Source organism: Mangifera indica, unplaced genomic scaffold, assembly GCF_011075055.1.
Source record: "Mangifera indica cultivar Alphonso unplaced genomic scaffold, CATAS_Mindica_2.1 Un_0101, whole genome shotgun sequence".
In the NCBI taxonomy this organism is placed as follows: Eukaryota; Viridiplantae; Streptophyta; class Magnoliopsida; order Sapindales; family Anacardiaceae; genus Mangifera; species Mangifera indica.
Window position 1 is genome coordinate 1 of NW_025401193.1, and position 71,623 is coordinate 71,623.

Below are 71,623 nucleotides of genomic sequence, written 5' to 3' on the forward strand. Positions count from 1 at the left end.
ATCCTAGCTAACTATGATTTTGAACATTTATATATAGTGACCGATTATGGACTTGTCTGTCACAATGCAGAGTTTAATAGATAAGTAGCTGGTCAATTGGGAATTCTCAATACGGACTACCGCTACAAGTTTCTTCGACCAGAACATTCCAAGGCTTAAATGTTGAAAGGTGTTTCGATGGCTGAGAGAAATGAGATATGTCCATGCTTCATGGGCCAAAACTTGCCTCATTACTCAAGTTGTGTGTCTCTCTTTTGCATTCAAATTTCAATTGATTGGTTGATTTTGACAGACTTAATAATTCATGTAATTTGTTCAAATTTTCTTTTTACCAATACTAAAGAAGACAAGAGTACTTGAAGGAAAAAATAAGTGGTTTTGTTTTCATCTTTTCATTTATATAGGATGAATACACAGAGATTTAATGTTTCCGATATACTGCAATCATATGAGATGTATCCAATAATTGAATGATGATATATTTTAGATGAAGTGTTGAGAAATATATAAAAATGATGAAATTGTATGGCTATGTTTGGAATAATTTTATGATCAAGCATGATTTGTGGATCTGTTAGATCAATGGGGTATGGAGTTGTGTTTTCAGGTGTTAATTTGGGGTCATTTGTTTCCAGCAAAAAACAACTGAAATTCGATACTCCATATGCGAATGAACGATCCTTTCTAGGATAAGAATGGTTATTCATTGATTATAATAGTGTTTTCGATTTGCAACAGAAGATCATACAAGGGACATGTGCAGTCATTCACACCACATAAGCTAGGATGTGTTGAATGTTTGTGTAGAAGATAGTGTGGTCATTTATGTTGTTGAAATGATAATTTTGCTCCCTAGGGCAAACAATCGTGAATGAGAGAGTTAGTATATACTTAAAATAAGTTAACAAATGTCCGTTCCTAAAGTTAAACAGTTGTTCATAAGACTGAAAAATGATATGTTATTCCACAAAGAGAACACTTGTTTATAAAAGCTCCATGAAAATTTAAGGAAAGTTAAGGTTATGTTGAAGTGTCGAGATATGCTTGAGATAGAAAATAAGATAGGGCATGAGAGTCACAGACATGTATATGATAGGCGAAAGTTAGATTAAGCTCGAGATGAGTTTTACATCGATTCGAGATCATGATTTTAAAAGAAAACATATTATTGATTTTTCAATTTTAAAAACTGATTTTCATGTTTTTTAGCATTAAGGTGATGAGTAGAATACAAAAATCTCGTAAAACACTTGAGACAAAGAAATCCCTTGAAACATGTGTGGGAAATAGATAGAGAGATTATGAGTGGACCCATGAATGCAAATTTTTCTCACAATAATTTTTCATAAGATATGTTTTCCAGAAGGTTGTTAAAAAGAAGCACCTATAACATAAGCTATATAATTTTAGAGATATGTTGTACTCAGAAAAAGGATATACCATTTATTGTATGCACCCACTTAGAGATATTATGAGTGTCCATAATTTTATAATCATGAGAGATGTTAAGACAAGTTTAGACATGTAGCATATAATAGTCTAAGAGAAAGTGGCATGGCTGAGGTGTCAAATTCACATCTCAACCTAGTATGATTGGCATACAAAATTCAATGATTTTATAAGATTTATTTTGAAATTTTTTTTCACCAAGTGATTTTGAAAAAGATGTTTTTACATATATTTGTATTTCATGTCATGAGTGTATAAGTCCATATATGTGCCCTTGACGACAAGAAAAAAATGAATATGAATGCCAAATTAGAAATGTAGAAATGAATCAAGAGAAAGATTGTAGGATTTGAAAGGTGAATGTGGCTGGCTTTTTGTCGGTTTTTGGATCAGATTGTTTACTGAAATTGGATTAGAATTTTGAAAATGTTATAGGAATGACGGAAGACTCTGTTTATACAAAGGGCATTCTGTCGGTTTGTAATTCGTTGGCTATAAGGTTTATTCCTATAGGAGTTGGTCACTTTTCATAACCCCCCTCAAAATATGGAAAATTTTCAAAATCCCAATATTAAAGTGGCAAGAGTCATGCATATTGAAGCATTTATAGGTGGACATATTGAAGCATTTATAGGTGGACGTAATTCGAATCAAATCAAACTTGAATTATTGTTCAACTTGCATAAACCAAGTTTGAGTTAAAAAAAATATTAGCTGAACTCAGTCAAAATCGATCTCTCACTACTGTAACCGCACTAAAACTCGACTCATCAATAATTTTTCTTCTTCACCAATGATCTTTCATCTTATTCTTTTTCAACGATTTTTTTTTTTTAACAACTCTTCTTATTTTTCTTTTATGATGATATTATTAACTAAATAGTGAGCTGAGCTCAATCTCAATGTGATATTTTGGCTTTCAAGTAAGCTTAAACTAATTTTTTTTTAAGTTTAACTCGATTTGAATCTACCCCAAACACATTCAATTTTAATGTAACTTGTATGTTACCAAAATATAAGACTTGCGATTTGTCAATGGGGTGCCCTTTTAATTATTATTTGAATGTAATATTTTCTACATAAATTTCTCTTTTTACGCATGATTTGGCGAGTATTCAATTGAAGCTCTAACATAACAAAACATCACTACATTTCCAACCCCTGGAAAAGAAGTCAACCATTGACTTACAGATGTTTGAGTTTGACAAAATGGATCATGTTTACTTTAGTTACTTCATCAATGGAACCATAATACAAATTGTGTACATTGCACAATGACAGTCATATTCTTTAACTTGGCCCAGTAGCTTACAGTGAATTACAACTATTCAAAGTGAATTGAAACTTGTACAAATTTGGTACTAGAAGTGACCAAAGGCAAACACTGTACAAGAGGTGACAATGAAGCAAAATACTAATACAGAAACTGGGATTAAATTTCTATCTTCTTTGGAAATTTAATGCTTTGATTCCTGCAGTAAAGATTAGAGCAAACAGAACTGTGAATCCAACAACAACAACTGCACATACCCCAAGAAAATCATGCCTGAAGCCGAAGAATTCTCGCAAAAACTGTTCCACTGTTTGGCCATTATTGCCTTCGAGTTGATCCTGAAGATCTCCAAACTGTGATGTGACTAACCCGTAAAATGTCCAAGCAACAGGGCATGCCCAGTAGTACCATCTCCACCATATTGGAATTCTCTGTTTCGCGCAAGTTAAGAAGTGAAATGAAAGTAAAGAGTTAGTTAATGATCGGATATGAGTGAGCTGAGGAAAATTAGTGTTTGAATGAATGATGGGCAGGTAATACTTACAGTCCTTGGGATGATGAAGCCAGAAAAGACATTCCATATTCCATAAAATGCAGAGGAAACGATGCCGGCAATGTGGTGGTTTGGTGTCATAGCCACAGCCATCATGCCGTAGAAGGTGAAGTATAGTAATGTGAAGTACATGAAGAATAAGTACCAAAAGAACTTAGCAGCATTCCATTCAAATCCAATCATTGCATACACAATAACGCCATAGACTGCAGCTTGAGCGAAAACATAAGGAAGCTCAATCGCAATCTGCACAACACAATACCAAGTTAAATTCCTTAGTGAAGTTCACACAGACCTTTTACATTTGAAAGATGTAACATTTGAAAAACCAATACCTGCCCAAAAGCATACGGCATGGCTGAATACATTCCTGCAGCTCTTTCTCGGTAGAACACTGTCCTTTCAACTGCTACAACAGGCTGCACAGCTCCAGCGTTTTGGACACCAAGAAAGATCACAGCAGCATACATGGAACCCATTGCATTAAACAGATCTTGTTGTTTTTTCCTGCGATTTAAAATTTCAAAATCAAGATTAATAGGTGGAAGAAACTACTAGACTTTGACTTTATGTATATGCATAGTGTTATAACTCACGTTTTGCCGCCCAATTTCCAGAACATTGTCCCAAATATCAAAGCTATAAAGGTTGTGAACAGAAATCTGACGGCTGTGTATGATGGATTACGCCAGTATGACAGCCGTTGTTTCCATAAGCAAGCCAGACACTGGATGATGAACGGTTGTGTGTATTGAGTAGGGAAATAGAGGTCCTTTGATCCCGGAACAGGCTTGCTTAGATCTTTAATGAGTGCCTTGTTTCTCCTGAAACATATAAGATATACATCAGCTATAAATTTAAGCTAATAACAATTGAAAAGTCAGATTAGTAATCTTTTGTGCTTCACAGAGGTGATATATATTGGTTTAGTGATGTAGTCTAGCAATTTAACATGAACCAACCTGTAGAGTTCTGAATTCTTATAGATTTCAGCAAAATCAACCCCCAGAACTACTTCTTGAGACATGGCAGTAACTTCCAACATCCAAGTAGCGGGATTGTAACCATCTGTAATTTTACTAACTCCATGAATATCCTACAGAAAAACAAATGCATTAGTTAATTTCATAATGTAATTTGAGTTAAAAGTTTCACTCCTTGTTACTTGTAAATATTCATCACTTTATACCTCAAAGTACTTAATAAGATGTCTAGAATGGCGACCCAGAGGCCCAGCATAAATTTCTTGTCCTCCTCGCTTCAATAGGAATAGCTGCAATGCCATATTTAATGTATCATACTTTTGGATAGAAAAGAACCCAAAAGAAAAAGAAACCTTATGTATACGTGAGTTAAAATTATTCACCTCATCAAAGGCTTCAAATATGTCAATGCTTGGCTGATGGATGGTGCAAACCACTGTTCTTCCTGTGTCCACAGTGTTCCTAACTGTTCTCATAACAATCGCAGCAGCTCTTGCATCCAGACCTGAAGTTGGCTCATCCATAAATATGATTGACGGGTTTGCTACGAGCTCAACTGCTATGGTAAGCCTCTTACGCTGCTCAGTTGACAGACCATTTTCACCAGGCAAACCAACTAGTGCTTGTCTTAATGGAGTTAATTCCACAAGCTCCATGACTTCATCAATGAACATCTGCAATGCCACTCGTGAAAATATTATTAGTTTTATCAACAATTTATTCAACTTAAAGATTCTGCTAGTGACTAGTTTATTTAAACTCTACTGAGAGAGACAGAGAAATAATAAGCTGGAAACACAATATCAATTTCAAGTTACCTACCATTCTAGTATTTTTATCGACTTCAGAGGGTAAACGGAGCCAGGCGGAATAGACCAAAGACTCATAGACAGTTACATGAGGAGAGTGGATGTCATTTTGCTCACAGTATCCTGAAATTCGAGCAAATGTCTCTTGCTTCTTAGGGTACCCAGAAATTGTGATGGTCCCATCAATGTATCCGCCAGTTTTTCTACCAGCCAATACATCCATCAGAGTGGTTTTACCAGCACCACTTACACCCATCAAAGCAGTAAGAACACCGGGCCTGAAAGCACCACTCACACCCTTCAGAAGCACCAATTTGTCTTCAAGAACACCTTGAAGTTTCATTTCCTGCATAGTTTTATTTAATCAAGTGGTTATCATCTCTGGACTAAATTGCTGGAGACAATATATCACCCAAACTTTTGCAGAGAAGTATTGCTTGCAACTTAATTTACCTGTGGCATGTCAACTGAGTATGTAATTTCATCAAAGGTGATGGAATGTGGTTCGAATGGAAGAACCATTCCTCTTTTCTTGAGATGAATAGCCTCTGTCATGGATGCGGAAAAAGCAGAGGAACTTGATCTCCTCCTAATGGCATCTTCTCTCTCTGCATGTCAACTAGAATTTGTCACTGAAAAGGCATATACAGTATAAACATCACAGATATACACAAAGATGTAAATGAGAATTCTCACCTGAGTGATCTCTCTTACTTGTGAGTCTTCCATAGGTTTGCAACTGAATGGCTCCTCCAGTGATGGAATCAGGCTCATCATTGTTGGATTCCTCTGCTATAATAGTTTGAGGCTTATTGAACGCTGCATATAATTGCTCGAAATTAGGACATTTTCTCAAATTCTGAATGAATAAAGGTAAAGAAGGGCAAAAATACGCACGATTGAGATAAGTGAGAGCCAAAGTGAAAATGGTGTTTAACAGTAGGACAAAACCAAAAAGTCCTCCAATTCCTATCCAATACCAATATGCTTCTGTGAAGAATGAGCGAGCCTCCAGAACTGCTACTCCCAGTGTTTTATTTGGAGAATCTGGATCAGGCTTTTGTGTGAAAGAAGTTACAACATTAGAACATTATCAATAGACAAATACATAAACGCAGAAAAAGTCACTAAATGCTTACTTTTTTCCAACTATGTCCAAGGAACTCATTAACCACTATGGCATTCTGTGCATACATCAAAGGTGAACACCAGTACGCCCATATCCACCACTTCTTGATGTCAGCTGCATTATTCAACAAAAAGAAATGTTACACTTATATTTAATTTGTGTAAGATACTAATTACTTTATCAAACTGGAGTACTTTTATACCTCGTGAAAGGATAAATCCACTCAATGCAAAAAGCAGGAGCAATGCAAATGAACCACCCGTATTGGCAACTATCATGTTCCTGCCTATTGCAGCAATTGATCGAAACATTCCAGAAGACATCTGGTTAATTAGCAAGAGCACTATGTACTGCTTAAAAAACCTGCATCAAACAGATGACCTTAATTATTTATCTGTTGAATTGATAGAGCAAGTATTTCTAACGAATTGATCACTTTCATTATCTTCTTACCTGCCAACATTGGGATCAAAACCAATTACATAATAGGCTATGCCAATCCAAACAGCAACCTCAATAAATGAGATGGGGATCTTGAGAATCCAAGTTGGAAGAGAATATGCCCAGGAGGGATAGAAACGGAGGTCTCTTTGCTTGTAAAAAACAGGAAGCTTAGCTATGGTCATAGAAATCTCTGACATTCCATTGAACATGACCATAATAACAGTGAAGAACAGGGCACCCGTAAAAATCGTTCCATCATTTGCATTATTTCGGGGCATCTTGGTTCGGAAGAAGATTGTACAGGCAAGCAGAGCCATTGCCGTAAGCTAGTTGAAGAGAAAGAACATTAAGTTATTATGATAAGTAAGATGATAAAATCAATTGAAAATGAAGATTGCACTCACTTGCATGAGCTTAAATTTGTAGACAAAGGAATTCCTTTTCATCAGCAAAAGTTCTCTTGATACGTTAGCTTTCCACAACTCCTTCTTGCTAACACCATATGTGTCGGTAGTCAAAGCAGCTGGGTGACTCTTTCTCTTATCAAATGGAACTCCAAGTTCATCACCAATTTTCCGACCCACATGGAATGATTGAAATGCATCAGAAAATTCTTTGACTTTGATATACCTATAAGGCTCATCACTACGTGCCCAATACTGCTGCTGATCTTTCTTTGATGTCACCTGCATCATGCACATTGAATATGATGCTTTACATGTGAGCCCCATCTTTCATTGTCATACAAATAAATATAAAGTTATACAAATAGCTCTATCAACACATACTTCTTGTAGGAAATCAGCAACGCCTTTTCTTTCAGGACATCTAAAGCCCATGGATTCAAAAAACTCTAGCACTTGCTCACGGGGACCCTGGTACACAATCTGACCATCAGATAGAAGTATAATGTCATCAAAGAGATTATAAGTCTCCGGTGCTGGCTGTAGGAGGGAGATCACAGCAGTTCCATCCATTATGTGAACGGATTGCCTTATACAATTCACAATTTGAAAGGTTGTTGAGCTGTCCAAACCAGTTGATATCTCATCCATGAACAGTGCATTTGCTGGTCCAACCAGCATTTCACCTGCAATATCATCATTTAAAAAGTTTACATGCTTGAATAATTGATAGAAAATTGTTATCTATCTCTGCAACATAAATGAATCAAACAAGTTTAGAAATTACCTGTTGTAACTCGCTTCTTTTGTCCTCCTGAGATACCTCTAAACATTTCATCACCTACCATGGTATCAGCACAGACTTCTAGTCCTAGAATCTGTAAATTTAAGAGAGAGCAATTAAAATAGTGATATAATGTTACTTGATCTTGATAACACTTCAATATTGTTAAAGTGATTAAGAATGATTTACCTTTAGAATATAATCAGTGACCACGCTGGCTTCTTGGCCTTCTGTTGCTGCTGCCTGTGACGTGGGAATTGAAACGCAAATTTAAGAAACTTAATTTTGATAAGTGCAACTTAATGCTTACAAATGACTCCACTGAGAATCCTATTTGCTAACTTGACAGAAATTACAAAGACCAATTCACGGAAAATTGGCTAAATATGTCAAGAATTGAACATTATAATGTTTATTTAATATAACATGAAGACGAAGTCATAGGAAAACATTTAAGAAAATTTGTTATAAACTTGTTTGATTGGAACGAAAATATCTATACCAAACAAGTTTCAACTTCTCTCACCTTCATGAAGACATCAATATCAGGATCAGGCTTAATATTGGCTGCTTTCTCTCTTCTTGACAATTCGGCCAACATTTCTGCAATACATGGAAGCAGTAGTCAGTATCTGCTTAAACTACAAAAAGGAACCGCAGCATAAACTCAAAATTTTATAGTACTGGTCAGAAAAAGAACCCATCAAACTGACCATAACGAGTTCCGACCCCCTGGCATCTAGCAGAGAAGGCCAAAGTTTCCCTAACGGTCATTTCTCCTATATGAACATCATGTTGACCGATATAAGCAGCAGTTCTCTGCGACACAAACTCATTTAGTTGATGCCCATTGTATGTCACCGCACCAGATGTCTACAGAGCATAATTCACTTCTCAAATTAGAAATATTAACCAAATAGGCAACATTTAATGCTAAATTCAGATAAAAATCACACCTTTAAAGAAGCATCAAGCTTCCCGGCCAAAGCCAACAGTAGTGTAGTCTTGCCAGAAGCCGGAGGACCCAAAAGCAATGTCATTCTGCAACAAAATATTGAACCAAATTATAAATAACTGCCAGATGTTCTAAATCCGCATTCAAAGAACAAACTAGGAATTCAACTCTCACCTCTTTGGCTTAATGATCCCACTGATATCGTTAAGGATTGTAAAGCGTTTCTTTCGACTCGAAAGAATATGTAGAGAAATCAACAAATTCTTCAAACCAAATCAAAGAACAAAGTCAAAACTTAACCAGAACAAACACATAAACATATAAGAATTCAAGATGGATATTTTTTAAGCCTTTACCTCAACCATGTTAATGGAGAAGTTAAAGAAAGAAGGCAAAGCTCTACTTCCCACATGTGCTTCTGCTTCAATATTCAAATGCTCAAATCGAACCTCGATTTTGGGAAGCTCAATTCCAACTCTGAAAAAGAAAATCCATTAACAAAGTAAAATAAAAACAAGAGCTTCATGAACAAAACAGAGCTCCTCTGTTTACGAACTTGCAAAAACATCATCATGCATAAACAAGATTAATTTTTCACCTATCAATGCGGTCTCTTAGCTTGTAGAGAAACCTTTCATTATCAACTTCTGCAATTTTAACCAACTTTTCAATCAGCTTCTGCTTTTCCTGAGGCCCAAGATTATCCACATCGATTTCATCATAACCACCACGTGAAGCGGTGAGTATGCCTTTCCTTAAACGATCAAACGTCGGCAACTTCTCTAATGCCGCCCATTTTAAGGCCTCTTCATCGTCTTCCTCTCTTACAGACCTTGAAAATACATCAATAGGAATCGGCCTCCTTGACGAACCCCTCAACGAAGTACTTCCTATCCGTAAACTTCCCCTCAATCTATACACATCCCCAGCATCCATTTCAAAAGACTAATCGTTTACAACAGAAAACCAGCTTCAACCCTCCTCTCGTTTATCCTTTTTGCTATGGAAAGAGTACAAGGACTCAACTGGGTTGTTCTTTTCAACTCAGTGACCCAGTCATTAAACGTTGATGCAAGTTACCATTATATATAAGAGCTCATAAAGAAGTACCGGTTGGGGCTTCTGTGCAGGTTCCGGATAAAATAAAAAAAGGTTTATAATTTTATATTGAATATTACAAGCACGTCTTGTTTGAGATAATTATAATATTCATCTGTAAAGGTGGAAACGTTTTTTGTTCCATTGTTCAAGGAAGGCGATGTATGGTACTCCAGGTACAGGACGCAGCCAAATTTGGCGCGCCTTTGGCTTTACACACGTTGACTAGTGCGAATTTGGCTCTAAGCATAAGACAATCAAATCTGCGCAAATCAAACAGTACCATTCATTAAGCAATGTTCAATTATTTTCTTGGTAGAAGCCATCTTATTGGGTGCAATTCCATTTTCTTTGCAAAATCCTGAAGAAGGGAATTGATTCTTAATGATGCCTCAGTCACTCCTCCATATGAATTGAAAATTGATTAATTATCTGTAACCCAAATTATTAAAAAATTTAAAGGGAGAAAATATAACATGTCATAAATACAAGTGTTTAAAAGAAATTCTACTTTTTTATGTGTAAAGTTTCTAAATTTTTGTTAGCTAAATGCACTGTCTTTTATCATATTTGAAAAAATCAGCCCTTGCCTCTATTGATTATAGCTAAGTTTACCCAAGAATAATTTTTTATGCTCTATCAATGAGAACTAATTTATATACTAACAGTAATAAAATTATTATGTGATTGGCTGATTTTGAATTAAAAATATAATAATACTCAATTATATAATAACTCGTTATTGTTAATATACCAATTAGTTTCATTGTTAATACACATAGTTAAAGAAGAGATAAATGATCATTTTTCCAAATATGAGACTATGTTAAATAATTTATCATACCTTGAGGTTTTATTAATATGTCCTTAAACTTGAAGGGAGGTAAAAGACAAATCAACAATTTTGTAAAAACCTTACTAAAAAATAGTCGAGGTTTCATGTAAAGGTGACAATAGGTCATGTTGGTGTGTGGGCCAACACGACCTACAAATTTTGGGTATAACCTTTGGTTAACATAACTCGCAATTTATAAATCGTATCAAGACCTGTTAATAAAATAGGTTATGTTGAAGCCTCACAAAAAGGTTCATGAGTTGGCATGATATAACCTACAAAAATTTAAAAATTTAGAAAATTTATATATTTTCAAGATTAACCCGTCAAAAAGATTATGGAGACATATCCGACCATGTTGTGGGTTGCACCCTCGGAGTTGAAAATTTGTAAATCGGTAAATTCTTTAGGGCCATTATTTTTGCGGATCTTAACATGATACAACCCACAACATGATCCACCGCGGCACAACCCAGGCTGGCTTTACCGCGGTGTTAATGTTTGTACTACTTCACTATCTTTCAACTTATGAACATTATGAATTAGTATTATAAGTCTGATTCATATAATATGATACTTAAAAACACTTATAATATGATTCAGAATATTTATATTATACAATACAAAAATACAAAGAAACAAAGAAACATTGAATGACAATCGATGAGTAGGTACGCAAGTGGACAACATTGAATGACAATGGAGGAGCCAAATATGTAAGCAATTTGAATATTTGATGCAGGTTGGCAGACTTGAATGCACTCAAATTGACTTAATTATTAAAAACTAGCGACAATAAATTTAATATTTAAAAATAGAAATCGTAGAGGTTACATTTGAATTTATTAAATCAATTATCAACTCGCCTTCTTGGAAATTCCATGGATTAATTTGGTCAAGTAAGAACATTTCAAACGAAGAATGGATCGATTCTTCAAGTTATTATTTTATTTGCCCATTTTTTGACTTTGTATATCTTATCTCCTAGAACAAGCAAACTATCATCATAATATTAAAATATTTATTTGTAAAATAACTGATGCAGTTGTCCATGTACTTATATATTTGTTAAATTAGAAATTCTTGACAAATTGGTTTTAAATTAATAAGAAATTGTGGGGGTCCAACTGTCATTTTTCTATACTTCATGCATGATATCAGCAACTTTGGAATCGTTAAATTTTCATTCAGTCGGTCAAACATAAAAAAAAAAAAATATATGGTTAGTAAATAGTTACATATGGGTTAAAAAGATATCCAACCAACTTAGAGGAGTAATATGATAACCAAAAGTAAAAATATTTTTATCAAATTACAGTCGTACTTTTTATTTTAACATCTAAACCCTAACAACAAGAGATATTGGCTATTTAATAAAAACCTTAATATCTTATTTCAACTAGAATTTATTTATAATTTTTTATGGCCAAAAGACTTATTTCCATTCAAGATATAGTGAAATTTCAACTTTTACTCTTCAACTTTCAAAAATTCAAACATTCATTCATAACTAAATTTTTGCTAAAAATTTTAGTTAATATTATAGATAAAACCGTTATTTACTAAAAGAATTAAAGTTTTATCATATTTTCTTCTCTCATATTTAAAATTACATTTTTTCTCATAACTCGATTTGGAAAGTGACAAAACCCTCTAAATTTTGTTTCTCTTTCTTTCACATTGATTTCTCTTTTCCCAACCATCGATCATTCTCCCTCCCTTTTATCTCTCCTCTAGTCTCAAATTTTAAGTTAAAGAAAATGTAAGTTTTTAAATATAGGGGAGAAAAATATAATAAAGTTTTAATTTTTTAATAAATAATGATTTTATCTCTAACTCTAACTGAAATTTTTAATAAAAATTTAGTTATGAGAAAGTATTTAGATTTTTAAAAATTTGAAAATGGGAGTTAGAGATTTTACTATATCTTAGGTGAAAATTAGTCTTTTTGTCTTTTTTCCTCGTGTTTCATGGTGGGCTTTTTAATTAATCATTCATTGCGTATGAATTAATCTATAAGATGTTTTATATTTCATCCCCAAAAATCTTATTGGGTGTAAACGGGGATTGGATCTTGGTCAAACACATGAAGAAGGTTAAAAATATAGTAAAATTATATTAGTCAGAATTCAAATTGGTTATAGAAAAAGAAAGTTGGATTTTTGGACTTTCGAGTGAAAAGGAAAAAGGAAAAGTAATTGCTTACGTAATTACTTGTCCTTTTCAATTGAACTGATTTTTATGACTTTAGCCAAAACTTTAATCAACATGTCTTTTTCTTTGTTTTATTAACTTTTTTCTAAGAAAGTATTAAATCCTAATAAAATCCTAATGGGGTTTCCTTCGAGGATAGATTTTTGACTTTATCCACCGCTATTTCTCTTTTTTTTTAATTGCTAAAATATTATATATAAATAATAAATTTAAATTTACATATAAAAAATGAGACATAATTATATGATTAAATTATTTTAAATAAAAGATAAAAAAAGGTCAAAATTTAATTAAGATATTTTAAATAAAAAATAAAATAATATTCAATCATATAATAATAAATTATTATTTATGCACAAATTTAAATTTATTTTTTTACATATAATAATACTTTTTTCTATATGGATAATTAATTATTATAATTATTTTTAAGGGTCATACAAAAAATAATTTCCAAGTCAATTGTTATACCTTGATAGCCAAATTATAAATTAAATACAAATATGTTCTCACCCTTAACCTTTCAAGAAGCCATAATTTGAAAAAGAAATTGCACCCATCGTAGGTGCAAAAAACTCCTTATTTCAATCTCTCAAATACATTCAGACTTCAAAACTGAAAAGTCTTTATTTCAATCTCTCTCACTTACATTCAGACATTAAAACCAAAAATCATGGAAGAAAATTTTTACATTTAGGTGTCTACTGAAATCTTCAACTTCAAATTACATTTATAGGATGTATTACTTTTTGGTCTGTTGATTATATTTTCTTTAGTGTGGATTGAATTTCATCAACATGATTGAAGCCCTGTGTGTGTGACAATGCTTGCACCCATATTTCAGCTTAAGGTCATTGGTTTCTTCCTGAATTGGACTCATCAAGAGAGCGGCTCCAAAAGGGGAGGAGTCTTATCAAAATTTTAACATCAAATTACGGGAAATTATTGATATTATACTATGTGTAATAGGAATGACTTATTGAAATTCTTTTAAATTATACTAAATGCACAGGGGAAAAGTAGTTTATGTTTAGGGGTTTTATTGATATTTTTCACCATGCAAGTCATCCATTGATGAATAAAACAGAATGTTTTGTTACAATTAGTTTTTTAATTCTTAAATAATTAATTTAAATATAATTTTATTTTTCCAAAATTGATCAGAGTATCAAATGTTATTCTTTTGATTGAATATGAAAGACAATGGGCAAAGACGAATAGTAATACAATGAATTACGTTGATAAAAAATATTCTAATTTGGGTTGTCTTTTATCATGGTGATGGAATGGATAGTATTCTGATCAGATACTCTGAATTTGAAGAGTCAGTGAATATTAAGCATAAAATTGAAAGCATTGGTAGTTCTTAACATTCAAGTCTAGTTACCTTTTATGTATCTTGGAAGACCATGATTGATCTACTACCCATGATTGTCAGAAAGAACCACAGAGTCTATTATTCAATGCATTGGCCGCGTCCTTTTATAGACTATTCAATGATAGCTAATGCCAATGGATTGATAAGTGACATACTTGGTTTTTAAGTAATATATCCTTTTAGTGATAGAGACACGTTGCAAGATAAATTTAAGAGCCATCCTTTGGTGATTGGGTTCCAGTATAAAGTTTTCTGATCAACCAGATATAGATGGGAGATTGAATGTTTTCATATACCATGTGGATGGCGTGCAAAGTTGAAAAATGTTAAAAGATTGTGAGTATTTCAACTTCAACGTATAGATACTCACCACACATCTCTTAAAGATCAAATCATATCACATTGTAGATAAGTAGAGTATGTGCACTAGGACAACTATTGAAAACTATGTTTGTGATGGTGGATCAAATATATAAGTCAAATGAAATCATAGTCAATTTACAAAGAGATACAAAATTGATATATCTGATGCATAAGTGTGACAAGCCAAAAACTAGACACTAAAGGGTTATTTGGTTCCAGAGATTTAAAGATTCCTTTGATAATTTATATTTTATTATTTATATTACCTTATTTGATTTATCAGTAATAAAAAATTACGGTAATCTTCTATTGCTAATATTGATGTGACAGGTAATATATATGGTAATCTGATTATTATCTTCATCTTAAGTATTAAAATATTATCAAGATAATCTTGATTTTATTATAATTATATTATTATTTATTAATTTTTTGAGACAAAAATAAATTTATTTTTAATTAATATAACAATTAATATAAAAAATATTTAAAAAAATTATATTTAAAGACATTTAAGTAAAATAATTTATTAGTATTCTTTTATTACTTTTAACTAAATACAATAATTATTTATACCTATCAAATTTTATCAAATATAGTAATCACTTATATCTAATAATTTTATAAGTAATCTATCTTTAAAGTAATTTTTCTATTTTGATAATAAAATATTACCCAAATCAAACACCCTCTAAGTGCATTAAGAGAAGCATTTGATGAGTTATTCATGAACTCAAATATTGATTTATAAAAAACAAAAGCATTTCATGATTTATATTGATAGTGTATTCTTAAAGAGTGAATATATTCAAACATTGTCTGTCATTATAGTTAAATATGATAATACTTAAATTTATAATAAAAATATATGTATCTATTTTAGATACATAAATATATATTCATTTATATGTATCATCATATAATTAGTATTTTTAATTATAGATAAAATAATATTCAATCATATGACAGACATAAATAAGTGTATGTATAATTATATATTAAAAATAGATACATATGGAATTGCTCTTAAATTTATACATTGGCTTTTGACTTTAGAGGCAGGGTTCTATGGATATACCATTCACATAACTCAACAATAAAACAATCAATTCAGTATGTATATTAAATAAACCCTAAAATTGAAAAGCTTTAAGCCCATAATCATACCTGACATCTATATTATTAGTGCAAACATGAGTAAATCTTTACACCCTAAACAATGAAAGGATAAATATAAATTATTTACTAACTTTTTTCTCATTTTGTGTGTAAAAATCTCTTTAAATCGTCAAGATTTATAACAAGTTGAATGATATTTGCAATGCCGACAACGTATGCGCGATGCATGCGAGTTTTAAAAAATGTCAAAATTAGTTTATATATAAAAATAATTTTGTCTAACCTAATTTGCCGACTACAATTTCCTTTAAAAAGTTATTATTTAATTAATTATTATTTTCATATTCAATAAAATAATATGAACACTTTGATACGTGTTATTATGTGCTATTATATGATTGAGTGATTTTAAATTAAAGATAAAATAATATCTAATCAAAATAATAACATATATAAGTATGTAATTATTTATATACTCAAAATAAATAAACTTACATAAAAATAAATTCAATTTGAATTTCAGCCAAACGATTGAAGAAACCTCCAAAACTTATCCGGACTATATAACTGAATGGTGTATTATCCATCTGAAGATTCAATAGTGAGAAAGCAAACATGGAGACCGTTGTTGTATTTTGAATGGGTGGTGGCACGTCTTGATCAAAGTGGGTCGCCTTCAATTAAAAAAACACGCTTTAGCAGCCAGTACGGTAGGCTGGCCCGAACCCTCCAACGCATCATTTAACAGTTGGGCTACTTCCAATTAATGACGTAACCCACCTAATGAGTTAATGGCCCAAATACATTTTCCCACCCAAAGTTTCGTGAAATGCTATTGATATCCACTAATTTAAAAAAAACATAAATATTCATCATTCTATTAAAATATAAAAATATCATTTAACTAAAAACATTAAAATAAACTAAAAATTTATTGCATTTTCCCTCAAAGTTTATAATTTTAACAATTCTCTCTCTCCCCCCTTCCTAAAGTTTAAAAAGTGATTAATTCTCTCTTAATATTTTATTTTTTTCTTTTCTTTTTCCAACAACTATTCTTTGATTAACCTTTCATACCGATATGCCCTCCAATCTATTAGAAGAAGACAAATTATTGACCAACTGAAGGTTGATTGACAAAGTTTATACGACGCACAAATTTATGCATCACACATATCAATGTGTCAACGGATTTATGCGGATCGATCGATCTGTACATCAGTCGATCCACACAAACATATTTTCACAAAGGTTTAGTGAAAACTCAAACTCATATTTGCTCACTTTTAACAATCTAAATACATATAAAATGATAAATATTTAAAATTTTGAACATTAACAAATTTGAGTTTGATTTTTCACCAAACCTTGGGTGGGAATATGTCTTTTGGCCTAAATCAATTAATCTAATGCTTAATTACAGTTGTCCCATATTAGATGAATTGGTCTTTGAATTATCCTTAGTGTTGGTTTTGATGGCATGAATTAACCTCTGAATTAAAAAAAAACTCAGTAAAAGACTCTGGAAGCAGATAGTTTTAGTTAGGCAAGCAGCCTTAAAGTATAAAATGGTTGTTGAGATTACAATTTTCAATGCATTAATTAATTACCTAATTATTTGAAGAGTTCATACAGTTAATTGTCTTAGATCAGCTACGATTACAAATTTATTTTCAAAATTAAATGTCAAACCATAATAACTAAATGATTTCTAGTTCAGCTTTCACTTTTAATGCTTATTTTATAAATAATATAATTTCCCATATTTTACCCAATTATTTATGAGAAAAGTCCTTGGGTTGGTGAGAAAACAAAGATTACAAAAAGAAGTAAAAGTGGGCTTAAATGGCCTGGGCAAGTGAAGTGGCCAAATTGAAATTTTGTTTATTTTCTGTCTAACAATTTGTGACCAAACATATTAGTTGACTCTATCCTTAAATTGGACATTAATATATGAATGAAATAAACTTCAATGATTTTAGGAAAATTATTACAAATTATAAAAATCTATTTTATGTTTATGTTTTCTATCCAAATCGGATTTATGCTGAATCATTTTTTATCTAAACAGAACTCGAGTTAAAGGGTGTTTGAGCTTAACCCAGTCCGAATCCACCCCTACATGAAAACACCTACTTTTTTAAAGAAAAGTCAGCTTTAGAATAGCAAAAACACAAAAACATTCTTTCAATTGAATTGAATCTTGTATTAGGATAGAAGGGTTAAGAATATAAGACTTTTTTAGTTTTTTCATGCAAAATTTACCATAGATTATTCATAAATATAAGTAAAAGTTTACTAATAATATTAAAATATTCTTTAATATATTAATAAAAATTTAAAATACACCATATTTACGCTTTGTATGAGATAGGGGAGATTAGAGACGTTGGGTGTCATATTTCCTTTCTTTGGGATGTCACCTCAGGATTCTCTTAGGAATGTGCAAAATGCAACAAATGAAGATGCCAAGCATCACACGAATGGAGGATGTGTTACGTATTTGTAATATTTGACTTCCGGATTCTCTACCATGTCAGATCAGCCAATTTACAAATTTATTATCACTATTTTAGGGAGCCGTCCAGGCAGTGGCAGTCATGACTGGGGGTGAATGAATAAATAAGAGGACAAAAGACTTGTTCTCACCCACCGTCTATCCATCCTTCAATTTTTTAAAATCTAAATATTTATTTTTAAATTAAATTTTATTAAAATTTTTAATTAAAATTTTATTAAAATTTTTAATTAAAATTAAAGATAAAATTATTATTTAATAAAAATATATAAAAATTAAAATTTTATCATATTTTTTTAATTTAAAAATCTCCCTAAGGTTTTCTTTAATTCTCCCCGATGACTAATTTCTTCTCAATTAATAGCAAAAGATGACAAATCATCGCTAGAGAATAGAAAAGAAAACTCTAAAAAAGAAATTATCACTTTTAAAATTTAAATAGAAAAAAAATTGAGATTTTTAAATTAAAAAAAGATAAAATTTTATTTTTCCTAATAAATAAAAATTTTATCTTTGATACTAACTAAAATTTTTAATAAAACTTTATTTGTAAATAAGTATTTACATTTTTTAAAATTAAAAGAAAATTACTTTAAACAGGGGTAAGTCTTTGGCCTAAATAAGATTGCACACGGCTTCTTATTTCTTCTTTCAGAACTGTTGGTGTCGGTGGAGAAAAAGAGGAAAAAAGGTTAACAGAAGAGTTAATAAAAAATAAAATAATTATAATATATATTTAAAATTAGTTTAAGTAGTTTTTATAATTTTAATAAAAAATAAAAATAGATTAACAATTAATATTTATATTAAATAGTAAAATCAGTTTTATAATTTTATTAAAAACAATAAAATATTAATTTACAATAAAACCAACCAATTTATATTAACAAACACTATTTTGTCAAAATTTGAGTAGAGAATGATTTTGTCCTAATAAATTCGGTGTCTCATATACGGATATTATTAAGGTTGACTTAAAAATATTAAAAAAGTTAAAAATATATTATATTATATTATAATATACATCTAAAAATATCAAATTTTAAAGAAAATTTGGTGTCCAAAAATTAAGTGCCATTTTTAACGCATTATAAAACCTTTAAGAGGGTCAATTATATACACAAAAATACATCGAGGCAAAAACCCAAAAGAATAATATAAAAAAAAATACAAGATACAAAATATTAATCATAGCTTTTCATTTAAAAAAATCTCGAAAAAATATACTATATTATTCACGTCTCATATTAGTAAAGGTAAAAATGTTATATAAGAGTAAAAATACAAATATCAGACATATTATGATTACTCTTTATTAGTTACTAAAAATTGCGGTAGAAATAATTTTATTGAAACATACCTTAGGGGAAATTTTAAACCCTAAATCTAAGAATAATCTTAAATATGAAACATGTTTCTTCATAAAATATGAAATTTTCAAATAAGTATATACAGTACTTTCAAACTCATTGACAATAAGATGGTTATTTGCTGAGAACGAAATTTCCGTTCATCCTTTGTCTACTTGTTCACATTCTAAACAATCTTTATGTCACCAAATCTTATTTTGTTTTCAAAGTCAAATTTCTTTTATGGTTATAAAATTATAATAAAATAAAATTATAATTTTATATGTATTTATTTTAAATATTTATATTTATATTTATTGTTATATAATTAAAAATTATTTTATTTTTATTTAAAATTATTTAATTATATAATAATATATATAAATTTATATATTTAAAATAATTTTATTAAAATAAAATATGTACCTAATTAGAGTAGGAAAGTGCCGCCGCCAAGTTATAATTTGGTGTCAGAATTAAGTGATGTGATGACTATAAAGTCAGAAGCCAATTCAGAGCATTAGAGTTGGAGCCTTATTAACCCATGTAGATTTGGTTTTGACTCAAAATGATCTTCGCGCAAATACAATGTATTTAGTCATCAGTGGAAAAACAATGTTTACTCTTCAACATATAAATAAATATATAAATAATATATTATTTATATATTTAAAATATATATACATAATTTTATTATGGTTAGTAAAAAAAAAATATTATATATATATATATATATATATATATATATATATATATATATAAATTATATAAATATTTTTATACAATTTAATATGGTACAACCTTATTAGTGACTTAAAATAAGAGAAAAATTAAAGAGTAATGTTATAAATATAATTTTTGTATATAAATAATAACATGTGATCATGTGATTCGATAATTAAAAATTAAAGATAAAACAATCTTTACTCATATAATAATATATCGTTATTTATATATAAAATTATATATATAATTGTATTAAAAATTAAATAATTATATTACCTAATTGTAAATTATCATCTCAACTTATACAAAAAAATTTATATAATTTATTTGTATAAGTAGTTTTATTTTAGCGAAAAATCTTAAAGTTTCAAAATCTAAAAATTAAAGTATTTTAGTTAATTAATTTTATTTAATTACATTTTTATGGGTTGATCGATGTTCCCATCACACCGTTTTTTATCTTCTGTTCGCTCACTATTTTCTCTACACCAATTATTTATCTTTAAATACTATATTATTTTTACTCTAATTTTGTATTGGACGCAGCTAGGCCGAGCCCGACCCAAGCCCAGTTCAAAATCTAGTAAGCCCACCATGTACACAAAGTCTGGCCCAAGTAAGAAGCCAGTAAGAAATTTGCTGTCAAATAATGAAAAAAATAATTGGTTATTTTTTAAGAAAATTTGATTGGATGAATAGAAATAACAATCAAACACTTACGTAATACAACATTAATCAGATGTCTCACACACACTTACATATATATATATATAAATAATTGGCAAAATACAAGTTTAATAATTGAGAGCAAAAAAGCAACACAAAATTTCTATCTCTTCTGGAAATTTAATATCTTAATCCCCAGAGCAAAGATAAATGCAAAGAGCACAGTGAATAGAACAACAACAACTGCAACTGCGCCCAGAAAATCATGCTTGTAACCAAAATAATCATCCAAAAATTGCTTCACTGTTTGACCATTGTCAAGAATATCCTCTATTTGTCCGAATTGTGATGCCACCAACCCGTATATTGTCCAGGAAATCGGGCATCCCCAAAAGTACCATCGCCACCATATAGGAATTCTCTGTAATTGCCCAAATCAAAGGAAGTTAATTTATGATTGGATATGTAACATTTGAACGAAGGTGGGAATCTGGAACTTACAGGTCTTGGGACGATGAATCCAGAAAAGAGGTTCCACAACTCATAAAAGGAGAAGGCGACCACAGCAGCTATGTGGTGGTTTGGTGTCATGGCCACAGCCATCATGCCATAGAAGGTGAAGTACATTAAAGATACAAACATGAGGAAAAAATACCAGAAGAATTTGCCGGCATCCCAGTCGAATGCTATCATTGCATACACCAGAATGCCATAGACTACAGATTGAGCAAATATGTAAGGAATCTCAACTACAACCTGGATGAATACACAACAAAAATGTTAAATTCCAATGTGATATATATATATATATATATATATATATATATATATATATATAAATGTCAAGAATGCTACATGGGAAAAATATTTACTTGTGCAAAGGCAAATGCCATTGGTGAATACAGTCCAGCTGCTTTTTCTCTGTAAAACACTGTCCTTTCAACAGCCACTACCGGCTGCACGGCTGTGGCATTCTGGACACCAAGAAAAAGAACAGCCGCATATATGGAACCCATTGCATTGAAAAGATCTTGTCGTTTGTCCCTAAATGTCGAAACATGAGATTAATAGGCAGAAGAAACTATATTACTATGAATTATTAAGTTCGAATGTCATATAGTTATATTCCAGTTGTTACTTGTAACTCACGTTTTGGTGCCCAAGTCCCAGAACATTGTCCCAAATGTCACAGCTATGAAGAAGGTGAACAAAAATCTGACGGCTGTGTATGACGTATTCCGCCAGTATGACCACCGTTGTTTCCATAAGCATGCCATACATTGGGTTATGAAAGATCGGGAGTATTGAGTAGCGAAATATAAGTCCTTTGAACCTGGAACAGGCTTGCTTAAATCCCTGATGAGTGCTTTGTTTCTCCTGAGAAATAATGACTCCAATCATATATAGATTTAAGCTGACAATGATAGAAAAGCAGTAATAGTGGTGCCGATGAACTCACTGATACAGTTCTGAGTTTTTGAAAATTTCAGCAAAATCAACCCCCAAAGATATTTCTTGTGATTCACTGGTGACTTCCAACATCCAAGTTGCTGGATTGTAACCATCTTTAATCTTAGGAACTCCTTGAATTCCCTACAGAATAGGAATGCACTTGCCTTAGCAAGTTTTATGATGTAATTTGAACTTAAATATCCATTCTTTGTAATTTGTGAATGTCATTCGCCATATCATACCTCGAAATACTTTATAAGAAGACTAGAGTAGCGACCCAACGGCCCAGCATATATGGCTTGTCCCCCACGCTTCAGTAGAAATAGCTGCAGTGCAGTGTGTAAATTAGTATCATGCTTGCAGAAACAAAATCTGAACCTTCTATATTAAGACTTCTTACCTCATCAAAGGCTTCGAATATGTCAATGCTTGGCTGATGAATGGTGCACACCACCGTTCTTCCTGTGTCCACTGTGTTCCTAACTGTTCTCATAACAATGGCAGCAGCTCGTGCGTCTAGACCTGAAGTTGGTTCATCCATAAATATGATTGAAGGGTTTGCCACAAGCTCTACTGCAATGGTGAGCCTCTTGCGCTGCTCAGTTGACAAACCGTCTATACCAGGCAAACCAACTAGTCCTTGTCTCAATGTATTTAATTCCACAAGCTCCATGACTTCCTCAATGAACATCTACAACCCACAGGTAAATGTGCATCAATAACTAAGAGAAATGTGAAAATAAACCTTGGAACAAAGAGGATTTATTTACCAACCTTTCTAGTTTCATAGTCAACTTCCGGGGGTAATCGAAGCCAAGCTGAATAGATCAGTGATTCATGTACTGTTACAAAAGGAGAGTGGATATCATTTTGCTCACAGTATCCTGAAATACGAGCAAATGTCTCTTGCTTCTTCGGGTACCCAGAAATTGTGATTGTCCCCTCAATGTATCCACCAGTTTTCCTTCCAGCCAATACATCCATCAGAGTGGTTTTACCAGCGCCACTAACACCCATCAAAGCTGTAAGTACACCAGGCCTGAAAGCACCACTCAATCCATTCAGAAGCCGCAATTTGTCTTCAACAACCCCTTGCAGTTTCATTTCCTGCATAGTTTCATAAAGAACAAATAGGCATCATTCCAGGACTAAATAGCATAGTAACCATATACCCTCATAAGGGAAATTTGTAAAACTTAATCCCACCTTTGGCATGTCAACTGAGTACTTAATTTCATCGAAGGTGATTGAATGTGGTTCAAATGGAAGAATCATTCCTCTTTTCTTTTGATGGTTTGACTGTGAAGCTGTGCCTGCAATTGATGTATCAATTATAATTTATATATCATCAAAAGTGTTAGTAAGAAATTTGACACACAAAACACACACATTACCAATGAGTTTAATCACCTGATTGAGGTCTGTCACTAGAACTACTTGTATGGTTTCTGTTTTTATGTTCATTACTCTGAGACTCCTCTGGCAAAACAGCCTGGGGCTTACCGAATGCTGCACAGTTTTTGCACCAATTAGAACATGGTCTGTCTTCTCAGAAGGAATCAAAGTGACCATAGTCAAGATACTCACGGTTGAGAAAAGTGAGAGCCAAGGTGTAGCCAAAATTGAACAGCAGGGTAAAACCAACCATAGCTCCTACTCCAATCCAGTACCAATATGAATATGGGAAGAACCCTCGAGACTTCATAACTCCAACTCCCAGTGGTTCCATTGAAAAACTTGGCACAATCTTCAGTATACAAAAATTTCAGCAATCAGAAGATTATCAGATGACAAAACACAAATGCCAACAAGTTAGTTTTAACATTACCTTTTTCCAACCATGTCCAAGGAACTCATTAACAACGAGAGCATTCTGTGCATACATCAAAGGTGAACACCAATAAGCCCATATCCACCAGTCCTTAACATCCTCTGTGTTATCAAACAAGAGAAAGGAAATGTTCCATTAAGGTTTGAGAATGATTAAGCTTCTTTTAAGAATATATGTGTACTTACTTCGTGAAATGATGAAGCCACCCAATGCAAAAAGCAGCAGCAATACATATGAACCATATGTATTAGCGATGACCATTGTTCTGCCTGCTGCTGCAATCAGTCTGAACAATCCAGAAGCCATTTGGTTGACAATGAAAAGCAATAAGAATTGCTTTGCAAACCTGCAACAAGTACATCGCCTTTCAAGACAGTTGAATTTCTAGAACAAATGTGTAAAATATAACCTTTATTTTCTTACCTTCCAACATTAGACTCAAATCCTATTACATAATAGGTTAAGAATACCCAAACACCAGCCTCTACAAAAGCGACAGGTATCTTGAGGATCCATGATGGAAGAGCATACGCCCATGAAGGATAGAATCGCAGATCCCTTTGCTTGTAGAAAACAGGAAGCTTCACTATGGTCATAGAAATCTCCGACATTCCATTGAACATAATCATCATAGCCGTGAAGAAACAGGCACCAGTGTAGATCATTCCATCTGTATATGAATCTCTGTGCATCTTGGTTCGGAAGAACAGTGTCATAGCAACAAATGCCATTACCACAAGCTAGGTGCAGGGGAAAAAATCTGTGTTAATGATTGTCAATTGAATAAATGACTAAAATGGAAAATCAAATAGTAACACCCACTTGGCCAAGCTTGAAGTAGTAAACAAATGAGTTCCTCTTCATCAACAAATATTCTCTAGAGATGCAAGCTTTCAACAATTCCTTCTTGTTGACACCATATGTCTTGGTTGTCAAAGCTGCAGGGTGGCTTTTCGTCTTATCAAATGGTGTTCCAAGCTCATCACCAAGTTTTCGACCCACATGGAAAGATTGATATGCATCAGAAAATTCCTTCACTGTTATGAACCTGTATGGCTCTTCTTTGTTAAACCAATACTGCTGCTGATCTTTCCTTGATGTCACCTGAAACATTTTAAATATTAATGAAAAATTCAACATGACACTAAGCCCTTAAAGAGCCTCCGTTAGCACATACTTCTTGCAAGAAGTCAGCCACGCCTTTCCTTTCTGGACATTTGAACCCCGTGGATTCGAAAAACTCCAGAACATGTTCACGAGGACCCTGGTAGACAATTTGCCCTTCAGATAGAAGGATAATGTCATCGAAGAGATCATATGTCTCTGGTGCTGGCTGAAGGAGAGAGATCAGAGCGGTTCCATCCATGATGTGAATGGTTTGCCTTATACAATTCACAATTTGGAAAGTTGTTGAACTGTCCAAGCCAGTAGATATCTCATCCATGAACAGTGCATTCGCCGGCCCAACAAGCATTTCACCTGAAGTAATCCGCTTTAGAAAATGTTAATGTGCTTCTGTGTGTACAACTTAAATGAATTAAGGAAGTTTAGTAATTAACCAGTTGTAACTCTCTTCTTTTGTCCTCCCGAGATACCTCTAAACATTTCATCCCCTACCAAGGTATCAGCACAGACTTCCAGTCCTAAAATCTGTAAATTTAAGAGGGAAATAAATTATCATCTCTGATTGATAATGGTTCCATAGGTTAAATTGCTTTGATCATGATGTTAATTACCTTCAGAATATAATCAGTGACCACGCTGGCTTCTTCCCCAGCGGTTGCTGCTGCCTGTGACAGTAGAATTGACCGAGAAATATAAGAAACTCAATCGCCTTGAGTGCAACAAACTGAGCACAATATATATAGACTAATCCAGAGAATGATTTGATCATTATATTTCATCACTGTTTCATTGTAATGCAATACGATAAATGCTACACATCTGGCAAAAATATCAGCTTCTGTCACCTTCATGTAGACATCAATATCAGGGTCAGGCTTAATATTGGCTGCTTTTTCTCTTCTTGACAACTCGGACAACATCTCTTCATTTTCACAAAAAGGGCAATCAGTTAAGCTAAAATTAATTAAAAGCCACCAAAATTGGGAAGAAGACATCAATCCATCAACTAACCGTAACGGGTTCCCACCCCCTGGCATCTTGCAGAGAAGGCCAAGGTTTCCCTCACAGTCATTTCTCCTATATGCACATCATTTTGACCAATGTAAGCAGCAGTTCTCTGGGGTACAAACTCATGCATCTCGTGCCCATTATAAGTCACCCTACCAGAACTCTGAAGAAGATAATTCACCTCTCAAATTAAAAATATTAACCAAAATAATCAACATCTGCTAAAGAATGCAAGCTTTAATTACTATAATTATTCACCTGTAGACTGGAATCAAGCTTCCCAGCCAAAGCTAACAGTAGGGTTGTCTTTCCAGAGGCTGGAGGGCCCAAAAGCAATGTCATTCTGCAACAATTGAGAAATGAATAATCCCCATATATTCAAAATCTGCATTCGAGAAAGATAATTTAACTGTAATTTAGTTCTCAGAACTCACCTTCCTGGCCTGATGATCCCACTGACATCTTGAAGAATTTGCAAATGTTTCTTTCCATTTTTGAGAATTTTTGCAAAAGTCAAGAAACCCTTTAAACCAAATTCACAAACAGAAGTAACATGTTGGTTAAAACTTAAACCAGAAATTAAAAAACAACATAATTAAATTCAATATTAATAATACCTCAATTATGTTATGAAAGAAGTTAATGAATGAAGGCAAAGCTCTACTTCCCACATATGTTTGTCCCTCCACGTTCACATGCTCAAATCTTACCTCAATTTTCGGAAGCTCAATTCCAACTCTGATTACGAAAGTCATAACAACCAGAATTAATAGAGCTATTGACAGGACCGTCCCGAACTCCCTTATCCTATAACATCTGAGCACTCTTATGGTCCTCAAGAGACCAAGATGCATCCTATAAAATTTTTTAGAAACTTCTATAACAATACTTAGTTTTACAACAAAACAGTTTTGTAGGAGGAATTTCGGTTCTGAGTCCGGTAAGAATGCTCAGATGTTATAGAATAAGGGAGGTTGGGATGGATCGTAAAGGAAACTCACAAAGAAATGGAACTACGAAAGAAGAAGAAAATTTTACTTATCGATGCGGTTCTTGAGCTTCAAGAGGAACTGCTCATTATCAGTTTCAGCAATCTTCACCAACCGTTCAATCAACTGCTGCTTGTCATGAAATCCAAGACTGTGTATATCAATTTCACTAGGAACACCTCCTGCGGTTCTCAATATCCCTTTTCTCAGGCGATCAAAAGTTGGCAATTTCTCTAATGCAGCCCATTTTAAGGCCTCTTCATCGTCTTCTCCTCTTGAAGACCTCGAGAAAACGTCCATGGTGTTGCCGCCTCTCCAGAAGGAATTACTTCCTCCCGCACGTAAACTACTACCCGCTCCGTAAATATCTCCTCTATCCATTGCTGAAGCTCCAAACCCACCAAAATGTTCAACTTCAAGAAGAAAAGTTATCAAAGAACCGAAGAGGGGAGCTGTTTGAAAAATCTCCCAACCCACCAGGATGTTCAACTTCAAGAAGAAAAGTTATCGAACAACCGAAGAGGGGAGCTGCTTGAAAAACATTACAGTGCAAAAATCTTTATAGCGCATGCAACGTTTTTGTGACGATCTCTTTATAAAGTACCATTATTTATTGTTCATCGTTTAAAGTGAGATTTTAATTAATAAATTAAAGATGTAAATGAACAGTGGAGCGCAGTGATAATAATTACGAACCTCCATGGCCTGCATGGCTGGCTGACAAAAAGTTTTGTTTTTGTTAAAAATTTTAAATTTTACAAGTATTAAAAAAACTTAAAAACTCTCTTTGGCCCATAATATTCGACTTTTCTTTTGCTTCCCTAAGTTTGTGATTCAAGATTTAGATCATCGAATCCCCTTCCCTTGTAAAACATTTTATTATTAAACCTTTTACTTAAGTGGTATAATTGGTTATGCAATCACTCATTAAATTTGAAGTTTCACTTTTTTAATGTGATTGATTTAACATTAATATGACAGTTTAATTTAAATAATTTTTTTTTTTATTTTTTAGAAAAAATAAAAATCTCTCCCTTCGTTTAAACATATGGAAATATGTTTAGCACTTTGTAGATTTTATTCCAAGTTTATGTGGTTGTGAAAATGGAGATTTCGAGAGATGTGGTATGACATTCACCAAATTGTATTATATCTAATTTGAGTAAGAAGCTGATTTAATACAAAGATGGAATTAAAATAATGTTAAATGTAATCAAAAAATTAGGGACAAAAAGATTCTCCTATAATTACAGATGGTATCAGAGAAAAGATCTTGCTTTATATTTTCATTCCAGCAGGGGATATCAATTCTCATTCCCATTATAGGGATGACAGTGATTCTTTATCGTCTCTTCGTAAAGAAAAATCTTCTTCTCGTACCCCTAAATACAATATAAATATCTCAGATATTAAAATTAACTAAAATTAGAATGAACCCACTATTTTAAATGTCACAAATATCATATATTAACTATCTTGATATGCATAATAAAAATATTAATAAATTTAAAAAATATAAATAATCTAAAACTATAATGATATGTTAGTATTTTAAGTAAAAATATTAATATAAATAGACGGGAAAGAAGATGGGGATGGAGATAGGGACAAGGATAGGGGTTGAGCGGGGTGAGGAGGTGATACATGTATATTTATCCCCGATTACTGAGATATTTTTCATCTTTGTCTTCGTTTCTATCGAAGAATTCTTTTCTCATTACGATCGAAAATTCTAAATTCGAACCAAAATTGTCATCTCTAATAATAATCCCTTATCAATACTTTGGATCTCAAGTATTGTGATATTACCTGCAAATGAAAAGTAATTAAAATTAAAATCTCTTCTCCATTAGTTCTTGAACCCGAGAGTGTTGAATTCAAATAGGTAATTCTAGTCTCATTTAATTATTTAATTTGTTCATTATCCTTTATACGTAAATGAATTCTTTCCCCAGGTGCTCAAAGTTATACTTGCTAGAATAATTTTCCACGTTTAAAATGTATTACAGCAAGATACATTTGTCATTATTTCTAGAAAAACACCATATATATACATAGTAATATTATATGTATATATTTTAAGTATTTAAAATAAATACACAAATGATATATCATCATATAATTAAGTATTATTTTATTTTTAATTTAATATTATCAAATTTTATAATAATATATCATTTATATATCTATTTTATGTTTTCAAAATGTGTTATAGTTTATATTTAAATTCAGTGGCTTTCGTAATATTGAAATCGTTTGTGTCTCTCAATTGCAAAGTCGTAAAAGAAAAGGCTGCCACAACACAATTGGTGCAATAAATGCGTCCTTATCACTTACTTTAATTATCGTATATAACATAATAATATTTACATTGTCAATTAAATTATTAATAAACCCTTTTAATTTTTTCATTAATAATGCAACATCTCTTCAATCCATTCGATTCATTTTTACAATAGACCTTGTTGATAATATCAAACTTTTTCTTATGAAATTATGGAAAACCTTAGATTAGTAGTTTTTGGTCAAAATGTGAGTTAATATTAAGAGATCTCATATGGGAGAGATTAAACCCTGTAAATGTATTCACATTTACTCTGTTTTTTGGGCCTTTAAAACTAGCAAAACTGATAAATATTATAACTTTCATGAAAAAGATCTGATTCAGATTTCTATCATATTTTTTAAAATCTTAATTTACTTAATGTAATTTTTATAGATTTGATCATTGTGCTATGGATTTCTTGTCCAACTAATATGAACAGATCTCTCATAACAAAAAAAGAAGAAACTCTTTCTTGGAATTGAAATCTAGAAGAACTTAAAAAAAAAAAAAAAAACAGACGTATTCACATTAACCTTGTGAAACTCTTTCTTAAAATTTTTTTATTTTTTAAAAGATCTCACATGGAAGAAATTAAACCTTGCAGATGTATTCACATTAACTCTTTTTTTGGTTCTTAAATGTTAGTAAAACTGATAAAAATACTAGAATTTTTAGAGAAAAAATATGGATTCGAAATTATATTACGTTTGTTAAACATTAACTTACTTGATATAATGGTTATGAAATTAATCACTGTATTATAGATTTACTTTTTTAATTAATATGAATGAATTTCTGATTACAAAAATTAAAAAAAAAAACTCTTTCTTTGAACTGAATACTGATATGAAAATTTTCATATTGAAGTGAAACTTATATAGGGTTTATATCATGATATTAGTAAATATAATGTCGTATTAATGGCATTCAACGTGATCTTACATACAGTTAATCTAGATTCTAGATGCATGCACAAAGTCAATCTCTTTGACTTCGACGTGATGTTCTAGAATGTCAAATCTGAGTGGTAATCCTAACTGTAAGTATATGCTTTGAAATGTCAATTTTTGCATCAGAAAGAGAGAAAAAGGAAACCTTGTGTGCTGGCAATTCTTTCATCAATGAAGAAAAAGAGCAACAGTTTGTGGATACAGTTGGAAAATAATGCAACCTTTTGATAACCACGTACAAACCCTAAATCACTTCTCCCACAACAAATTCTGCCCCTTATATGCTTTCAAGAACATACATGTATATTATTAGATTTGAGTTTTGAAAGTTATTTAAGTATAAAATTTTTGATATCTCATATGTAAGGTATGAGATTTGGATTTTCTTAACATCCGAAAGAATGATTTTCGAAAAGTTTGAGTTTCTAATGTGACATTTATATGATATTGAACTCTTTAATCTCAATAGTTAATTTTTACAGTGTGATTTTCTCAAAATTCATATCATTGTTATTAAAGTCACTATAATATTTTTCAGTTACAATCGTGTGACAAAAGCGGTGATATCCATATTATAGTATTTGCCTGTCCTATGTTTTATAGCGATGTATTTATAAATATATTGTAATCAAGATATGCTTTCTTATTAACTGATGAGATAGGCCACGGCACATGATTATTGGCGAAGCAAATGGGGAAAAAACTAGGGCTACCAGACGTTCTTTTGAAGCTACAGAAAGTAGCACATGAATGAAGGGTATACATAAAAAATAGACAAGAAGAAAATTAAGGTGAAGGTTCTCTATTTCTGGTTTTTCTGGCCGTATCACTCCATTGATTATTAATAAAACCAAAAAGATAGACAGGAAGAAAATTAGGGCGAAGGTTCTCTATTTCTGGTTTTTCTAGCCGTATCACTCCATTGATTATTAATAAAACCTTCTAACTTTTAAGTAGATGCAGATTATACCTTATTAGTAATTCAACCACTATAAATCTCGGTGTCATTTTTAAAAAGTAATTTAAGTGATAAAAAAATAAAATTTTAAATATGATTATAAATTGATTATGTCAATTCAACTTAAAAAAAACGATTTGATTTAAATGAGTTTTTTTTTTTTGTTATAAAAAAGAAAATTGGTGTTCAGCTTTAGTTTTTTTACTCATTCAAGACAATTCATTGGTTTGACTTGTGAGACCGAAACTGTTTTTTTTCAAATACAACTCAATTATCTTTTTCGCTTTAGGGTTTGTCACGTTGTGTGCAAAATAGATGCTTACTATCTTTTTTCAAATACAACTCAATTATCTTTTTTCAAATCATAATTTATTTATTTAATCAATATTTTACAAATTTATTAAATATGTTGATGATTTGTCACATAACATAGAACGTAAAGTGAGTAACTTTATTATATATAAACATTTAAATATTCCTGGTCTTCATATTTATATGCTTATCACATATGCAAGCATCCAAACAAATTATTTATACGCTTATACAGACTCTAATGTCGGTCTTCATATCTTTTATAAGGCCAAATGACTATTTCCCACCTAAAGTTTGGTGTAAATTTAATTTTTCATCTGATAACTATAAAAAATCTAAATACTCACTCGTTTATTAAATTTTATTGTTACTATTAAGGGTAAAACTATTATTTAATAAAAATATTTAAAAAAACTAAATATCTATCATATTTATACCCTAGGCTTAAAAACTAATGAATTCTCCCCACTCAAAGTTTGAAAAACTTCATTTTCCTTAGGATTTTTCCAGCACACTACAGGTGGTTGGAGACGATAGCATTTTCTCCCCCTCTTGGCTTCTCTTTAGTTTTCAACCATTATTGGTCGACAAAGACAAATCGTTTGTCTTCCAATGAAGACATGATTCGACATAAATGACATGTCGTCATTGTCTCTCAGACAAAGATGAATAGTGTCTTCGTATGAAGACAAAGACACGCCTGTATCGATTGCTTTCATGAGTCGGTGATGGCTAAGAATAGAACATGAGGGAAAGAGAATGCAGTCATCGTTGCCATCAGACGTCGACAATGATGGTTGTAAAAACTCTAGGAGGAAATGTTTATTTTTCAAACTTTGGGTGGGGGTATTTGTTAACTTTTTAAACCCAGGAAGGAAATACAATAAATTTTTAGTTTTTAAAATATTTTTATTAAATAACAATTTCACCCCTAACAGTAACAATGAAATTTAACAGACAGGTGAATATTTAAATTTTTGATAATTAAAGGGTGAGAAGTGAGTTTTCACCAAACCTTGGGTGGGCAAGAGTCATTTGGCCCTTTTATAAAAGAAAAAAAAAATTGAACTATTTTTTATTATGTGGTCAACACTAAAAGATTAAATAAAAAAATATTATTTTACGGTAATTGGTGATGGTAAAGAAAATATAAATCCATCTAGAATGTCGTTAAAAAAAAATTTTATGCAAAGTGTTGATTTTACAGTTTCATACATAATTGAAATGCTTTCCACTTTCACTCAACTTCTAGAAGTAGGGTTGGCTCCATCCTTTTCCTTTCATTAGGAAAGGAACTCATTTGTAAGCAAGAAATTCATTTATGTGCAAGAAATGGTTTCAACTATGGAAAACGTTTCTGCAAAACATTTTTTAACAGTCATTTCAGCTAGGCAATAGTGGACCAAATTATGTTGAGTTTTTAATATAAAGTTGTGGACTGTAAATTAAAATAAAAAAGGTATTACTTTTGAAGTTTTGATACATCCCAAAGATTAAAACGCAACTTGCTTTGATTCAGCCTTATCTTTTTTCTTCTGTCGTATTGATTATGTTTCAACCAGGGTCCTGCTTTGCATGTAAGAGATTTCATGTGATTCGGAGATCAATATTTTTATATATTTTTGTGAGCTTTGAAGGGTCTCATGGCTACTAAAGGCTAGTTTATTTTGATTGATTATAATATTGTCAAATAATTTTAAAAATATTTTTAGAGTTCACTCTTATAATAATTAATATAGAAAAATGAGATATAATCGCATTTCATTTCTTCATGATATGATCGTATGAATGGCACTCACCAATTGATCCGTTTCCCAAAAAAAAAGGTTAAATAAACTAAAATTGCTGGACCCAACATAGACTATTTCATTTCACGTGCTTTCACTATCGTATGAATATAAATCAATATTATCTATATATATTATTATATAATTAAATATTAATTTATTTTTAATTTAAATTATTTAATATATTACCTGTATACCTAAATTATATATAAAAAATATGTATATATAATTTTATTATTGTACAAACTATTATCCCATAATTCTTCGAAGATGTGTGGTGATATTCCTTTTCAGATAAATCACATTACAAAGACTATTAATTATTATATGACACCAGTCAGTATAGATCAATCCAAATATAAGACTTTTTATATAGAAATAGTGGGAAGAGCCATGACATTACATTTCAATTCCATCTTATACCTTTAGGATGACTATCATTTGTTACTATTTTGAAAAACAAAATTTATTTAGATTTATTGGATTAGAACTTTATTATATTCAATATATAAACACACATATAATTTTATCACTTGTTATATAAATTGAAGATCATATAAAGACTTAGAAATGGTAATTTTGGTGTACATATTGTACCTTAGCCAAAATTTATTTAGAAATATCAATAGTGTAATGATTGACATAAACTTTCAAATAACATATCAAATCACTTTGATAACGTAATTTTATTCACAACATCTACGATACCTGATTGCTTGCGGTGAATAGAACCCCAGTTAGGTTTACTTATCAATCAATGGAGTTAAAAAAGGTATATGAATATAATTTTATTTGGTTGTAATGAGAATGAGAATGATGGGAAATATAATATGATTTTATTCAAGGTAGGATTTAGAATAAATTAAGATAGTTCATGTTATAGAATAGAAGGATCATCAGAATAATGGTACCGTACAATTGATCACCCTTTGTTGTTTCTTTTAGGGGTTTAAAAAGGTATTAATCTAAATGGGTAAAAAATTTGTGAACTAGAAAATAGAAAGGTGATGGGTCAACATGATCACATCTCTTGAAGAATTTTTCAAAATTAATCATGTAAAAATTTCTTACGTAATATTCTTCTTTTGACTAACCAACTTCATCATGATCACAAAAAAAAAAAAAAAATCATAAATATATCACTATAGAAAAGCAAATTGCTTTAAAATCCCTATAGTGGAAGTGTGACACAATCAAGCTTATACTCTTGGAGGACGTTGATGGAAAGCAACAGAATGTAGAGAATGGACAAAAGTTGAGGTTCATGAAAAGACTCAAGAAGTATAGACAAACTGTGGCTCAAAGAAAACCGGAAAACGACCTATGTGGCTCAATGATTTTGTTAGATAAAAAATATTTATTTCGTTAGGGATGAGAGTAAATATAATTTATGAGTTTTATCTCATTTTGTTTGAAATTATCATCTTTAGTTGTTACGGTGGGTTATCATGTTAGTAGAGTTATATATAACTTGTTTTCGTATTTTGTTTGACATGTAAGAAGAATACAGAATACTCTTGCTCTCTATATTCTCTCTTTTCTCTATGTTTCAATTCCTTTCTCTACTCCAATTTTCTTCTTAGTTTTTCTTTTTTAAGAGCTGGCACTCGCTCAAAGAGTGGATTCCTTTTGGTCATGCTGCATTCCTTGAAACCTCAAAATGATTGTATTAACGTGATATTCAACATACTAATCCTCTTATGTATAACAAAAATTAGAGTATGTTTGAGGATTAAATTATGGTAATATGATACATAAATAACATGTAAATTTAACTTAAAATTCAGATCGAAGAAGTTTGATAAAATTGAAAAAGAGCTGAAAACTCTAACTGTAAAAGTGTGTTTAGTTTAAGTAACATTTTATTACTATAAATGAAATATTATCAGCAATATTGATTACCTAGAAAATTACTTATATAAATTATTTCTATATTTGATAAATATTGATACGTATAAATAATTATTATCTTTAGTTAAATATAATAAAATAATACCAAAATTTATTTTTATTAAATGTTATTGGATATAATTATTTTAAAGTATTTTTCATATTATTTATTATATTAATTCAAAAGGTATTTTTTTCTTTAAAAAATAATAAATAATGATAGAATTATAATAAATTCAATCTGTAATCAGATTATTTTTTATATTTCTTGCTACATTATTATTGATAATAGAATATTATCGTATTACTAACAAACAAAACAAAATAATCTAAGTATTAAAAGATAGATTATGAAAATAATTTTTCATTTTCCTCCAACCAATCAGCCTCTAAGTGAGAAATAGACACAAGGGCCTCCCTTCACTTATCTAAATGTAAAAACCCCTCCATGTATAGATGAAATTATAATTATAAAAAAAAAAGTCTATTTTACACTTACAATTAAAGGGGCAATTTTCAAATCCTTTCTTTGCAATCAGATGCTTGAGGCTTATGAGAATCTTAAAATACAGATTACCTAAAGTGTTGATTTCTGATATTAAACAAAGGAAGACGAATAATTAATGACCTTAACTTAACTCTTCGTTTTTTAAGACCACCCAAAAAGTGTTCGAAATGTAAGAACTAGTCAACTGGGCATGTTTCTTTATTAACAAATTGTTAATTGAGATAGATAAAGATGATGATTGTATATATAAAATAGGCTGTTCATTTTCCTACTCTTTTGTTATAATTTTATCATTGAAAAATTTACTCTTATTTGTAAAATTTTAACTTATTTAATATAATAATTATGAATTTAATTATTGATTCTGAATTTATCCGTTTAATCAACACAAATAGATCTTTGTTAAAAAAAAAATCACCTCCTCCCTAAATTTATTTTTGACCCAATTTTAGTCATCATCCTATCTCTCACGGGTTAGACAAATGTCTCAGTATTTTTATGTAATGAATATTTTATATAACTCATAATTTAATTTTCTAAGATCTTAACATATTCATTGTTCAAATTGGCTCCATCTAATCTTAACTCATTCATTTTCTAAGATTTATACAATAAACTTAGAGTAATATTATGTATATTTACTTTAAATATATAAATTGGTATATACTTTTATATATCATCTGTGGTTAAGTATCACTGTATCATTAATTTAAAATCATCTAATTGTATAATGACATATATAAAATATATACTTATTTGTGTATTTAAAATGAGTGCGTATAATTTTATTGATAAACGTATGACGTATTCATTTTCTAATTTGAAGTTCAATATATAGAGTTTAGCAGAGGATAATAATTTTTTCACTGCGTTTGCTCATATCAAAGCCGATAAATTTAAATTATGCATGATACAACTAAGTTTATACCTTCACTCCTTGAGACAACAATCTCACACATGGAAAAGACAGCCAAATTTATACAAATACAAACATATTCTCAATTTGATGAATCTAATAATCAAACACTTTGCCAAATTTACTATCCAAGTCCTTCAAAATTTCTGAACACTTTTTGAAGGAGTCTTAGAGTTAATGGAAATGATGCCATTACAAGGAGCAAGTTTGTAGCTGAGAGCTTAAGAGGCCTAGAATGAAAGGGGACATGAATGGAACAGAATCCAAATTATGCTTGATGTAAAACAACTGACTAAAAATACAAGAGATTGAGATTAGAGTGTTAAAATCTGGAGAAGAGAGAATGCGCTGCTCTTATTGCTAGAAAAACTGCCAGTGATTATGCTTTGTCTCCTAATGGAAAACGACATAGGAACATACAAACAGATTCAAGTATCACAGCTAGTCCCATCTGCATCAACTAGTCCAAGGCAACCAACCATGTAGAGTTTGTCCACTGGAACACTTCCAAAGTTCCTCAGCAGAAAAGGTCTTGTTGCTTATCCATGCAGCATTATGTCGATTTTCCAAAGGCTGGACAGCTCGATACACTGCAGCAACCGTTGATGAGCAGGCATTCACCTTTCTGGACAAATTTTTTAATCTCTTCTGGAAATTTAATATCATAATCTCTTGAGCAATGATTAATGCATAGAGCACACTGAAGAGGATAATAAGGCAGAATATCTATCTCTTCTGGAAATTTAACATCTTAATTCCTAGAGCAAAGGCAAATGCAAAAAGCACAGTGAAGACGATAACACCAACAACAACAACTCCCAGAAAATCATGCTTATAACCAAAATAATCATCCAAAAATTGCTTCACTGTTTCACCGGTGTCAAGTTTATCCTCTATATCTCCAAACTGTGATGCAACCAAACCGTATAACGTCCAAGAAATTGGGCACCCCCAGAAGTACCACCTCCACCATACTGGAATTCTCTGTGATCACACAATTTCCAAAATAAAACTCAATTAATTGATCATTAGATATGCAATATTGTATGAGTTTAAGAATGTAACATTTGAATGAAGGCAGGAATTTGGCTTACAGTTCTTGGCACGATAAATCCGGAAAAGAGGCTCCATATTGAGTAAAGGGAGAAGGCGACCACAGCAGCGATGTGCTGGTTTGGTGTCATGGCGACAGCCATCATGCCATAGAAGGTGAAGTACATTAAACAAAGGAACATGTGGAAAAAATACCAAAAGAATTTGCCTGCATCCCAGTCAAATTGGATCATTGCATAGACTATAATGCCATAGACTACACACTGAGCAAATATATAAGGAATCTCAACCACAACCTGGATGAAGAGACAAAAAAAATTTTAAACTCCAATGTGAAATTGACAAAGAGTTCTATATGTAAATATCAAGGATGTAACATGGGAAAAATACTTACTTGTGCAAAGGCATAAGACATTGCCGAATACATTCCAGCTGCTTTTTCTCTGTAAAATACTGTCCTTTCAACAGACACTATTGGCTGCACAGCTGTGGCATTTTGTACACCAAGGAAGAGAACAGCCGCATAGATGGAACCCATTGCATTAAACAGATCTTGTCGTTTGCTCCTAGATATCATTTAAAATGTTTAGATTAAAAGGCAGAGGAAACCATATTTCTCAAAATTGTGTTTGAATGTAATGTGTTGATATTCTAGTGGCAACTTGTAACTCACGTTTTGGTGCCCATGTCCCAAAACATTGTCCCAAATGTCAAAGCTATGAAGAAAGTGAATAGAAATCGGACGGCAGTGTAAGATGTGTTCCGCCAGTATGACCAACGTTGTTTCCATAAGCAAGCCAAACATTGGGTGAAAAAAGATTGGGAGTATCGAGTAGGGAAATACAGGTCCTTTGAACCTGGAGCAGGCCTGCTTAAATCCCTAATGAGTGATTTGTTTCTCCTGAAACACAATGACAAAAAAATCAGCTATGAAATTAAGCCAATAACAGTAGAAAACAGTTATGTTTTGGGAGAATGGTGATGTATGGTGGTTTATTAACATGAACTTACTGATATAGTTCTGAGATTTTGAAAATTTCAGCAAAATCAACCCCCAAAGCTATTTCTTGTGATTCAGTGGTGACTTCTAGCATCCAAGCAGCTGGATTGTGACCATCTTTAATCTTAGGAACTCCTTGAATTCCCTACAGAATAGGAATGCACTTGCCTTAAGTTTCATAATGTATTCTGAAGTTAAATTTCATTCTCTGTAATTTGTTAATGTTCAAACCTCGAAATACTTTATAAGAAGACTAGAGTGGCGACCCAACGGCCCAGCATATATGGCTTGTCCTCCCCGCTTCAGTAGAAATAGCTGCAGTGCAGTGTTTAAATTAGTATCATGCTTGCAGAAACAAAATCTGAGCCTCCTATATTGAGATTTCTCACCTCATCAAAGGCTTCGAATATGTCAATGCTTGGCTGATGAATGGTGCACACCACCGTTCTTCCTGTGTCCACTGTGTTCCTGACTGTTCTCATAACAATGGCAGCAGCTCGTGCGTCTAGACCTGAAGTTGGTTCATCCATAAATATGATTGAAGGGTTTGCCACAAGCTCAACTGCTATGGTAAGCCTCTTGCGCTGCTCAGTTGACAGACCGTTGATACCAGGCAAACCAACTAGTCCTTGTCTCAATGTATTTAATTCCACAAGCTCCATGACTTCCTCAATGAACATCTGCAAACCACAGGTAAACGTAAATTTATACAATGTATACAACATTAACTGCTTCAATCAGACTCAGTTTGTTTGAACTTAACTAGAACAAAGAGAAAAAATGAAATGCACCTGAAACACTGAGGTTTTCCTTACCCACCTTTCTAGTTTCGGAGTCGACTTCAGGGGGCAATCGGAGCCAGGCTGAGTAGACCAAAGATTCATGAACTGTTACATAAGGAGAGTGGATATCATTTTGCTCACAGTATCCTGAAATACGAGCAAATGTCTCTTGCTTCTTTGGGTACCCAGAAATTGTGATTGTCCCCTCAATGTATCCGCCAGTTTTCCTACCAGCCAATACATCCATCAGAGTGGTTTTACCAGCACCACTAACACCCATCAAAGCTGTTAGAACACCAGGTCTGAAAGCACCACTCAAACCATTCAGAAGCAGTAATTTGTCTTCTACAAGCCCTTGAAATGTCATTTCCTGCATAGTTTCATTAAAATCAATAGCCATCTAGTCTGGACTAAATTGTATTGCAACCATATACCATCTCAACATTTGGATATATGGAAAATTTGAAAAACTAAAGATTACCTTCGGCATGTCAACCGAGTATGAGATTTCATCAAATGTTATGGAATGCGGTTGAAATGGAAGAACCATTCCTTTTTTCTTCTGATGATCTGACTGTTCAGTTGTCTCTGTGATTGATACATAATTATAATTAAAATCTAAGTAAGAAAAATGATTTATGTACTAAATAACAGCAACATTACAAATGAAATTAATCACCTGAGTGAGGGCTATGACTAAAGCTACTTGCATTGGTCGTTAACTGAATGGCTCCTCCACTTCTGTTATCATGTTCATTACTTTCAGATTCCACTGGCAAAACAGCCTGAGGCTTACCGAATGCTGTGCATATTTTGCCCAAATTAGAACACTGTCTCTATCTTTTCAAAAGGAATCAAAGTGAAAATAGCAAAGATACTCACGGTTGAGAAAAGTGAGAGCCAAAGTGTAGCCGAAATTGAACAGCAGCGTAAAACCAAGCAAAGCCCCTGCTCCTATCCAATACCAATATGAATATGGGAAGAACCCTCGAGACTTCATAACTGCAACTCCAAGTGGCTCCGTTGAATATGTTGGCACAATCTTCAGAATACAAAAAAATTTCAGGAATCATAAGATTATCAGATGACAAATGCTGAAACGCCCACAGGTCATTCTTGACATTACCTTTTTCCAGCCATGTCCAAGAAACTCATTCACGACCAGTGCGTTTTGCGCATACATCAAAGGCGAACACCAATAAGCCCATATCCACCAGTCCTTAACATCCTCTGTTTTATCAAACAAGAAAACAGAAAAAAGGGAAATTTTACATAAAGATTCGAGAAAGATTTGGCATCTTTCAAATATATATGTGTTCTTCTCTTACTTCGTGAAATAATGAAGCCACCCAATGCAACAAGCAACAGCAATGAATATGAACCGTATGTATTAGCAATGACCATGGTCCTGCCTGCTGCTGCAATGAGTCGGAACAATCCAGAAGCCATTTGGTTTAGAAATACAAGCAAGATGAATTGCTTTGCAAACCTGCAACAAGTAGAACACCTTAAAACAGTTGAATTTATAGAGCAAATGTGTAGGGCCCAATTTTTTCTTCCAAGCCAAATTTTTTAATTTCTTTATTTTGTTACCTTCCAACATTGGGTTCAAATCCTATTACATAATAGGTTATGAATGCCCAAACAGCCGCCTCTACAAATGCGACTGGTATCTTGAGAATCCATGTTGGAAGTGCATACGCCCATGAAGGATAGAATCGGAGATCTCTTTGCTTGTAAAAAACAGGAAGCTTTACTATAGTCATGGAAATCTCTGACATTCCATTAAACATAATCATCATAGCCGCGAAGAAAAGGGCACCAGTGTAAATTATTCCATCTACATCTGTATCTCTGTGCATCTTGGTTCGGAAGAACAATGTCATAGCAACACATGCCATTACCGAAAGCTAGTTGCAGGGAAAAAAATCAGTATTAATTTTTATCACATAAATGAAAGACTACAATAAAAAATCAAATAGTAATGCCCACTTGACCAAGCTTGAAGTAGTAAACAAATGAGTTCCTCTTCATCAGCAAAAATTCTCTAGAGAAGCAAGCTTTAAACAATTCCATCTTGTTGACACCATATGCTTTGGTAGTCAAAGCTGCAGGGTGGCTCTTCCTCTTATCAAATGGAGTTCCAAGGTCATCACCAAGTTTCCGACCCACATGGAATGATTGAAATGCATCAGAGAATTCCTTTACTGTTATAAACCTGTAAGGCTCATCTTTACTTGTCCAATACTGCTGCTGATCTTTCCTTGATGTCACCTGAAATCCTTTAATATTAATGAAGATCCAATATGACACTTTACATGTCCAGTTGTATATAAATAAAGGAAACAAACACTTAAAAAGACCCCCGTTAGCACATACTTCTTGTAAGAAGTCAGCTACGCCTTTCCTTTCTGGACATTTGAACCCTATGGATTCGAAAAACTCCAGAACATGTTCACGAGGACCCTGGTAGACAATTTGACCTTCAGATAGAACGATAATGTCATCGAAGAGATCATATGTCTCTGGTGCTGGCTGGAGGAGAGAGATCAAAGCTGTTCCATCAATGATGTGAATGATTTGCCTTATACAATTCACAATTTGGAAAGTTGTTGAACTGTCCAAACCAGTAGATATCTCATCCATGAACAGAGCATTAGCTGGTCCGACAAGCATTTCACCTACCATTAAAGAACCAAAAATTTTTATATGCTTTAATTGAAATGGACAGAAAATTGTTATGTGTGTATTCAATTTAAATGAATTAAGAAATTGTAGGGATCACCAGTTGTAACCCGTTTCTTTTGTCCTCCTGAGATGCCTCTAACCATTTCATCACCCACCAAGGTATCAGCACAGACTTCCAGTCCTAAAATCTGTAAATTTAAGAGGGAAAGCAATTATACTAGTGAAATTCACTTGTTCTTGAGTGATCATAATCCAAATTGTAATTACCTTTAGAATATAATCAGTAACCACACTAGCTTCTTCGCCAGGAGTTACTGCAGCCTGTGACATTAAAATTGACCAAGAAAAATATTTACTCAATCACCTTGAGTGCAACTAACTAAGCACAAAATATCAAGACTTATTCAGGTAATTAGTCTACATAGAAGGATTGAATTGATCCCCAATTTTAATGAACACCTGAATCAGGAATAACTTCGAACCAAAAACCCACATATATTATCTGAAACAAATTTCAGATTCTCTCACCTTCATGAAGACATCAATATCAGGGTCAGGCTTAATATTTGCTGCTTTTTCTCTTCTGGACAACTCGGACAACATATCTTTCATATTCACAGAAGCAGTAATCAGTTATGCTAAAACTAATTAAAAACCATCAAAGTTGGAAAGAAGAAATTAATCCATCAACTAACCGTAACGGGTTCCGACCCCCTGGAATCTTGCAGAGAAGGCCAAGGTTTCCCTCACAGTCATTTCTCCGATATGCACATCATGTTGACCAATATAAGCAGCAGTTCTCTGGGGGACAAACTCATCCATCTCGTGCCCATTATATGTCACTCTACCAGAACTCTTCAGGGGACAATTCACTTCTCAAATTAGAAATATTAACCATATAGTCAACATATGAAAAAAAATCTTTGATTACCATAAAAATTCACCTGTAGACTGGAATCAAGCTTCCCAGCCAAAGCTAACAGTAGGGTTGTCTTTCCGGAGGCTGGAGGGCCCAAAAGCAATGTCATTCTGCAACAAAGAAGTTTACAAAATGAGAAATGGGTTCGCAAATATTCCAAAATAGTATAATTCTGCTCTGTGTACTCACCTTCCTGGCCTAATAATTCCACTGACATCCTTAAGAATTTGCAAATGTTTCTTTCTGCTTTTAAGAATATTTGCTGAAGTCAAGAAATCCTTCAAACCAATTCACAAAGAAAGTGAAATTTCAGTGAAAACTTAACTAGAAAAAAGATAGATAAATAATTCTATAATATTAATGATTCATATAATATCTCTAGCCTTTTACCTCAATTACGTTGTAAAAGAAGTTAATGAATGAAGGCAAAGCTCTACTTCCCACATATGTTTCTCCCTCCACGTTCACATGCTCAAATCGAACCTCAATTTTCGGAAGCTCAATTCCAACTCTGAATAGAACAAAGAAAATCAATACTAAATTCTTTATAAAGAAAAATCACAAAGATTTAATGAACAAGGAGAAAATTCTTGCCTATCGATGCGGTCCTTAAGCTTCAGGAGGAACTTCTCGTTATCAGTTTCAGCAACTTTCACCAACCTTTCAATCAACTGCTGCTTTTCACGAAATCCAAGATTGTGAATATCGACTTCACTAGGACCAACTCCTGGAGTTGTCAGTATGCCTTTTCTCAAACGATCAAAAGTTGGCAATTTCTCTAGTGCAGCCCACTTTAAGGCCTCTTCATCATCTTCTCCCCTTGAAGACCTCGAAAACACGTCCAGGGTGTTGCCGTTTCTCCAGAACGAATTACTTCCTCCTCCACGTAAACTACTTCCCGCTCTGTAAATATCCCCCATGTCCATTGTTGAACCTCTCAGCCCTCAACAATTTTGAACCTCGTCTCTTCTTCTTCTCCTTCTTTTTAATCCAATAAGAAAATCAACCGAAGAACCGAAGTGGGTTGCTCTTTGCAAAACATCACAATGCAAAAATCTTATTGCATGCAAGGTTTTTGTGACGATCTCTTTATAAAGTAGCATCACCGTTCAAAATGTGAACTGAGATGTGAATAAACAACGGGCGCGGTAATATAAAGAACCGAATCTCCATGGCCTGATTGGCCAGCTGACTGTTTTTATTTTGTAATTTGTTTATATTTCAAATTCTCTACGCTCTCGGTAAAATCCAACCTATTTTCTAGGCATCTCATCAAAGTAGGGTCTTCCAGAAGATAATCACTTTCGTAAACACTATTTATATTTTTTCAGAACAAATTCTTAAAGTTACCAATAAATAACTACAGAGAGTAGAGCAAACCATCTTGAAAAAACCCTTTTATGTTCGATCCACACACACTCTCGTAAATATTTACTGTTAAAGGTAACAAAATTTTATTACTAATTTTAGGAGAGAAAACTATTTTTCACCCATACTACATTAAATTACCAAGTTTTCACGCTTGACGTTGAAATGACATTTTCCCCACATGTTGTCAAACAATGTTAGTGAAATTACTTAAATTTTAGGATAAACACATTAAAAAGACAAAAACACCCCTCATAAATTTCAATATATATTAAATATATTTTTATCCCTATTTTATTAAAAAAAAATTATTTTATAACCTAAAACATTCGCCAACGACAATTGAAATTGCATTGGATTACTGTTATCCCAATTGGAAGTACAATATCAAAATGGTATGGCTCTAGTCAAACTCACACATGAATAGTGTGATTCAATCGAAATTGTACTAATATATTACAAATCAAATTGGAATCACACCTATATATTGCAATTTTGACGAAATCACACCATACTGGTGCAAATATGATGTGATTCTAATTTTAATTTCAATTATAATAGGCGAGATTTTAGATTTGAGATTGGTTGGAGTTAAGGTTAAAGTTTTATTTTTTTTCCAATTGAATATAAAAGTCTAAATAATAGAAGTTAGTGGAAGAAATAATTTGTTTGTAGTGAAGAGCTAAAGGTATGTTAATCCAATAATATTTATATATTTTACTAATTGATGTATATATCCTTCAATTATTAAAAATAATACGTGTCTGTATTTTAACGGAATGTGAAAAAAATATTATTTTCCGACTTCAAAGATAAGAATTTATCATTTTGATATTGTTCGGACGGAAAATAGTTGTTCTCCCATGATTTTAGTATTTTTGCAAATAAAACCAAAAGTTTGCACTATTTATATCACATCTTTATCATATTTATAATGTCCCCACATAGATGCGGTGCATAAACTTACCTAAAATACAATTTTACTAAAGATTATAAAAAATAATAAATTATTATAAAGTTGTTAGAGTCATTTTCCCGAATACAATATGATAAAGTAAGAATCCAAAACTACATTATTGTTTCATACTTTGTAGAAATCATAATGATAAATTAATATCCAAATCAAGTGTTTCTTAACAAAAGCATTGATTCCATTCCGATGGAGGCTTTTGTAAAGAAAAAGATGTCATTTGGTGCAATAATGCATCTTAATCACTTATTTAATTGAATAAAACGACATTTTAACCTCCATGTTTGGTTTAATCAAATCTAAAACAAATCATCCTTGTTTTTACCTAATTACTGCAGTAAAAATATATAAAGATAATTTTTCATTCTGTATATACTGATTTTTTCTTATTCTGTTGGACTAAGATGGTGACCTTATAAACTCAAATGTTATCAAATAAATAGAACATGCTTTTTTTTTTTTTTTCCTGACAAGAACCCTTCTCGAATTAGATTGTTTATCAGAGTTGAATTAATCAGTATTAACAAATAAAATTTTGTGTTCAGTAATTGATCTTATAATTATTATTAAAAAAAAAAAAACTTATTCATTGTATTAGAGATTTTACTACCTCTCTTTCTTGGACGAGAAACTAAAAAAAGATTAATGAAATATGTTAGATACACAAATAAATACATATTTCATATGTATTTATCATATGATTGAATTATTTTGAATTACAATAAAAGTATATATACCCTACTTTGAATACAAAAATATGTATAAACTTATATGTGTTATTACATAATTAGATGATTTTAAATTAAAGACAAAATGATACCGAATTATGTGATAATGCATGGAAGTATATATACAATTATATATTTAAAGTTGATACATATAATATTACTGTTTGAATTAAAAATAAAGTAACACTTAATCATATGATAACATAAATAAGTATATATTTATTTGTGTATCTAAATTGGATATAAATAGTACTACTCAGAATTTCAACATAATCTAGAATCGATGGATGCACCAATTGAACTCTTCCTTTGACGAGGACTTGAAAGGATTGATGAAAATGTCCACACTGGAAGCCCCGTTTTAAATGTTGAAATTTCCAAGTAGTCGTCGAGATCAGGTTCTAGAATGTCATGCTGAGATCCGAATGCAGACATTATTAGACTCAACAATTGAAGGGGAAGAGTCACAAAAAAAATATACAAAAACCATCAACAGTTAATGGATACAGACAGACCGGAGGACGGGGATGAGTCAAAAAAAGGAATTAAAAAACCATCAACAGTTGGAAAAGAATAGTCATTGGGAGCATAACTCATTTGTTTTGTGTGAAATAATTGGTTTTGATTAAAACATGGAAAACCTTGTTCAAAAACAATGTTAGCTCGTCCGCCATAAAATAGTGATTCATATTTTAAAACAAAAGCTATACTTTTGAAACTTAGATGAATCATAAATATTAAAATGCAACTCAATTTGATTCTGCCATATTTTCTTATAATGTTACATTAATTATATTTTAAGTTTCAACAATGGTGGGTTCTTATGTAAGCTAGAGATTTCATGTGATTTGGATTCTGGGAAGAGCATGAAATTTGAGTTTAGAGGTCAAATATAATGAGATATTAAATTAAATGTCCTAACATGTACAAAATTAAGCAAAAATGTCCCAATAACACAAAATGACTGAACTACCCTCATATATATTTACTTAAAAGCACGCGAGATTCAAAATGAAAGCATTGTTGCATTTCGTTTTGAATCTCGAGATACATGTGTTGTATTTTCTTTGTCACAAAGCATGATTTTTTTGGCAAGTTTTTCTAGGTTTTTGGCAACTGAAATGAGCATCAAGGTTAGTATATCATTCTTCATCAACTTTCAACCATTTTGATGTTGATAATTTATTGATTGGATGAAGATTTTTCACATTTTAGAGTTAGGGTTTTTGATATGAACAATGAATTTTTTGAGTCAATTCTTATGTGTTTTGAATTAATTTCTTCAGGGGTTTTATGTTAGAATAGACATAAATTTGTTTGATGTTGAAATGAGAGTCGGAAAATGCAATTTGGGTCAGAAAATTTGACCTTGTGTGTTGGTGAGGTTGTCTTGCGATGAATTTATCCACCTCGCATATTGTGAGTTGGATAAATCCATGACGAGGTTGTTGGGCATTTCACGATAAAGAGGAGAAAAGGATTTTTTAGATAGTATATACCCTTATGATAACTCATGATAGGAAGGAAATGTGATTTGTTAAATAGTGATTCCTTGTGATATTTCGCTATTGAGGGTGGGGGAGAATTGTTGTTTTTTTAAACAATATCATCTTGTGATAACTTGTGATAAGGGGCAAATTGTAATTTTTTATGTTTAGGCAGGCATATTGTAATTTTATAGGTTTAGGGGTGGCAAATTAAAATTTTTAGGGTTAGGGGGCATATTGAATTATGAGGTTTAGGGGGGCAAATTAAAATTATTATGGTTTAGAGGGTGCAAATTGAAATTTGTTAGGATTAAGGAGGCAAATAAAACCTTTTCTATCGTAGGGATTTTCAAAGTGTAATTTTCAAATTTTCAATCTTTTTTTTTCCAAATTATTGTGATACTTGATAAATTTTACATATTTAGGGAATATGTACATTTCATATTAAGGTTTTTCGACGTATAATTTTCAAATTTCTAGTCAATTTTTTTGAATTATTTCGATAATTAATAAATTTTACATATTTAGAGGATATGTACATTTCACACTAAAATTTTTTTATGTGCAGATTTCAAATTTCCAATCTTTTCTTTTGAATTATTGTGATATTATTATGAAAATTGTTGTGATAATAGTTTTTTTTTTTATTGTTTGACAAAAAGACTAGAAAAAAAAGAAAACGTGAGAACCAAAAAGGGGAATTGAGATGGCCCGATGAGACTCTACACTTGCCGACAGAGATAACAGTTCGAGTAAAATGAAAACCAATAGCCCTGATTGCGTCTATATTAACCAGGAGGTAGTGGAAAATTTTTGAGAAAACTTGTTTTGGATATTTTATATATTTTAGAGACATGAGATTCAACACAATTTTGGTTCACTCATTCATATTAAGAGATGTTATAAGACGTGACATGAGAAACCATTCTTCAATGTTAGAGACACCATTCTTTAAGAATAATAAACCTTTTCCAGGAGCACCTTTCAAGAATAGTTGGATTTGAAGTGAGTTTGTTCGGGCTCGAAATGAGTTTTGCTCGAACGAGCCCGAGTATCAACGTGAGTATGAATTTTAAGTAAAAAAATGAATATGAGCCCGAATCCAAACACCAGTTAAGCGAGCTGAGCTCGGCTCAAGAGTCGCTCACTCAAATGAAAAAATATTTAACTTAGAACAAACAACACCATTTATTTCTTGAAAAACAAGCCTAAAACTGAGCTACCAACCCTAAAATGCGAGCCCAAAGTGAACCCGAGCCCAAACACTAAAATTATGAAACGAGCCGAATACGAACATGTGTTTAGCGAGCTCGACGAGCCGAGCCTGATCCCGAGCTTGGGTTCACTGAAAAAGAGTTGAAAATGAGTTGGGCCCTATTTGGGCTTGGCTCAACTCGTATCCAGCCCTACTTTCAAGTATCTTAGGATTCAATATACAACATCCATTGTTTTTCACTTGGTGCATGCATGAATTGACTTACGATGCTTACAACATAGGTTATATCTGGCCTTGTACATGATAAATAAATTAACCTTCCAACCAACTGTTGATAGTGAACTTTGTCCGTCGGAACTTGATTTGGAAAATTTTCAAGTTTGCGATTCTATGGGCATTACTGCAAGTTTACAAGCAAGCATTTCAATTTCAGTTAAAAGATCTAACACATATTTTCATTGTGAAAGAAATATCCCTCAATCTGATCTTGCTATTTCAATTCCTAAGAAATATTTAAGTTGTCCTAAATTCTTCATTTCGAACTCAGTAACTAAATATTCCTGTAACAACTTCATTTCCTCTAGATCATCTCTTCTCAAGACTATATCATCAACATACACAATTAAAGTTGTCACCTTCCCTTTGTGTTTTATGAACAAAGTATGATTTGAACTACTCTGCTTATAACCAAATGCTTTTATTGCAAAAGAGAACCTCCCAAAGCGGGCTCTAGGTGACTGTTTAAGCCTATACAACGATTTCTTCAATTTACAAATTTTGTTTCTATTCAAAGAACTGCATTTCACATTCGATGGTAGCTCCATGTACACTTTCTCCTCTAACCCCCCATTGAGAAAAGTGTTCTTAACATCAACTTGTTGTAGAGGCAACTCTCAATTTGTTGTTACATATATGAGAATATGAATTATGTTAAGCTACTCTACCGGTGCAAAAGTCTCTTGGTAATCCACCCAATACCTTTGTGTGTACCTTTTTACAACCAACCTCGCTTTATGTATATCAATGCTTCCATATGCTTTACAATGAACACCCATCTACATTTGATTGTTTTATTTCATTCAGGTAAAGAAACAAGTTCTCATGTAGAGTTCTTTTGCAAGGCCTCCATTTCTTCGTTCATTGCCTTAGTCCATTTTGGATCTGCCAAAGCATTCTGCACACCACTAGGAATAGACACATTAATTGGACAATTGATTAATCATTAGTGCATACGATTCAGACAATCTATGAGTAGAGACATAATTATTGATTGGATATTTAACATTGACTTTAGGGTCAGGTTTATATTGTTTCTTTGGGATACCCTTATTTGATCTTTGTGGATATCTTGGAGCTAAATTTTCAAGAGGAACGAGGGACTTATCAGACGTGGGATTCAAGATTACTTGAGGATCAACATTATTCAAGATTACCTAAGGATCAGCATTCTGAATTGATTCTTCAGTTGATGGTGTTAACATAGGCAACTCTATATTCATTGGTGACTCTGACTCAATTCTCAAAATGAACTAACTCCTCATGAATGCTATCAAAATTTTGTTGACCACTTCTCCCAAGCTTTTCATTCACTTCATCTAGTTCAAAAAAACTCATCTCCTCTATTACCCTCTTGTAACATCTTCCTATGATATCCTTAGGTGAATCCCACATCGACAAAGCATGAGAGAGATGCTAGGTCTGTCTATGTATCCCACATTGGTTAGTGGTGGGAGAATTTAATTGGTTAAATAGCCTGTGAGCTCCTTAACTGTTAAGACACGTTTTGGGTTGCAAAGCTCAGAAGCAAACCCATGATGGACTGTGTGTCCAAAGTGGACAATATCTTGACAGTGGGTCAGGTTATTGGACCAGGGATGTTACAAATGGTATCAGAGCAGCTCCATGTGTCCTCTTGAACGATGGTGGGGCAAACCTCAGCGAGGACGCTGAGTCCCGTAAGGGGGGGTGTATGTGATACCCTTAGGCGAATCCCACATCGACAAAGCACGGGAGAGATGCTGGGTCTGTCTATGTATCCCACATTGGTTAGTGGTGGGAGAATTTGATTGGTTAAATAGCCTGTGAGCTCCTTAACTGTTAAGACGTGTTTTGGGTTGCAAAGCCTAGAAGCAAACCCATGATAGACTGTGTGTCCAAAGTGAACAATATCTTGACAGTGGGTCGGGTTATTGGACCAGGGATGTTACACTTCCCTTCACCAGAATTCTCCCTCTAAAGGGAAGGTGTTGAAACTTTCTCTAAATAATATAGTTCTGATTCACGAACAGAGGCATCTAATGTCACATGTAATTTTTGGGTTTGAGGATCATAACACCTATATCCTTCCTGAAAATCTAAATAGCCAACAAAGACATATCGTTTTACACATGGATCAAGTTTAGTTCGCAGAGCCTTGCAAATGTGAACATATATTGTACAATCGAAGACTCTAGGTTCAAGATTCAGGAGATGGGGAATTGAAAGTAAGGACTGCATTTTTTGTTGAGGGATTTGAAAATCTATCACTCGGGAGGGTGACCGATTGAATAGATATACAACAGATTTAACAGCTTCTCCCGATAGATACTAGGCATGTTCATGCCAAAGAGAGAGGCACGAACCACTTCCAGTATTTGTCTATTCCTCCTTTCTGCCAAGTCATTCTGTTGCTGTGTATAGGTGCAAGATGTCTGATGTCAAATCCCATGTAGGTTTAGAAACTTTCCAAGAGATGTAACTACAAACTCCATGGCATTATCATAATCGATAAATTTAAGATTATGCATGATGCAACAAAGTGTATACCTTCACTCCTTCAAACAACAATCTCATACATGGAAAACATTGCCAAATTTATACAAGTATTAACATATTCTCAATTCGATGAATCTAATCATTAAATACTTGGCCAAATTTATTATCGAAGTCCTTCAATTTTTCTGAAGGTGATTTTTTTTTTTTTATCTCACCTAAAGCCATGAATTCCAAATCACTTTCATTCTGAAAACATATTATAATTTATGAACAAGAATTGCTGTATTCACAAAGGATATACATTTATTCCAATTCATTCATGTGATGGGCTTTGGTGTATTTCAAAATGCACAAGTATTTTGTCATAATTTCTTCATTTTAATGAGAGACTCTTAGAGTTAATTGAAATAATGCCATGGAACAGATCTAAATTATGCTTCAGTAAAACAACTGACTAAAAAATACGAGTGATTGCAAATGTAAGATAACTGACTGAAAAAACAAGAGATTGAAATTAGAGTGTTAAAAATCCAGAGAAGAGAGAATGCACTACTCTTACTACTGGAAAAACTGCCACCGATTGTGCCTCGTCTCTTAAAGGAAATCGACATAGGAACCTACAAACAGATTCAAGTATCACAGCAAATCCCTTTTGCATCAACTAGTCCAAGGGAACCAACCATGTAGAGTTGTCCACTGGAAAACTTTCAGAGTCCCTAAGCAGAAAAGGTATTGTTGATTATCCATGCAGCATTATGCCGATTTTCCTAAGGTGGGACAGCCTGATACACTGCAGCAACCTTCGCTGAGCAGCCATTCACCTTTCTGGACAGATTTTTTTTAATCTCTTCTGGAAATTTAATATCATAATCCCTAGAGCAAAGATTAATGCAAAGAGCACCCTGGAGAGGATAACAAGACAAAATATCTATCTCTTCTGGAAGTTTAATATCTTAACTCCTAGAGCAAAGACAAATGCAAAAAGCACAGTGAAGACAATAACAACAACTGCAACAACTCCCAGAAAATCATGCTTATAACCAAAAAAATCATCCAAAAATTGCTTCACTGTTTCACCGGTGTCAAGTTTATCCTCTATATCTCCAAATTGTGATGCAACGAACCCGTATATCGTCCAAGAAATTGGGCACCCCCAGAAGTACCATCTCCACCATATTGGAATTCTCTGTGATTACACAATTTCAGAAATGAAACACAGTTAATTGATCATTAGATATGTAATATTGTATGCATTTAAGAATGTTACATTTGAATGAAGGCGGGAATCTGGCTTACTGTTCTTGGGACTATAAATCCAGAAAAGAGGTTCCATATAGAGTAAAGGGAGTAGGCGAACACAGCACCGATGTGCTGGTTTGGCGTCATGGCTATAGCCATCATGCCATAGAAGGTGAAGTACATTAAACATATGAACACGTGGAAAAAATACCAAAAGAATTTGCCTGCATCCCAGTCAAATTGGATCATTGCATAGACTATAATGCCATAGGCTAAAGATTGAGCCAATAAATACGGAATCTCAACCACAACCTGGGATGAAGAGACAACAAAAATGTTAATTCCAATGTGAAATTGACAAAGATTATTATATATAAATAATCAAGGATGTAACATGGGAAAAATACTTGTGCAAAGGCATAAGACATTGCTGAATACATTCCAGCTGCTTTTTCTCTGTAAAATACTGTCCTTTCAACTGACACTATTGGCTGCACGGCTGTGGCATTTTGTACACCAAGGAAGAGAACAGCCGCATAGATGGAACCCATTGCATTAAACAGATCTTGTCGTTTGCTCCTAGATATCATTTAAAATGTTTAGATTAAGAGGCAGAGGAAACCATGTATCTCAGAATTGTGTTTGAATGTAATGTGTTGATATTCTAATGGTAACTTGTAACTCACGTTTTGGTGCCCATGTCCCAAAACATTGTCCCAAATGTCAAAGCTATGAAGAAGGTGAACAGAAATCTGACGGCAGTGTAAGATGTATTCCGCCAGTATGACCAACGTTGTTTCCATAAGCAAGCCAAACATTGGGTGACAAAAGATTGGGAGTATCGAGTAGGGAAATAGAGGTCCTTTGAATCTGGAGCAGGCCTGCTTAAATCCCTAATGAGTGATTTGTTTCTCCTGGAACACAATGACAAAAAAATCAGCTATGAATTTGAGCCAATAACAGTATAAAAACAGTATATGTTTTGGGAGAATGGTGATGTATAGTGGTTAATTATCATGAACTTACTGATATAGTTCTGAGTTCTTGAAAATTTCAGCAAAATCAACCCCCAAAGCTATTTCTTGTGATTCAGTGGTGACTTCTAGCATCCAAGTAGCTGGATTGTAACCATCTTTAATCTTAGGAACTCCTTGAATTCCCTACAGAATAGGAATGCACTTGCCTTAGCAAGTTTCATAATGTATTCTGAAGTTAAATTTCATTCTCCGTAATTTGTTAATGTTCAAACCTCGAAATACTTTATAAGAAGACTAGAGTGGCGACCCAATGGCCCAGCATATATGGCTTGTCCTCCCCGCTTCAGTAGAAATAGCTGCAGTGCAGTGTTTAAAATAGTATCATGCTTGCAGAAACAAAATCTGAGCCTCCAATATTGAGATTTCTCACCTCATCAAAGGCTTCGAATATGTCAATGCTTGGCTGATGAATGGTGCACACCACCGTTCTTCCTGTGTCCACTGTGTTCCTGACTGTTCTCATAACAATGGCAGCAGCTCGTGCGTCTAGACCTGAAGTTGGTTCATCCATAAATATGATTGAAGGGTTTGCCACAAGCTCAACTGCTATGGTAAGCCTCTTGCGCTGCTCAGTTGACAGACCGTTGATACCAGGCAAACCAACTAGTCCTTGTCTCAATGTATTTAATTCCACAAGCTCCATGACTTCCTCAATGAACATCTGCAAACCACAGGTAAATGTAAATTTATACAATATATACAAGTTTTAGCCACTTCTATCGGACTTAATTTGTTTGAACTTAAGTGGAAGAATGAGAAAAAATGAAAATACACCTGAAACATAGAGGTTCTCCTTACCCACCTTTCTAGTTTCAGAGTCAACTTCAGGGGGTAATCGGAGCCAGGCTGAGTAGACCAAAGATTCATATACTGTTACATAAGGAGAGTGGATATCATTTTGCTCACAGTATCCTGAAATACGAGCAAATGTCGCTTGCTTCTTTGGGTACCCAGAAATTGTGATGGTTCCCTCAATGTATCCGCCAGTTTTCCTACCAGCCAATACATCCATCAGTGTGGTTTTGCCAGCACCGCTGACACCCATCAAAGCTGTTAGAACACCAGGTCTGAAAGCACCACTCAAACCATTCAGAAGCAGCAATTTGTCTTCAACAACACCTTGAAGTTTCATTTCCTGCATGGTTTAACTAAAATAAATAGACATGAAGTCCGGACTAAATTTTATTGTAACCATACATCGTCATTACATATGGATACATGGAAAATTTGAATAACATAAGATTACTTTTGGCATGTCAACCGAGTATGAGATTTCATCGAATGTTATGGAATGCGGTTGAAATGGAAGAACCATTCCTTTTTTCTTTTGATGACTTGGCTGTACAGTTGTCTCTGTGATAAATATGTAAGTCCAAGTAAGAAATACGATTAGTAAACTTAAAGCAACATTACTAATGAACTTAATCACCTGAGTGAGAACAATGACTAGAACTACTTGCATGGTTCGATAACTGAATGGCTCCTCCACTTCTGTTTTCATGTTCATTACTTTTAGATTCCACAGGTAAAACAGCCTGACGCTTACCAAGTGCTGTGAATATTTTGCACAAATTAGAACACAGTCTATCTTTTCAAAAGGAATGAAAAGTGAAAATAGCAAAGATACTCACGGTTGAGGTAAGTGAGCGCCAAAGTGTAGCCGAAATTGAACAGCAGTGTAAAACCAACCAAAGCCCCTGCACCTATCCAATACCAATATGAATATGGGAAGAACCCTCTAGACTTCATAACTGCAACTCCAATTGGTTCCGTTGAATATAATGGCAAAATCTTCAGTATACAAAAAAATTTAAGGAATTAGAAGATTATCGAATGACAAACACACAAATGCTTACAAGTCAATCTTGGCATTACCTTTTTCCAACCATGTCCAAGAAACTCATTCACAACCAGTGCGTTTTGCGTATACATCAAAGGTGAACACCAATATGCCCATATCCACCAGTCCTTGACATCCTCTGTGTTATCAAACAAGGAAAAAATAGGAAATTTCACATTAAGATTTGAGAAAGATTTGGCATCTTTCAAGTATATCGGTGTACTTTTCTTACTTCGTGAAGTAATAAAGCCACCCAATGTAACAAGCAACAGCAAGGCATATGAACCATATGTATTAGCAATGACCATGGTCCTGCCTGCTGCTGCAATGAGTCGGAACAATCCAGAAGCCATTTGGTTGAGAAATACAAGCAAGATGAATTGCTTTGCAAACCTACAACAAGAAGAACGCCTTTTAATTAACACCGTTGAATTTGTAGAGCCAATTTTTTCCTCCCAAGTGAAATTTTTTTATTTCTTTATTTTCTTACCTTCCAACATTAGGTTCAAATCCTATTACATAATATGTTATGAATACCCAAACAGCAGCCTCTACAAATGCGACTGGTATCTTGAGGATCCATGTTGGAAGTGCATACGCCCATGACGGATAGAATCGGAGATCTCTTTGCTTGTAAAAAACAGGAAGCTTTACTATAGTCATGGAAATCTCTGACATTCCATTAAACATAATCGACATAGCCACGAAGAATAGGGAACCTGTGTAAATTATTCCATCTACATCTGTATCTTTGTGCATCTTGGTTCGGAAGAACAATGTCATAGCAACACATGCCATTACCGAAAGCTAGTTGCAGGGAAAAAAATCAGTATCAATTATTATCAAATTAATGAAAGGCTATAATAAAAAATTAAATGGCAGTACCCACTTGGCCAAGCTTGAAGTAGTAAACAAATGAGTTCCTCTTCATCAACAAAAATTCTCTGGAGAAGCAAGCTTTGAACAATTCCTTCATGTTGACACCAAATGTTTTGGTAGTCAAAGCTGCAGGGTGGCTATTCCTCTTATCAAATGGAGTTGCAAGCTCATCACCAAGTTTCCGACCCGCAGGGAATGATTGAAATGCATCAGAGAATTCCTTTACTGTTATAAACCTGTAAGGCTCATCTTTACTTATCCAATACTGCTGCTGATCTTTCCTTGATGTCACCTGAAACATTTTAATATTAATGAAGATTCAATATGACATTTTACATGTCCAGTTGTATACAAATAAAAAAACTTAAAAAGACCTCCGTTAGCGCATACTTCTTGCAAGAAGTCAGCCACGCCTTTTCTTTCTGGACATTTGAACCCCATGGATTCAAAAAACTCCAGAACTTGTTCACGGGGACCCTGGTAGACAATTTGACCTTCAGATAGAAGGATAATGTCATCAAAGAGATCGTATGCCTCTGGTGCTGGCTGGAGGAGAGAGATCAGAGCGGTGCCATCCATGATGTGAATGTTTTGCCTTATACAATTCAGAATTTGGAAAGTTGTCGAGCTGTCCAAACCAGTAGATATCTCATCCATGAACAGAGCATTCGCTGGTCCAACAAGCATTTCACCTACAATTCAAGAACCAAAATTTTTATATGCTTTAATTGAAATGGACAGAAAATTGTTGTGTGTGTATTCAATTGAAATGAATTAAGAAATTTTAGTGATTACCTGTTGTAACCCGTTTCTTTTGTCCTCCTGAGATGCCTCTAACCATTTCATCACCCACCAAGGTATCAGCACAGACTTCCAGTCCTAAAATCTGTAAATTTAGGAGGGAGAGTAATTATACTAGTGAAATTCACTTGTTCTTGAGTGATCAAGATCCACTATGATAATTACCTTTAGAATATAATCAGTAACCACACTAGCTTCTTCACCAGCAGTTGCTGCCGCCTGTGACATTAAAATTGACCAAGAAAATTATAAACTCAATCACCTTGAGTGCAACTAAGTAAGCACAAAATATCAAGACTTATTCAGGTAATTAGTCTACATAGAAGGATTGAATTGATCCCCAATTTTCATCATCTGAATCAGGAATCACTTCCAACCAAAAACCCATATATATTATGTGAATCAAATTTCAGATTCTCTCACCTTCATGAAGACATCAATATCTGGGTCAGGCTTAATATTTGCAGCATTTTCTCTTCTAGATAACTCAGATAACATCTCTTCATAGTCACAGAAGTGGTAATCAGTTAAGCTAAAACTAATTAGAAACCATCAAAGTAGGAAAGAAGAATTAACCCATCAACTAACCATAACGGGTTCCGACCCCCTGGCATCTGGCAGAGAAGGCCAATGTTTCCCTCACAGTTATTTCTCCTATATGCACATCATGTTGACCAATATAAGCAGCAGTTCTCTGGGGGACAAACTCATGCATCTCATGGCCATTATATGTCACCTTCCCAGAACACTGCAAGAGAGCTTTCACCCCTCAAGTTAGAAATATTGACCAAAATGATCAACATCTGCTAAAAAAATGCAATATTTAATTACTATAATTAACCACCTGTAGACTGGAGTCAAGCTTCCCAGCCAAAGCTAACAATAGGGTTGTCTTTCCAGAGGCTGGAGGGCCCAAAAGCAATGTCATTCTGCAACAAAAAAGTTTACAAAATGAGAAATGAATTCCCAAATATTCCAAATCTGCATAATTCGGTTCTAAGTACTCACCTTCCTGGCCTAATAATTCCACTGACATCCTTAAGAATTTGCAAATGTTTCTTTCTGCTTTTAAGAAAATTTGCAGAAGTCAAGAAATCCTTCAAACCAAATTCATAAAAAAAAGTGAAATTTTAGTTAAAACTTAACTAGAAAAAAGATAGATAAATAATTCTGTAATATTAATGATTCATATGATATATCTCTAAGCTTTTACCTCAATTATGTTATGAAAGAAGTTAATGAATGAAGGCAAAGCTCTACTTCCCACGTATGTTTCTCCCTCCACATTCACATGCTCGAATCGAACCTCAATTTTCGGAAGCTCAATTCCAACTCTAAATGGAACAAACAAAATCAATACTTAATTCTTTATAAGGAAAAATCACAAAGAGGACAGCAAAGACTAGAACTTTCAGAGAGAAGGTATGGGTTCGAGTTTTTGTCACATTTATGAAACTTTAACTTATCAAAAGCAGATTTAATGAATAAAGAGAAAATTCTTACCTATCTATGCGGTTCTTGAGCTTCAGGAGGAACTTCTCGTTATCAGTTTCAGCAACTTTCACCAGCCTTTCAATCAACTGATGCTTTTCATGAAATCCAAGATTGTGAATATCAATTTCACTAGGAAGACCTGCTGAAGTTGTCAGTATACCTTTTCTCAAACGATCAAAAGTGGGCAATTTCTCTAGTGCAGCCCACTTTAAGGCCTCTTCATCATCTTCTCCGCTTGAAGACCTCGAAAACACGTCCATGGTGTTGCCGTTTCTCCAGAACGAATTACTTCCTCCTCCACGTAAACTACTTCCTGCTCTGTAAATATCACCCATATCCATTCACAACAAGCTTGAACCTCTTCTCTTCTTCTTCTTCTCCTTGTTTTTTAATTCGATAAGAAATGCAACCGAAGAACCCAAGTGGGCAGCACTGTGCAAACGTTACAATGCAAAGATGTTATTGCATGCAAAGTTTTTGTGATGATCTCTTTTTAAAGTAGCATCACTGTTTACAATGTGTACCGAGGTGCGAATAAACATTGAACCGAACCTCTATGGCCTGAATGGCCAGCTGACAGTTTTTTCACCGGTGTTTAAAACTGGTTCATGGAACAGATGGGACAATTTTTCATATTGAATCGAATTTTTAATTTGGAAAAAAAATCATAAAATCATAAATAAAACTAGATCAATTTATAAATTAATTAATTTTGAATTTAACTGATAATAATAATCAATCAAACTAAATTTTTAATTAACTGATTTTAGAAACTAAATTTTAAAAATTAAATAATAAAACATAATTGTTTAATTTTAATAATTATATAAAATTAAATAAAAATTATTTTTTAATTATAAAAATCAAGAATAGTATTTCAAAAATTTTATTAATAATTTCTTACTTATAGCAAAAGAATATCGATGTTACATAATGGTTTGCCCAATAACTTTGCGGTGCAAAAGTCGTTCTACACCCACAAAATTAATTTCTAAATTAATTTTTTTTTTCTTTTTGCATGGTTTCTAACAATAGTAGGACATGTAAAATTAGTTTGCGAGCTTACTCTTCAATCTCGTGGCACGACTCACCCAATTCATGAGTCTGGTACAACTCACAATGGTAACGAGTCATACTCTCATGGATTGGGCTTAAAACAAAACTAGGTTGTGGGCTAGCTGGAGATGAAGGAATGCCTTCATTGACTGATGATGGCTGGAAATAGAACGAGACTGAGAGAGAAGCCAAGAGGGAGGGAGAATGTCACCATGGCAATCTCCCTCCATCAATATAGGTGGTTGAAAAACTTTAGAGAGAAATATTGATTTTTCAAACTTTAGGTGGAGAGAAATTTGTTAGATTTTTAACTTAAAATGAAAATTATGAAATTTCATAAATTTTTAACTGTTTTAAATATTTTGATAAATGATAATTTTACTTTTTTACAATAACAACAAAATTTAACAAACGAATGAGTATCCATATTTTTAATAATAAACAGATAAAAAATTGGATTTACATCAAACTTTGGGTGAGACATAGTGATTTGGCCTATTATAAATATGTGAAGTTGCATGAAATTGATTCTAGATTTAAATGAGTGTGGAGCTCTTGAGTTTTATCAGAAAAATTGAATAATTAAATTCTCCATTTGTGTATTAAAGAAATATATATTTCGTAAAAAATTATGTCATACATAAACACTTGAAGATCATATGAATGCCTGTAAGTTTAAATTTAAACGAATTTCATTTCATAAATTATCTTTTAGTTCTCCTTTTTTTTTTTCATTTTTAAGTCACCTCGTATAATTCGTCAGAACTCTTTTATTTATAAAAGATTATGGCTCAAAATTTAAAGTGGGTTCGAATTTCCTCTAAAAATACTTATTACTTTGTACCAATAGACCGCACGAATATGAAGAAATATAAAAAATGTTTCATATTTCTGAGTCAAAATATTCAGTCATTTTATGTCGAAATCAATAATTTTCATTATGAGTTTCGTTTTTCTTTTTTTCAATGTCTATATTACGTAATTTGTCAGTCTTACATGTGATAAGTAATTGTAACATGTAAATTTCAGCAAGTATATGATTTACGATAAAATTATGTCACTCTACTTTAGACATATAAATATATACATACTTATATATATTATTATATTATTAAATAATTTTAAATTAATAATAATATAATATCTAATTATATAATAATATATATAAATATGTATATAATTATGTACTTAAAATAGGTATACATAATATTATTCAGATAAAATAATATTATGTATAACACTTTTGATACACAATTTGAGTAATTATATAATTAATTTTATCTCTAATTCAAAATTATTAAATTATATGATAACAAATTATTCCTATATTTAAATTGTGTATCAAATATCTGTATGAATGATTTATTATTAAAGATAAAATAATATTTTATTATATGATAACACGTTATTTATGTATTTAAATTATATACCAAAAATATTTACATATTGTATTACTTTACTGTTGGTAGAGTTTCTTGAAGACATAGAAGAAACTTCCATTTGCGTTTATCGAAGGTATTGATGATAATTTATCTTCAGATTTTCTCAAAAGTGTAATTTGGTTCCCTTTTTATAATTTTATCAGTTCAATTACTTCGTAGAAATTTTCTTTTTATGATGAAAGTTTCCAAGAGCAGAAAAATGAAGATAATGGTAACTTTAAACGAAAAAATCTGCATTTTATAGTCGCTGATTTACATTTTTCACTTTTCCTGGAAGCAAAATCTCAAAAATTATTAAAATATTAAAATTTTTAAAATAAAAGTTTAAGTTTGAACTTTTATCACGTTTGTCAATTTTTAATTTTTTTGTTATAATGATTATAAGTTTGATCGATGTATCTTGAATTTATCCATTCAATAAATGCTGATGCGGTCTTCGGTTACCCAAAACATAAAAAATGGCACCAATAGACACCCCAATGGTATGGAGTTCTCTGAATTTTGTGATTTTCGTGGCAACCTCGGCTTCTTTAACAAGAGCCCAACTGAAAAATGTGGGAAACAGGGTAACCTTACATTAATAATTACAATACATAAAATGATTAATTATCATGAATTTAGTCTAACCAATCCTTCCCCAACCCTCACCTTGAAATTAAAGCCAAACAATAAAACAACAAATTGGTGTGAAGATTTTTTTTTTTTTTTAAAAAGGACCAAAAGACTTGTTCCCACCCAACGTTTATTGTAATTTATAACTTATATCCTTTAACTTTAAAAAATTTAAACTCTCATCTATAAATAAAATTATGTTAAAAAATCAATTAATATTAAGAATAAAATTATTATTTAATAAAAATTTTAAAAAACTAAAATTTTATTATATTTTACCCCTCAATTTGAAAATCTAATAATTTTCTTTTATTCAAAAATTAAAAAATTATAATTTTTCCCTTAGAGTTTTGAAACCATTATTGACTCTATCTTCTGGTTTATCTCCTCCTATCAACTTGTTTCCACCCACCAAAGATATTGATTTTCTTTGATGAAGATGAAATTGCCTTTGTCGGAATATTTTTATTTAAGATGAAAATAATTTTGTCTTCATTTAAGGTCATTAAATAAGTTATCTTGTTTTATTTTTTTTTTGTAAGTGTTGTCTCGTTAAGTTTGTCATACTCATTTCATAAGTTTCCTTGTGTAATTCATTCTACCTCTTTATAAATTCAATTTTATTCATTTTTTTATATCATAAAATTTACAAATGAGATCAAAATACGATAAGATGTCTTTATTTGTGAAAAATTATGGTTCAAAATTTAAAGTATGAATTTTTCTTAAAAAAGTCAATTATCTTTTAGAAATGGACAGTATAGAAAATGTGATAGCACGTTAAAGGCTATTTTGATACGAAGAATATAAAAAAACATTTTATATTTCTTCCTTATGGAACTTTTCTTTAAAAAAGTCATTATCTTTTAGAAATAAATAGTATAAAAAAAATGATAGCACATTAGAGACTATTTTGATTGGAGGAATATAAAAAAAATATTTTATATTTCTTCCTTAAAAAGGTCCATATTCCTTCCTTTTTATCAATGTTTTTATTTTAATTTATTTTATGTGGGTTTAATGATTACTAATGAATATTTTAATCTTCTAATCACCCATAAAAATTGGTTTCTTTAAAAAATTTTAGTAAAAAATTAATTTTAATAAAAAAATTAATAATTATAATATTTTAATCTTCTACCATAAGGGATAGATTCATTAATTTTAATAAAAAATAATTTTTAATATCATCACTATTAATTAATTAATTTTGTGATATTATATAAACAGTAACAGATTAAATTGGGTTAAACCTGACATATTATATTATTAAAGTTAGATTCAAACTGAGCTTGTTTGAGCTTAAACTCAGTTCGAACGAGCTTGAAACTAGTTAACCCTATACAAACTCGAGCTATTTATCAAATTTTTTAATTAAAAATTTTGATATAAAATGACGTCGTTTTAACCAATATATATTAAAACAACGTTGTTTTAATAACAAAAAATAAACCTAACCAAATTCGAATTGAGTTTTAGTTTAGCTTCCACAAGTTCGATGAGCTCGAGCTCAAATTCGAACTCAGTTATATATAAACCAAATCGAGCTCGAATTTGATTTGACTTGAATCCAACCTATATATTATTAAGTCAGATTCTTTTAGACCAGGCCGAAAACAATTATATTTATAATGGCCTATAGCACATAGTTTTGGGCTTTGTGAGTTGGGCCGAAATGAAGATGGGATCATTCTTGTTCTTACAAAATTGGCCGACTTTTGTAAGGAACAGTGTTTTTTGAAGATGTAAAAAAAATATTTATTTCGGTTTATTTGGGTTCATTGAAGATATAAAAAATAATATTTAGACAACAATTCCACCGGTGAAAAAAAGCATACACATAAAAAACCAATTACAAACACAAAGTGTTTAATTTGAGAAAACTATTATTAGATGTATCCTTACCATATGTTATTTATCCCAATAAAATTATGTGTTTAAATAATATGTATAATTTTATTTATATATAATAATATGTAATTATGTAATTAAATATTTTTATATTTTTAATTTAAAATTATTCAGTCACATAATGTTGTATAATTGTTTATACATAAAATTATACATATTATTTAGATACATAATACTACTCTATTTAACCCCATTGTTTGGCTAATAGGTCACTATTGTTTGAATTTTTAAAGTAGGTAAAAAAGAAGGTCAGTTTTTTTTTTTTCTAAAGTTTTGGTAAAACGATAAATATATATTTACGGTAAATAAAAAACTTAAATACTAATCTAAAATTTACTCTATTGCAACATACTCATAAATTTCTATTAGGGTTAAGCAATAAAATTATTATTTTATCAGTAATATTAAAATAGTTAAAATTATATTTTATTTCTCCTTATTGATTTAAAAAACTAATAATTTCTCCTAGAATTAAGTTATGAAAAATTTACTCTTCCCCCTAAGATATCAAATTTGAAATTCGATAACTCTCTTCGGTGAACGACGAACAATAACCAAGATATCGTGTGGACAATGTTTCATCGTCCAAACTGGACGACGAGACATCATCCTTCATTAGATGATGCTCGTTGTCCAAATTTGGATGATGGAGTGTTGTCCTAAGAAGGACAATGCTCATCATCCTTCATTGAATGACGACAACGCCTTTGTTTGTCATTCGTTGGAGGAAGTGAAGAAAAAAGACTTTGCATAGTATCAATAGTTAATAGTTATATTACTCATCATTTAACTATTGAATATTATTATAAAACTAGGTAAAGGTGTCTATGGGTCAAGTTAAGCCAGCTCTGCTATAACAATAACTTTTGGGTCGGGTTTTAAATGGATTGACCTATTAATTTTAATAAAAAATTAATTTTTTAGATTATAATTATTATTTAATTTTTTAATTTTTTTAATATTATGTAAACAATAACAGATCGAACTGAGCTGGGGTCAATATGTTACAGTATGGTCCGGGTTCTTTTAGGTCAGGCCAATCCAATTGACGCCTTTAAACCTATGTGCTGTTGAAATGTAATATTACGTAGTATTACATAATATAATTGCAATGAAAATATTAGAATATGACTCAAAATATTAAATATTATTCATAATTACTTGAAATCTGTATAATTAAATGCACATCCATAATGTTTTTCATTTCGGGGTTATTTCTATACCTTAAGGTGAACGAACTTCTAATCATCTCTGCACCCACTGTGATGTCGCTGCAAATTTATGGTAAAGAAATCAAGATTTATGGAGAATTTTTCTCTTAATTTTAATATGAATAAAGACCTTTACTAAGATCTTAAAATATTCATTATTCAAATGATAGCCTCCCAATTTGGTTTTTTAAAAAGTTGATTTCACAATTCTTTGACATCTGAAACTCAATAGCATGCCTATTTTACTGCTGGAATTTTACAGGTTAACCATCAATCAACTGATAAGTGCAACAAGGAAAAGATCAACCCGCTATAATCTTCATATAACAAGAACTTTTAGCTCCAATTTAAAGAGTTTAGTGGGACCATTAAAAATGTCACAATGTTTTACACATCAAATCAGATAGATTAACATAATGAAGGATAAACAAAGTTTATACCTTCAGGCTTCAGTGCAGAGAAGACAACAATCCCATACATGAAAAACCACCAAAATGAAGCCACTTTAATGTATGTTTACAACAACTCTATCCTGCACTAATGTTGAACAGAAAGGACCGCTATTCATCATCATCGTCATCATGTTCCTGCTCGTGTGAGGCATTCCTGTTGACGCCAGAGGCAAGCTCAGCCTCGATAGACTTGGAAGGTATCCTCTCATAAACTCTGGATCCAGAAGGGAGAAGCTTATATTGCCTGAAAGTAAGAATCTGGCTGAGCTTCTCATGATCCCACCTCTGCTGAAAATAGACTATAACTGCAAGGAAAACTGCAGTTACAGGTATGGCGATATCCCCAAATTTGGAGTAAAAATCCAAACTAGGATTCACAAACTCATTTTTCTCAGCAAAGTAAGGGTTAGGAATAGGAGATCGTATGTAATCATATACATGAGGGAGAAGCCTGACCACTGTGATTCCGATGAAATATGGTTTCCTTAGTGGCTTACAATCAAGCCGCCACAAAAGATTACCAATAACTTGAGGGAGCAAGAAAAAATCTTGAACTAGACCCACATACTCCTCCAGCTCAGTTTCCCACTGTGGATGTGTGTGGGAACTACCTCTTGAATATCTAAACTTCTCAGATGTCTCACGATTTTTTACAGAATGAATAATAAGAATAAGTATATACCCAATCACATGTATTGTCAAGGTAGTAAGAAGCACTGGCTTGTCAGTCGGAACACGGTGAGGTTCAAGAGGAGCCCGTGAAAGTAATCTGAAACGTGATCTCCACACCTTTTGAATGAGTCTGAGAGTTAGTAAAAATGATGCCATTACGAGGATCTTTACGATGTAATCCATCACAAGGAACCACTGACTCTTCTCAATGTTGTAAGACTCCATTTGATAAGAAGATTGAGAAGCCGGTCTATTAAAGAGAGCTTCTGCTCCTGTGATCAGAGGAAGACTATAGCCGAGAGCTTGAACACCAAGCATGACAAGGGACATGAATGGAACAGAATCCAAATTATGCTTGATGTAAAACAACTGACTTAAAATGCAAGCAATTGCAAATGAGAGTGTCAAAATCCGGAGAATTCCCTCAACCCCCCTGTGAGAAAGAATGTCTTCCCTCTGCTTCCTGTATATTATAGGTAGAGTTTGTAGCTTAACTGTGCTAAAATGGAGGGGGTCATCATCATTCCTTTGGCTGGAAATGGAAATGGTAGCTGTTGGATTGACCAACCACCGAGATGTAGAAGGTGGGTATGACACCACCACTTCAATTAAACAATCTAAACCAGATTCAAGATCCATACTCTCAAATAGAATGTTCCAGGAGGCTCGGACATCCCTGCAACCAACAAGATACATCTTTCCAACATGTGGATCATAAAGGCCCTCCAAAAAGATCGCAGAGAAATTGCTATAAGATATTCCAATAATTGAGAGTTGAGCTGATACATTCAAAAGAAGCTGCTTTTCAGTATATTCTGCTTTAGCGTGGTAAGGAGTCTCTTCATCGTTGGTAAAATTACTTGAAGACCAGTAGCGCCCAAACAGGGGGCCAAGTGTGAGAATATCCATCTGGATTTCAATTCTCTGGAGACGTGTTTTGGGAAGTGGATCTGGAAATGCAGAAATGTGAAGAGTCAGATCTTCTGAAAGAAGAGAAAGACTAGATAAAAATGCCTCTGAGTCTTCCAATTTGGGGAAGTGAAGCAAGGATTTCTTGATGACTGTTCGAAAACTGAAAGGTTCGTTCTTTTCAAGGACAACAGCAGCTGCATCTATTTTTGAGTAACTGTACTGTGGAGTGACAGTTCTGAAATAACTCAACAACTCTGTCGGCTCAACAAGCTTTTCAAAAGATAAAGGAAAATATGATGTGCTGTTATTACTGCTGGAAAAACTGCCAACAATTATGCTTCGTTGCCTAATGGAAAATGACATAGGAATGTACAAACAGATTCGAGTATCACAGCTAGTCCCTTCTGCATCAACTAGTCCACGACAACCAAACATGCAGAGCTGCCCACTTGAAGACTTCCAAAGTCCCTCGGCAGCAATGGTCAAGTTGCTAACTCCATATCTCCATGCAGCATTATGCCTATTTTCCAATGGAGGGGCAGCTCGAAATACTGCAGCAACCTTTGCTGAGCTGGCATTTCTCTTTCCATTTGTTTGTTGACACCTAAGATTCTGAATTAAAATTGTGACATCTTTAAAGCTTCCATCTGTTGCTTGAATTGCTTTGTCTGAACCAAATGGTCCCAGCTTACGACAAAAACTGTCTGTGCCATTGCATTTCCAGTTTGGCACAACGGTGAGAATTCCTGTGCTACCAAAAGCTCCTAAAACTTCACAAAACCCACCGCTCCCTTTATAGATATCAATGCCGCTCTTCAAGAAGCTATCTTGGAATGGATACGGGTTACATGCCTCTGAAACAATCTTCTCAGCACCAAACTCGTAGTGTGCTGACCTGCCAAAATGGGACAAAATGTGAATTTTGTCGAAGTACTTCTGATTTGACTTTGGGTTTAAACTGCTCATCTCTCCTCGTATTACCCTATTTGTAAGCGTGAAAGTCATAGGGGAATTAAGCACAAGCAAAATTTGATCATCTTGCAAAAGTGGTGGCTGGTAATAGTTCTGATCAGAGCCCTTCATCCATTCCCATGGATTATTTGAATCAGACTCCCTAGACGGTAACATTGCAGTTCCCAACAAACATAAAACCCTTTCACCACCATTTTTCTTCGTTTCAGTATATATCCCTTGAAATGACATCGAAATTTGAGTATGATTAGGCCATATCTGAAATTGGGGGCCTCCCCCATCATAAGGTTTATCAGAAAACGAATAATCTAGTGTTATACCAATAAGCATGTCCCCACTTACACTAACAAATTTCTTTGAACGATGCTTAAGATCAACATCTGTAACCCAGAAAGAAACCAGTTTCAAAGGGGTTCGTGACGAATTCTTTGGGATGTCTCTATCATCAAATGGCATGATTGGGGCATCACTCACCTCTTGCTCCCAATCACCACTCTCTACATTGAGATCATCTTTGATACTATAAAACCTGCTATCATCAAGCTTCAATTCACTAGCAGAGGATAGAACAAAACCACATTTCTTCTTCACTTCATCAATCCTATCATAGTTGTAGGTCAAACTTTCAGTTTTATACTCGGTGGCGACGGTGCTCACATCTTGGAAGTATTCACCACTGAACCCATAAACAAATGATCCATACACAACACAACCAAAAATAACCAACAATACACAATTCATAATTCCAAAATCTCTAACCTACCCACCACCTAAAAGCCACAAAACTCCAACACCCAAATACTCTTAGCACAATATAGAAAATCTAGGTTGCAGTTTTGACTCTCACCCACAAAACTTTACCGGGCAATTAAATCATCAAAATATCATAATGAAACTAAACCTTGCAGTTTGGCGGGTACAATACAAGTGAATACTAACCTGAAACTGGTTTGTACTTTGTATCTTGTTCCCAAGATTTCAGTTAAATTTTAATCCCGACAAGTTGAAAGTTTGGATCTTGCGAGATGAAGAGAGAGTTCCTTGAGTAGAGTTGACGAAAGTTTGGATCTTTAGTTGAGCGAGAGGGTTGAGTCAAGTTGAAGTCCCGATCAAAATTCAATGAGTTTGGTAAACTAGTCGTTAAATATTTTGACACTAATTTTTTATTGCTTTTCTTTAATACATTTTGATGTTTTATCAACTGACGACCCATGGGCCAAGGCCCCCAAGTAAAATGGACTTTATCAGGGCCTCACAAGAAGGCCTGCTGACTAATACAATAGAATTCACAAAATTTTAAAATTTAAAAAATTATTCAACAAAATGCTCACAATGGTACTACTTGCAATGCTGAAGATTGTGTCAAGGGTCTTAAAGTTTGGTGGGTCAATACATACTACCAAAACTTGCATTTTTCAAGATCTTGACACAGTATGACACATGACATGTTGGACCTTGCTAGGTCGAAGGATAGAGTGATGTGGTGCTATTGTGATGGTTAAGTTAAAAGGTGGTTTATTGGGCATGATAATGGTTCGGCAAATGAAGTTCATAAGGCAAATTGTAGTCTTCACGTTATTTTGATGGTTGGATCACATATTTCCAAATAGAATAATACATAAAAAGGTAAAATCTTATCGGATTGTGTTTGACATAGTGTAATTTCAATAATATAACTAGATTTAGTAAAATCTCATTTTGATATAATTTTATAGAATTTAAAGTCAATATCGATAATTTTTTTTTTATATTTTGTTTTTCCAAAAGTTTGAAAATGTTAAATGATTATTACATTGTTTGACTTTTTTTTGCCCCAGAAGTTAAGGTTTTTACAAGAATATGTGATTTAAACATTTATGCCATGGGGACATAGTTTCCATAAACCTTGGGTGGGACAAGTATTCTACTCTAAAATATATATACTTAAAAGGAGAAATAATATTATCAGTTAGGGTACAAAGTTTTAAAACTTGACATGGAAGGATAAAAATTGCAAATCATTCAATTTAGGACATTTAACAATTTATCGCAAATTTTTTTTTTTAATAATTAGAAATATATATAAACAAAAGGCAATGAGCTCGTAAAAAAACAGTTTGAAAACAATCTAAGCTTATCCTTCCAACCAGGAAGGACAACATAACCAAACAGATCCGATAGGGCTAGAACTAAGCACAACAACCATAGGAAACACCTATGATTGTTGAAAATCTATCTAAGTTCTTTCAAAAATAGAGTTTAAGAGGAGCATACAAGCTATAGGAAACACTTACTTTACAAGAGAAAGAGTAGGCCTTTCGTGGGGGACTAAATACCAAAAGTTACCCATTAGCTGGATAACCATTGCATTGTTTACATGGACCATTTCCTGAAAATCTGGACAGCGTGAACAATTTTCTGCAAGGAAACCTTGAGAGGGAGTTCCGGACTTCATCGCAGCAACTGGGCCAGAACCAACATGCTAGAGCTGAAACAATCCGAACACAGCAAACTCCAGGGATGTATTCCAAGAGCAAAGCAAGTGGAGCAGAAACTTGAAATCCTGGAAAAAACTCCAGCGACCTGGCAGTTTAACCTGGAGTTGTTTGCTCGAAAAATCTGCAGCAGAGAAGTGCAGAGAACAAACTGCATCCTGGAGCTGGCAGTGAACACGAAGGCACAGCATTCTGGAGTTGCTGAACAATAAATTCTCAGTATTAACCATGAATTTGTCCTGCATTAAAAAAAGTTTAACCAGTCAAACAATGTTGTGATGTGCTTCCAAATTCAACAACAATGTTAGATTAAAGTGAAGAAAAGAAACTTACACTTTAAGGGGTGCAAAAATGATGGATATTCTTTTCTATTTATGCCTGGTATAAATCTTCTGAAGATGAAGTCTGAAGCCTAGGTGAAAGAGAATCAAATTGCTTAGAATGAGAAATTTTTAATTTCAGATTAAAGGGAAAGCATAAAAGCATGATTTTGTATTACACTTCACCTTTCAGTTTGATTCTAAAAGAAAATCATGGCTTGCTAAACTTGCTC

General features: G+C 32.7%; 5 protein-coding genes across 8 annotated transcripts; all 5 read right to left on the reverse strand.

Moving 5' to 3' along the window:
* Nucleotides 1-2,649: 2,649 nt before the first annotated feature.
* Nucleotides 2,650-9,896, reverse strand: LOC123207758 (pleiotropic drug resistance protein 1-like). Of its 2 annotated transcripts, XM_044625218.1 has the most exons (24): nt 9,382-9,893; nt 9,140-9,260; nt 8,958-9,046; nt 8,785-8,869; nt 8,542-8,701; nt 8,355-8,431; nt 8,018-8,071; nt 7,832-7,922; nt 7,429-7,730; nt 7,045-7,326; nt 6,650-6,966; nt 6,399-6,559; nt 6,207-6,310; nt 5,965-6,124; nt 5,764-5,886; nt 5,521-5,675; nt 5,081-5,413; nt 4,642-4,932; nt 4,465-4,548; nt 4,238-4,371; nt 3,872-4,099; nt 3,611-3,782; nt 3,267-3,521; nt 2,650-3,153 (listed from the first exon to the last, which is right to left on the reverse strand). In XM_044625218.1, exons 1-24 carry the CDS (start codon nt 9,717-9,719, stop codon nt 2,890-2,892), a joined length of 4,380 nt encoding a protein of 1,459 aa, XP_044481153.1. In that variant the 5' UTR covers nt 9,720-9,893; the 3' UTR covers nt 2,650-2,889. The 2 variants fall into 2 exon arrangements, with proteins under 2 accessions (XP_044481153.1, XP_044481152.1); XM_044625217.1 differs by having other exon boundaries at nt 4,465-4,932; nt 9,382-9,896.
* An 11,185-nt stretch (nt 9,897-21,081) lies between these two features.
* Nucleotides 21,082-28,014, reverse strand: LOC123207759 (pleiotropic drug resistance protein 1-like). Its single transcript, XM_044625219.1, has 24 exons — nt 27,504-28,014; nt 27,083-27,203; nt 26,900-26,988; nt 26,724-26,808; nt 26,469-26,628; nt 26,303-26,379; nt 26,069-26,122; nt 25,892-25,982; nt 25,510-25,811; nt 25,155-25,436; nt 24,756-25,072; nt 24,518-24,678; nt 24,330-24,433; nt 24,089-24,248; nt 23,912-24,010; nt 23,708-23,814; nt 23,276-23,608; nt 22,902-23,192; nt 22,744-22,827; nt 22,509-22,642; nt 22,199-22,426; nt 21,922-22,093; nt 21,551-21,805; nt 21,082-21,470 (listed from the first exon to the last, which is right to left on the reverse strand). Exons 1-24 carry the CDS (start codon nt 27,833-27,835, stop codon nt 21,213-21,215), a joined length of 4,296 nt encoding a protein of 1,431 aa, XP_044481154.1. The 5' UTR covers nt 27,836-28,014; the 3' UTR covers nt 21,082-21,212.
* A 9,129-nt stretch (nt 28,015-37,143) lies between these two features.
* LOC123207760 (pleiotropic drug resistance protein 1-like) lies at nt 37,144-44,736 on the reverse strand. Of its 2 annotated transcripts, XM_044625220.1 has the most exons (24): nt 44,138-44,735; nt 43,934-44,054; nt 43,733-43,821; nt 43,569-43,653; nt 43,320-43,479; nt 43,153-43,229; nt 42,892-42,945; nt 42,722-42,812; nt 42,316-42,617; nt 41,929-42,210; nt 41,530-41,846; nt 41,265-41,425; nt 41,063-41,166; nt 40,819-40,978; nt 40,616-40,738; nt 40,418-40,524; nt 39,974-40,306; nt 39,544-39,834; nt 39,386-39,469; nt 39,166-39,299; nt 38,828-39,055; nt 38,549-38,720; nt 38,196-38,450; nt 37,144-38,085 (listed from the first exon to the last, which is right to left on the reverse strand). In XM_044625220.1, the coding sequence occupies exons 1-24, from the start codon at nt 44,467-44,469 to the stop codon at nt 37,828-37,830; spliced, it is 4,320 nt and encodes a 1,439-aa protein (XP_044481155.1). In that variant the 5' UTR covers nt 44,470-44,735; the 3' UTR covers nt 37,144-37,827. The 2 variants fall into 2 exon arrangements, with proteins under 2 accessions (XP_044481155.1, XP_044481156.1); XM_044625221.1 differs by having other exon boundaries at nt 41,929-42,617; nt 44,138-44,736.
* Nucleotides 44,737-52,540: 7,804 nt separating this feature from the next.
* Nucleotides 52,541-59,905, reverse strand: LOC123207762 (pleiotropic drug resistance protein 1-like). 2 transcript variants are annotated; one of them, XM_044625222.1, is made up of 24 exons: nt 59,366-59,905; nt 59,076-59,196; nt 58,871-58,959; nt 58,707-58,791; nt 58,451-58,610; nt 58,286-58,362; nt 58,028-58,081; nt 57,857-57,947; nt 57,452-57,753; nt 57,072-57,353; nt 56,673-56,989; nt 56,415-56,575; nt 56,218-56,321; nt 55,974-56,133; nt 55,772-55,894; nt 55,589-55,695; nt 55,145-55,477; nt 54,713-55,003; nt 54,555-54,638; nt 54,332-54,465; nt 53,992-54,219; nt 53,713-53,884; nt 53,363-53,617; nt 52,541-53,252 (listed from the first exon to the last, which is right to left on the reverse strand). In XM_044625222.1, the coding sequence occupies exons 1-24, from the start codon at nt 59,695-59,697 to the stop codon at nt 52,995-52,997; spliced, it is 4,320 nt and encodes a 1,439-aa protein (XP_044481157.1). In that variant the 5' UTR covers nt 59,698-59,905; the 3' UTR covers nt 52,541-52,994. The 2 variants fall into 2 exon arrangements, with proteins under 2 accessions (XP_044481157.1, XP_044481158.1); XM_044625223.1 differs by lacking the exon at nt 59,366-59,905 and having other exon boundaries at nt 58,871-58,924; nt 59,076-59,122.
* A 5,980-nt stretch (nt 59,906-65,885) lies between these two features.
* LOC123207763 lies at nt 65,886-69,733 on the reverse strand. Its single transcript, XM_044625224.1, has one exon. The coding sequence runs from the start codon at nt 69,335-69,337 to the stop codon at nt 66,149-66,151; it is 3,189 nt and encodes a 1,062-aa protein (XP_044481159.1). The 5' UTR covers nt 69,338-69,733; the 3' UTR covers nt 65,886-66,148.
* Between the last annotated feature and the right edge of the window lie 1,890 nt (nt 69,734-71,623).

What these genes read in the sequence shown, in the direction of transcription:
- LOC123207758 (XM_044625217.1), bottom strand. Translation starts at nt 9,719, where the DNA reads ATGGATGCTGGGGATGTGTATAGATTGAGGGGAAGTTTACGGATAGGA. An exon ending in AAGTAAGAGAGATCACTCAG is followed by an intron (nt 5,676 to 5,763) that starts GTGAGAATTCTC and finishes GTTGACATGCAG; the next exon opens with AGAGAGAAGATGCCATTAGG. An exon ending in ACTCAGTTGACATGCCACAG is followed by an intron (nt 5,414 to 5,520) that starts GTAAATTAAGTT and finishes AAAACTATGCAG; the next exon opens with GAAATGAAACTTCAAGGTGT.
- LOC123207759 (XM_044625219.1), bottom strand. Translation starts at nt 27,835, where the DNA reads ATGGATAGAGGAGATATTTACGGAGCGGGTAGTAGTTTACGTGCGGGA. An exon ending in TAGTGACAGACCTCAATCAG is followed by an intron (nt 23,815 to 23,911) that starts GTGATTAAACTC and finishes CATCAATTGCAG; the next exon opens with GCACAGCTTCACAGTCAAAC. An exon ending in TTCTTATAAAGTATTTCGAG is followed by an intron (nt 22,643 to 22,743) that starts GTATGATATGGC and finishes CCTATTCTGTAG; the next exon opens with GGAATTCAAGGAGTTCCTAA.
- LOC123207760 (XM_044625221.1), bottom strand. Translation starts at nt 44,469, where the DNA reads ATGGACATGGGGGATATTTACAGAGCGGGAAGTAGTTTACGTGGAGGA. An exon ending in GGAATTATTAGGCCAGGAAG is followed by an intron (nt 43,654 to 43,732) that starts GTGAGTACACAG and finishes TCTTTGTTGCAG; the next exon opens with AATGACATTGCTTTTGGGCC. An exon ending in GGCTCTCACTTTTCTCAACC is followed by an intron (nt 40,739 to 40,818) that starts GTGAGTATCTTT and finishes AAATATGCACAG; the next exon opens with CATTCGGTAAGCCTCAGGCT.
- LOC123207762 (XM_044625222.1), bottom strand. Translation starts at nt 59,697, where the DNA reads ATGGATATGGGTGATATTTACAGAGCAGGAAGTAGTTTACGTGGAGGA. An exon ending in TCTTTCATAACATAATTGAG is followed by an intron (nt 58,960 to 59,075) that starts GTAAAAGCTTAG and finishes TTTGGTTTGAAG; the next exon opens with GATTTCTTGACTTCTGCAAA. An exon ending in TTGGACATGGTTGGAAAAAG is followed by an intron (nt 56,134 to 56,217) that starts GTAATGCCAAGA and finishes TGTATACTGAAG; the next exon opens with ATTTTGCCATTATATTCAAC.
- LOC123207763 (XM_044625224.1), bottom strand. Translation starts at nt 69,337, where the DNA reads ATGAATTGTGTATTGTTGGTTATTTTTGGTTGTGTTGTGTATGGATCA.